Source organism: Thalia democratica, chromosome 2, assembly GCF_965202585.1.
Source record: "Thalia democratica chromosome 2, ktThaDemo2.hap1.1, whole genome shotgun sequence".
Classification (NCBI taxonomy): Eukaryota; Metazoa; Chordata; class Thaliacea; order Salpida; family Salpidae; genus Thalia; species Thalia democratica.
Genome location: NC_139166.1, coordinates 68,982,774 through 69,054,862, shown reverse-complemented (window position 1 = coordinate 69,054,862; position 72,089 = coordinate 68,982,774). Strand labels below are relative to the sequence as shown.

At 23.8% G+C, this 72,089-nt stretch overlaps 1 long non-coding RNA gene across 1 annotated transcript; it reads left to right on the top strand.

The window, feature by feature from the left end:
- The first annotated feature begins 66,377 nt into the window (after window positions 1-66,377).
- LOC145830064 (uncharacterized) lies at window positions 66,378-70,257 on the top strand. Its single transcript, XR_014369610.1, has 3 exons — window positions 66,378-66,513; window positions 69,134-69,260; window positions 70,098-70,257. It is a non-coding gene; the product is annotated as an uncharacterized LOC145830064 (long non-coding RNA).
- The last annotated feature ends 1,832 nt before the right edge of the window (window positions 70,258-72,089 follow it).

The window sequence follows — 72,089 nt, the reverse complement described above, 5'->3', positions numbered from 1 at the left end:
TAATATCGGATTCGTTTCATTTTAAAACACTTTATCTAAAGTTAAAGCTTTGTGAAAGTAATGAAAAGCCTGGTTAAAAACATACTAAATCTTTAAAGTCCAACTTAATTTTAAACTTTTACACAAGTGTTAAAAGCGCGGGTCAAAAAAGTAAGAAATAGAAACTTATTACATCAGAAATTACATATTATACAACAACTAAGATAAAGCATTAAATTAGGACAAAGTAAAAATGATAGTCATTTAGCTGTCTTTAGGCATTCTCTTCGGCCTTATTCTCTTCCAGCTTCTTGTCTTCAGACTTCTTGTCATCGGTCTACTTGTTCTAGAGCTTCTTATACTAGTTCGTCTTTTCCTCAGGCTGCTTCTTATCGGCTTCTTCCTTCCTGCTGCTTCTTTTACGGTGATTTATTGTGGGCAGGAACGAATTGTTTCAAATCGCTTGTTCTTCTCTAAACTTCAAATTCACTTGTTGACATAGAAAATATTCATCTTTTCATTGTTCATCATTTTAGTATTCATTGTACAAAAATACGCGGCTAAAAAAAAACATAGTTGAGATATTCTTTCAAGAAAGTTTAGTGAAAACTAATATGTTACTATGCCAAAAGACAATAACGAAACTGTCAATATTTACGTTGAAACCCATTATTTTATACAAAACAAAAAAATACTAAGCATTTACAGATGCATTGAAAAGAAAACTAACAGTTAAAAACAAATGAGATATTTTAATTTAGTTTTTAACTTAAAAAAACATATGTTCTAAACATTTAACACGCAAACTTTAATAAACAAAATAGAAAACACTTTCTAAAAAGTATTTTGAAAACAATAAGTAGTATTTTCATGCACAACTAAACTTTTAGGAGATTCAAGACTAAAGTATTTCTTTTTAAATCGACTAAATACTTATTACATTATAGAAATTTATAAAAAGAAAAATTCAGCTAGTGCTTTTTTCGATATTTAACAGTCAAAACTAAATGAGAGTTAAAAGTACTTTTAAATTATTAATTCAAAAATAAAATTTATTACGAGTCGAACTTGAAAGCTTTAAACTTGACCTTGATTGTTTTACAACCAAAAAAATTTGATTGCATTATTTTGTTTTAAAACTAGAGAAAAAGTAAATACTAAAATTTAAATATCTAAATAGGCATCTTAAACTTTTTTTATTCTGTAATTGTTATGCCGTAGCTTCTAATTAACAGTTCAATTACTGAACTGTAATTTAAAATATAAAAAACTTGATAATAGATCATTAAAAGTAAAAAAGCTATAAAATTTTACAATTCAAAAATTTTATTATAAAAGAATACAAGACTAACACACTTAATAGTTTCTTTCAGTTTAACTTCTTAAAAAAGTTACCTGAGCTTAGAACATATTTAAATATATTATTATGTTAATAAAAAAGTTACAATTTTTTACCATTATTAAAGTCTGTTTTGTTAGTTTTGCGAAAATACCTATAATTCTTTTTCAAATGGGCTATATAATAAAGTTAAGAGTTTTAGACGTGCTACTAGTAGTTCTGTCCCTTTTTTTATTCTGTGTTGTAATTTCATTATTTTCTTAGTTTACAATTGATAAATAATTATATTTAAGTTGATATTAGCAAGTTCTAGTTAAACAATCAAAACAAACTTTTTTTTTTTCAATTTAAAATTTTGATAATGCAAATTATCAAAATATAACGTAAATGATGAAAAGAACTTTATACTTAATTAAGTTAAACGTAATAAATATTTTAAACTTATGTTTAAAAATGCTCTTTCTATACTGATCTCTCTTCATTTTAGTCTTTTTTTAAGATTATTTGATTACGTTTAGAATGACTGTCTGTAAACAGTTTGTAAACGACCCATGGGTCAAATGTGGCCTAACAAGCAGCTTTATTTAGCTAGTGAATAAGCAAAAAAAAAGATTTCTTTATTATGATTAAAAACAAAATCTTTATTTTTGCTACTTATCAAATAAAGAAATAAGAATCGATCCAAAAATAGATTAAGCCATAAACTTTAGAATTTTCTTAATCAACAAACTTGTAAGTTTTTAAGCAAAAACAATTTTCTAAAAATCTTTGTATTTATACATTTACAAAAAAATACTAACTAATTAAGATGATATGAGAATAAATTAAAGCTTCAGTCGCAACAGTTTAAAGTTTATTAAGTTCTTGTAATATTATCATACTACAAAATTGTTTTTTATTTAACTTAGCTAGTTTAAGCGCAAAATGTGCAATTTTTTGTGTTGATTAGTAAATTTTAAAACCTTTTATTTTAATTTTTTTTTTGTTTTATAATCATATAAGTATAAAAATAAAAGTATAGTTGTTAAAAATATTCTAAAACTTTATTAAAATACCTACATTTTAAAACTTATCAGCTGGGTGCATTGGCAGGCGCCTGTAATCTAGCTACTAAGAAGCTGAAATTGGGAACAGCGCTTATAAAATTAAGTTCTGAAACTTCTGGCATAATAAAAAGAGTTATAATAATTCACAATATAACACGTCTGTTATAATTAAGTGCTTTATTACTTATTACAAAACAAAAAAATCTATTTTAAACATTTGAAAAGTTTAACTTGACATTAAACATAAAAAAAATATTTATAAGAAAATAGTAAAGCTTGTACGTTTTGATTGTGATCGTTTTTAGAACTAAAAATTGTAAATAGTAAAGAAAGATTAGGTTGAGTATTAAATAAAGCTTTTTTATTTAGTAGTAGCGTACTTTAAATACATTACTTTTTGTTTTTTTAGTTAATCAAGTTTTTAGAAAACAAAATATTAAAATAAATAAAACAACTTACACTATAAAGAGAAATACTCTATAACTGCTTAAATATGAAAATTGAAAACATTATTTTAAAATCTTAAACTAAATTGTTTTAATTAAATTAATTTTATACTGCAGGTTATTAAATGTACTAATTTTCTAAACGAAAAAAGAAATAGAATATATTTAATGTAAAATTAATACATGGAACAGCTTTACTTAATTAACACTGATTTAAATGCTGTAACTGGGTTATCAATTAAAAACTAGGTTAGTAAGGCTAGACCCGTTTCGATTTTTAAATAGTTTTGCCTAAAAATTTTAGTTGAAAATCGAGTTTAGTGTAATGAATAAAATAAAACTATATTTTTTTTTCTAATAATATCTTATGAATAAACAACATATGACATCATATGACAAAAGCTTACAGCATTTGTGTTTATTTTGATTTTTAGCGTTTCAAAAAAAATGTGTAACTTATTTGAAACAACTGGGCTTGCTTTCTTGATTTTTCAAACTTAACTTTTTTTAAATCTATGTTCCAGGCAATTTTATGAAACAAATTGTATTTTTTTTCTTAAGTTTTAAAATATTAAATAAATTTGATCAAAATTTATGTTTTTACAAAGTATTTTAGACAGTATTTAAAAGTATTTAGCTAAAAGTAAGTTTAATAAAGTATAATTACTTCGGCAATAAAAAATTTATACCGATTAAACTTTTTTATTAAAGTACACCACTTAGTTCTGACCATAATTACTTACTGTTTTAAGCATTCAGTAAACTTTTTTTAAAGTTTTTAACTTGTTTATTACTTTCATTGCAAAGATTTGTTTTTGTTAAGTTTTTATTAGAACAAATTCATTTTATATATTATAATCATATTTTTGACAACCATATCAGCTGGGCGCTTTGGCAGGCGCCTGTAATCTAGCAACTAGGAGGCTTGAAACTGAGGACGACATTACTGAACTAAAACGTTGATAACAATCTCCGAGTCAAATTTGTCAAACGATTTCAGCAAAGGATCGAAATATAAGAAGATTTATATCATGGTAGTTGTCGAACCTTTTTTTTGTTAAATGTAAAAATAATTACAACGTCTAAAACTGTATTAGTACGAATGTAAATATCAATTTAAATAATAAACATCAAATTAAAAGTAAACTGAGATTTAGTGCTATACTTACTTTTATAAAATGTTTAATCTAAGGTTGAGTTAAAATAGAATACATATGCATCACATTTGGAGAAAAGAAACTTTGTTATTTTCGCTTTAGCATATTTTAAATCTCTGTAAACACATATATAACTTGCTTAGTAGAATAGTTTATAGGTTTAAATTCAACTTTAACTTTATAGTTTTTTTTATTATCTGCTATGTCTGGTTCGATAGAATTATAAAAGTAGTTATTTTTGTGATTTATTTCTCTATACAATTACAGCTTTAACAATGTAAAAAAAACAATACTATTCGCAACAAGTTTTTTAAGACACTTGTAATCAGGTTTTGTTACAAGCAATTATTTATAAAAAAAACTTTATATTTTACTTAATAATTTTGTTTATAAACAAAACTACCTTAGTGGAAAATGATAACTAAATTTTATAATATTACTGACAAATGCAAAAATTATAAGAATGTGTTATTGACTTTGTTATTAAATACTAACATAAGTATAAGTCGCAGTGAAAATGAACAAAATAATAAGTAAATTTTTACAATTAGCAAGATCTCTAAAAAATTTGAATCAAGAAAATGTTTTTATTTAAGTCTGAAGATGTTTTTAATTCTTTATTAGAAAGTACTTTTAAAATTATATCATATTTACTTTTGTATAATCACTAAAATATTCTAAATATTTAGATTGAAATCAAACAACAACTAGATATTTAATAAGTAAAAACAAATGCTATTAATATATTCAAACTTTTTAAAGGTATTTGTTACCAGAAACTCGTACATAACAGTTTATAACATAAATATTTCACTATTCACAAAAAAATCCCTCGCTTAAACAAAATTTGTAGTATAAGATTAACAAAAAAAAAACCTCTTATTACATTTTTACTGATTTTAGTATTGGTTTCGCTTGGTAACTAAAAAATATACTTGCCACAGGAAAAGTAAGCAATAATTGAAAACGCTTTAAAGTTTTTACTTAACAACTAAAAAAACTACTAATACAACAGTTTGAAAATACATTTGATATATTTTTACATTACGTTGAGCTTGAAAGCAATATTTATTATATAAAAATAAATTTGCGTAAACTTGGTTTGTTATAACCTTTAAAATGCTTAGCAAATTTATAACACAGATTATTATTATAAGTTACTTGTTAGTAAAAAATGTTTATATTTATATACATAAAATACTAAAATAACTTTATATCAACTCGAGAATAAGTTGTATTTCAAAAGTTTCAACTTCAGTGTATTAAAGTAACTTACAAAAGTATATATTGCAGTAAAGTATCATTAATAAAACTTAGTTCTTTTAAAACCTGATTGTTAAATCAAAGTTTATAAATTAAAAGTTTTTGTTCTAATATTTATTTGATAAGCTTGTTTCTTATATTTTCATCAGCTAGGCGCTTTGACAGGCTCCTGTAATTTAGTATAAAAAGTTGTAAGTAGTTAAAATTATACGTACAAACTTATCTACTACCGTTGTTAACAGTTCGCGTTGTTTCTTCGATCATTTCTGTTATGATAGAACAAAATATTGTTAATTTTAACATGAAAATAATCTAAAACAAAGTATTTTTTCTTTTGTTAATTTATATAATAGAGTAACACTAAGGACTAAAAGATTAAGTGTTTGTTTATATTATAATTTTAACTCAAGAGCTTTGGTCAATCTAATTTCTGAGAAACTTGAACTGCAAACCAATAATGAACAAGTAAATACTCAGTCTTTAGAAAATCGATAGTTTACCTTTCTTTTAATATCTCTGGCAGTTTTTATGAGCTTTACTTATTAAGTATTATTATTGTGACTATATCTATAACTTTTTAATAGCGTTACAAACAAATAAAAACGATCGTTCTAGTAAATCAAAATTTTAGTTTTTACTTAAATCGAAGTAAATCTATCTAAATTAGCAATAAAATTTTACTCTTTTTTGTTTATGTTAACCTGTTAGACTTTGTTCAATTTTTTTGTAAATACTTTAAATTTTAAAAATACTTTAAATTTGTTAAATACTTACAATTTAACAAATTAATTACTTTTGTTTTCGAAACAAAATAATAAAATTAGAATTTATGCTTTGCAAAATATTAAGTACTCAAATACTTGGTTTTTATCAGCTGGGCACTTTGGCAAGCGCCTGTAAACCAGCTGCTAGGAAGCTTGAAATAGTATGGATTTTCTAAATTAGAGACCAATAATATTAAATCATAACTGGTACAAACTTAAAAGGTCCGTGTCTTAAGTAAAAACCGGATATGTCTCATTATTGAAAGTAATAAGAATTTATGAAAATGCTGAAAAGTTTTTGGTTTAATTTCATAAAACTTCTAGTATTTATTAACCTAAAAGAATAAAATATTATGCGTTTGTAGCGAACCAGTTATTAAATTTATCGTTTCGTTGTTTTTAATCATTACAAAGAGTTAAAGTTAGAAAATTTAAAAGCTTTTGGTGTTTTTTAACTAAAATTTTTTATCGATAAAATGTTAAATTGTTAGAAGTAAATAAAGTTTGTTGAATTTTCTCAACATTTTTTTTCAGTCAGTTCCTTAACTATACATCGATAACGAAACATAAAACAAAATCATTTTGTAAAGCTCGTTGCTATAAAGTATAAACGATATATTTTATTTTGCCTCTGTGGCTTAACTCAGAAGAAAGATTTTAGATCGAAATATTAGGCACAGCGTTTGGCAAACTTCTTTTTTAATGAAATAAATATTTTCTCTACAATTTTTAACTTTAATTTTTCCTACCTTCAGTACTTATATTTAGTGATAAAGTTGTGATTTTATTATTGTTAACAAATTCATAATCATTCCATTAGATTTTAAATGCTAAAAAGATACAATAACTTTGAACTTCTTTCTGTACATGAAGATAAAAAAAAACTATCATTTGTATCAACATATAATACTTAATTTATCATTAAACTACTTATTTAGATATTTAAACAAATACTTTGCTTAAAACAGTTACTACTTTTTTTTTGATTTAAAACAAATAAGTTAATTTTTTTCCTATTCTAACTAAATTAATATTAATAATGACTCATTATTAATATTAAGAGAAAGCACAACTTCTAAACGTGAGTAAATTAACTTGTGAAATTAAAGGAATTAAGTAAGTTAATTCAAATAAAACCAACTATAATACCAAGCACGACCACTAACAATGACTGTCGTAATCACTATTAATACTAAGAAAGCGAAACGATATTGTCTCAATGAACTAAAATAAACTAGTTAAGCTTAATTGTCCTTTCAAGCTGAATTATTATCATAAATTTTTCTATATAATTGATTTTAAACTTTGTATTTCGTTATTTCGTGAAATTTATTTTGAAAAGATAGTCAAACAAACAGGCTATTTTAAAAAAATTGAAAAATCAGACTAGGTTAGACCTGTTATATACATTTTCTAAAACTTAGTTGTGTGAAACTTTCATTTGAAACACTTTCAAAAAATCTTCGAACTCACACAATAGTTTTTATGACTGTAGTGTAGTTTATTAAATGTAATTTTTTTAGTTTACTTGAACATAATGTTTTTTTTATAACAATGGTATTTTATTTAGGTATTTAAGCTTGATTAACAGCAACATTTTAGCAATTTTAATTTTTGGTAAACTTAGACTGATTCGATATAACTCAGACATTTTCGCTCTATATGGCAACCATGTAAAAGACTAACAAATTACTAACAAGTTATTATTTTAAAGTAATAGAGCTTTAATTTGTTAGAAAATACTTTTTCCTTTTTTACGATACATTTAAGTATTAGTTTTATTTAGTTTTTCTATTACTGATCCGTTTTTTAAGTTTAAACTATTTCAAACGTAAATACTTTTTTAAACGTTAATGTTTTTTAAAAAAGAAAAAGTGGTTCATAATATAAAAATGTATATGGTGACCCATAAATTTTTTTAAGGTCGGTTTTTATAGAGAAATCGGTTGTAAGTAAAATAAGTAAGTAGGTTAACATTGTTGTTAACTCAGTGACCAAGTAAAACAATGTTACAACTATCACATCACAAGTATTTTATATTTTAAATAACATAGAACACAAACCTATAAAAGTCGTAGCCTTGATTTATAACTTAACATACATTGTGACATTCTCCATAATATCATTCAAAATAAATCTAATCTAGTGCAAAAGGAAAATCTAAGAGTTAAATTATTGTTTGATAAATCATAACTTTTTGATATAATATATAAAATTTTAGATAAATTTATATAATTTTTTATTCCAAAACTCTTAACAAAAATTATATTTTTCTTATGCAGTAATGAACATATTTCAACAACCGGTTTAATCATAAATTAAAACTGGAAAATTTTACAAAATTACGCGTAGACCAACCAACCGTTGTCCGCAACACTATGGAGTCTACAATTATCACATATATGTTGTCTAATTATTTAAGAAATCAACCTTTGACGCAAATCCTTTTAAGGAAAACGGGTCAAAATTGCATGAAGAAAATTGCACGAGGGACTAAACTGCACAAGAACAAAATTGCACTGAGATATTTTTGCACAAAGACAATTATGCACCAAGGGTCAGTTTCGCACGAGTTACATTTTTGCACAACAATAAAAAAAAAACACAAAAGAAATATGTAACAAAAAAACAGACAACAAAATACTGAAAAATTAATTGATAAAAACCAAAAGGCAAAAAAAAAGTTACTGTCCAAGATTAAGCGTTAGAGATGGAAGTAATAGAAAAAATGCTATTAAAAATATGATGTAAAAAAACTAGATTATGTAGAAAATAAAAATAAGTTACCGACCAAAGGTAAGAGATAGGAGTAACAGTGATAGTACAATAAAAATATAACTTACAATAAAAAACTTTGAAAAATTCAATACGTGCAATAATGTCTCAGTGCAAAATTTTCTGCTCGTGCAAAAGTTACCTTTAATGCAATAAAATTCTGTACATTTTTATTCCTTCGCGCAAAAACATTTTCGTGTAAAAGTATCTTTGTACAGTTTTTCCCTCATATACTTTGTGCGCTGGTGCAAAGTTGACAGCTGGCCCATTAAAAGACTAAGTACTTTTAAGTTGTCTTACATTCACATAAGTGCTTTCCTGATATTCTTGGTCAATTAGTCTTGGCCGTTCGAAAACCATCACTATAAATAGCATTTTTCAATAATTTTCATTTACGTAGTTGTGTCGTTGTGATCTACTGTGATGTTGTAGTTGTAACATTGTTGTCTACTGTGATGTGATAGTTGTATTATTGATATCTACTGTGATGTGATAGTTGTAACATTGTTGTCTACTGTGATGTGTTAGTTGTAACATATTTGTCTAATGTGATGTGGTAGTTATATTATTGATATCTACTGTGATGTGAAAGTTGTAACATTGTTGCTACTGTGATGTGATAGTTGCAACATTGTTGTCTACTGTGATGTGATAGTTTGTTATTGATATCTATTGTGATGCGATAGTTGTAACATTGTTGTCTACTGTGATGTGATAGTTAGTTATTTATATCTATTGTGATGCGATAGTTGTAACATTGTTGTCTACTGTGATGTGATAGTAGTATTTGCTGAAATGTATAATATAAAATATATACAATCAGTGTTAACATTAAAAAATAACATATAAATTTCTATTCAGTAAAGATTGACTATTGACAAACGATAATAAATAAATTCAATCCATGTAATTTTCATTAACTTTATTTTTCTTTGATAGTATTCGATCAGCAAAACACTGTATATATACTTTTCTGATAGTTACTGTATTTTGATTCGTATCGTTGACGTTATTATTTAATCACCACTAGTGCGTCTAATATTACTTTAAGTAACAAGATTGTTAGCCTTTTATTAGGCTTATGCAAAATTTTAGAAATATTAAAATTCTAAGACTGATAACTCAGCAAGTATTTATATGTTTAAGACTACAGTCTACATTGAAACAATTTTGGTGTTGAAATTAAATCTATTTGAAATTAATATATTATTTTGTATCAAAATTAAAAACAATATTATTATAAAGAACACTAAATATATTTAATATTTGAAACATTTGTAATATTAATTGCAATGTAAATCTCAATCAAAAGAGAAAAAAAAATCTTAGTTTTAAGTCAAACAATATAAAACTATAGATCATAAAGCATACAAAAGTTGAACTTCTTAAACTAATTTAAAACTTATAGCAACATTATGATGTTAAGCATTTAGGAAAAGGTGGTTTCGTTTCAGTAAACAAAAACCAGTAATTAAATTGTCCTTTTCAATTATAAATGTTATGCAGAAATCAAGCAAGCAAGTTTCATCATTTGTAATTTTGAAGGGATAAAATTACTCTATTTCTGACAATTTCAATTTTATTAATTTCATTTGTTCTTTATTTTCTATTTATAACTTATAACTATACCATCAAAATCTTTTTAGTTAGACCTACATGAATGTTTTGTTAATTCTGTTACATTATTAAAAGAAGTTTTCAAAACTTACTATATTATGACTCATTTTAGTTTAATGCGTTTTCTGATTACTGTTTTTTAGTATCATATATTTTTCAAATAAATCTTCATGATCGTTTAATAACTTTCTAAATTAATTTGTTTTCAGAGATTTTTCTCCCTAAAAGTTTTTTTTAAAAACCTATAAGTTTAAGTATTTGTATAGTTATATAACCAAATAAACTGCACCTCTAATGACTGGTATCTAAATATGAAATATATTTTTTAAACTTTTACTGAATTTAAACTTTTACCAAATCATTACATTGGTTTCTGCCAAGTTTTTAGAACGAAAAGGCGAGTAGAATGAATTTTCATTACAAAGGTTGAATATAAACGCTGATATATATCGCCGTGTAAACTTTGATAAAGCAAATTATAAGTATATAACAAAATTCGTTCATAAAAACTTTAAACTTCATTGATTTACAATTAATAAATATCCAAAACGTACGTTTAAAAATGCTCTCAGAATTTCTTTAACTGATCTCTTTTCATTTTAGTTTTGTTTTAAAATTACTTTACTCAGTTTACAACAATGGTCTGCAAACTTGATTTTCTACAAATCTTTGTATTTATATAATTACAAAGTTACTAAGTAATCAAAATGTTATAAAAATAAATAAAAGCTTCAGTTGCAAAAATTTAAAGTTTCTTAAGTTCTTGTAATATTTTATACTACAAAACTGTTATTTTTTTTAATTGAGCTAATTTAAGCGCAAAATGTCTAGTTTTTTGTGTTGACGAGTAAAATTTCAAAACCTTATGATCAAAGTTTTTTTTTCTACAACTATATAAATACAAAAATAAAAGTATAGCTGTTAAAAAATCTTAAAAAAACGTGATTAATATACCTACATTTATAAAACTTATCAGCTGGACGCTTTGGCAGGCGCCTGTAATCTAGCTACAAGGAAGCTGAAATTGTGAACAGCGCTTATAAAATTAAGTCTTGAAAGTTCTAGCATAAATAAAAAAGAATTACAATATAACACGAACATTATACTTAAGTGCTGAACCTTTTTTTTTAACTCATTACAAAAAATATTGTTTTAAAGTTTAATTTCAAATTAATCTTAAAAAATATTTTCATAAGAAAACATTAAAGGTTGTAAATTTTCATTTTGATCGATTTTAGAACTTTAAACTATAAATAGTAATGAAAGAATAGGTTAAGTATTAAATAAAGCTTTTTTATATAAGCAGTAGCGTACATCAAATACATTACTTTTCGTTTTACTTAGTTAATCAACTCTTTACAAAATAAAACATTAAAATAAATAAAGCAAACTTCACTAAAGTGTAATACTCTAGAACTGCTCAAATATGATTATTGCAAACATTATTTTCAAAATCTTAAACTAAATAGTGTTAATTAAACTAATTTTATACAGCAGGTTATTAAAATACTAATTTTCTCTACGAAAAAAGAAAATAAAATATTTAATGTTAAACCAGTTTTTTTAGTAACATTTTTGAAAAATCTAAAAAAAAAAAAAATTTAATAAGTAATAAAGTTAATTTTCAGCTCGCCATTATCTAGCTCGAAAGCGGTTTGAAATATGTAACAACATTACTAGATGAAACACTGAACAAAATAATGTAACTGACTTATCAATTAAAAAAAAGGTTGGTAAGGCTAGACCCATTTCGTTTTTTAAATTGTTTTGCCTAAATATTCTAATTAAAAATTAAGTATAGTACGATGAACAAAAAAAAAGTATTTTTTAAATTATAATAATATCTATCAAATAAACAACGTAATAAAAATTGAAACCAATCAAACTTTTTTTATTAAAATTTTAATGTTGAAAATAAACAACTTTATCGTGATCATAACTTACTTCCTGCCTCAAGGAGTTAAAATCTTATTTTCAAAGTTTATTTAAATTTGTTTATTGTTAATATTATTCCAAAAATTTGTTTATGTTAAATTTATCAGAATAAAGTTGTTACAGAATATACACATACTTTGAATAACCTTGCCAGCTGGGCGCTTTGGCAGGCGCCTGTAATCTAGCAACTAGGTGGCTTGAAACTGAGGACGACATTACTGAACCAAAACGCTGATAACAATCACCGGGTCAAATATATTAAACAATTAAATCATATGTTTTAAATAATGGTAGTTGTCGAACCAATTTTTTTTTTATTGTTAAAATAAAGCATAATGCATTTCAATATCAGCAGTATAAAAGTAATTATCGAAGTAAACATTAAAGTTTTCTTTAAACTAAAACTAAATGTTTCACTTTATCTTTTTAACTTTTATTCTAAATAAGTGTAAATAGAACACAAATTTGTCAGTTATAGACAAAGCATACTTTATTATTTTTATTTTAACGTATTTAAAACATTGCAAATTTAAACATCGTAAGCTCAAAAGAATGAAGGTTTTAAATTAACTTAAATCTACTAAAGTTTATTTATGTTTATGTTTTATATGTACTTTGATATATTTATAAAACAAAAATTAAATATTTTTTTTATAACTTTCCTCTAAACAATTTACGTATAAATTTGATACAGCTTTTTGTTATTTAATTTATTGTTATTAGATAAAATAAATTGTTAATAGTAGCAATAAATGTTTTAAAAACTTTTGCTACTAAGTTTTGTTACTAACAACGTCTGGTACCATAGTTTATATTTGCTAAACAATTTTGTTCTCCAATTATAACATAATAGTGAAATATTAAACCCATCAGCAGGGCGCTGTAATCTAGCTGCGAAGAAGCATGGAAAGTGGAGCATCACTACTGAATTATAATGCTGATACGCACCAACGTAAATAATTATTACAAACTATATTACGATTCGAAGTGGATAGTGCTATACTGTTTCTTTTAAGAAACTTTTCGTTAAAAAAATTAAAAACTAAAAATGTGTTCGTCAAATTAAAATAAATTAAATAAAAAACTTTTTATAAATAATTTAAACGATTAGATTAAGATAAACTGTTTCTTTTTAATACAAATTATAACTAATTATATAATCATTAATGTAGTTTAGTTTTTGTTACTTATAACTGTTTTAATTACTTAAACAATAAATGTCATTAAAACCAATAAAAAAGTTGTTATATGTTTTTAACTAATCATTTAAAGCTTGTGAGCTAACTTTAACTTTCTTTGATAAAACCTAATAAGTTAAACAGCTTGACAGTAAAACTATATAAATACAAAAGGTTATAATATAAGAATATTTGTTAATGTTTTAGATAATTTTAGAGTGTTTATTTAAGTGAATAACTATAAACAACGATCATAAATAAACAATGGTATTAACTTGTCGATGTATTAAAAAGCTCTAATAAATAAATAAAATTAAACAAATTAAATAGTTCCGATGAATAAAGTATAAATATTTAAGCGACGGAAAGAAATACGTTAAATAGTAAATGTATACTAATATGATATATTTTGGGATAAAATATAAATAGATTATAACGAAAAACAAAAGTCCAGGTTTGTGTTCTGATGACTTTTGTCGATGTTTTATTTTTAAAAGTTTTGAAAAGCTCTTGGTAATTGAATTAATATATTTTAGCATTTACTTCCTGGAATAACTTTGAAAATTATATTCATGTTTTACTTGTACAAAAGTTGTATATTTTTCTCTTAAAATTGTACTGGTACCTTACAAAACGAAACAAAAATATTATTTATAAGGTAAGTTATTTTCTATACAAATAACATTTGCAATAATGCCTAGTAACTAAAAATATTACTAGTATTTATAAAGATTTAAGATTATATCATAGTTATTGTTAGTATAAGTTAAAATAAAAAGGTAAAATCGACCTATTTATTTAATAATTAATTAAAATAAGTACTTTTTTTTAATTTAATCTACTTAAACTATACAACTTTAGAACCTTATAAAATTTCTACTTATGCAAGCACAAAAAGTTAAAGCTTTGATGCTGATAAATAATTATCAAATTGTTAGTAAAAGTAAAATTATAAATTATAAAATATTAACAACTATTAAAGTTATAGTTTAACAAACAAGAGCAACTTAAAACATAGTACATTATTATTATATATATATTTTTTATATAAAAGTGTAGGTTTATCAATTTAAAACAGATACGGTAAGTTTTAGAACATAGTTTTTTTTTGTGTTTAGCAAACTAGTTTTAACTTTTGTGGTTCGAGCAATCAAAGCATTTAGCATCTTATAAACTATAATATTAGAAATGAAATATAATAAGTATATTAAGATAACTAAAAGTCTACGTAAACTTTTAAGACCAACTTTTTATTTCAAAGTCGTAAATTTTTGTTAAAGATCTATATTTTAAACAAATATTAAAACCTTTTACATAAACTTATAACATAACGTAGAAAACAATAATTCTGTTTTTGCTACTAATGAGTAAACAATAAAATAAAAGTTATGTTTAACACCTAAAATAAGTAGTATGACTTATAAAATTTATCAGCTAGGTGCTTTGGCAGGCGCCTGTAATCTAGCTATTTAGAGGCTGGCAATGGTAACGATTTTACTATATTAAAACGCTGATATATATCGTCGTGTTAAAATTAAAAAAATCTACTTGATCTAACATTTAGGATAGATTTGTCGAAGCCATTTGTTTTAATTTTTATCGGAATTTTAACCATGTTTTTTAAGTATACAAAATTTTAAATTAAAATCAATATTTCTCATTGACCATTACAAAAGTAAATATCAAGTAAATACCAAAGTTCAATGTAAACTGAGGTTGACTATTAAACGTTATAAATTCTTTTATTAAAATTTCCGTTAAAAAGAATAAAAAAACAGTTTAAGAAAATAAAAGATTAACTATTAAAATAATCATGTTTAAGTAAAAAAGTTAATTAGTGAAATTCATTACGATTAGGCTGTTTTAACTTTTTCATGTTATTAAACAACAGTTTTATTAACTTTAAGTATGGTATCCAAGCAACAAAAAATTATGATACATAATCATTTTAAACCTGTTTTACAAAATGAAGAATAAAAACAATCATTTTTAAACTTTAATTCTACTTACACAATTTTATAAGTTTGAGTAACTTAGGTCTAAGTGTTAAAGAAATATTAACTTTAAAAACAATATACATTTAAACAATAATAGAAAAAAAGCTAAACATGTTTAAAAACAGATTATATCCTAAAAGTTGCAATCAATAAATATAAAGATAACGTAACAGTAAAAGTATTTTAAATTTTTTCGTATTTTAAAATTCTATCTTAGTTTTATTTAAAATAAATAAAAATAACACTTTTAAAAAATGAAAAAGTTTAATAAATTTCTAAAGTTTGATTTTTTTGATTTCAAGATTTTATTAAATTATGTAATGATATTAACAAGCCAATTTGAAACAGAACGTCATAAGTAAATTTGCAACGAAAGTAGACAGTGTTCTTTGATTTAAATTTGAACTGTTGTAAATTAAAACTTGTTGTATGAGAACTAGAGAATGAAAAATAGACGCATAAAATATAATATACTACATTTAAATTTGTATGTTTAATTTTATGGTTTAAGTATATAAATTACTATTAAATCAGTACCTGCTTTTTCTAGAGTTCTTTAGATATTTTATATTTCTCACATTAGTTCAACTTTTAATGAAGTTTTCACTGAAACTTAAATTGTTTTTAAGTTTTATTTATTTACATTTATTGTTAGATTTTGATACAAATTTTGTTTTCTCGCGACTATAACTGTCTGATGAGTCCTAATAAGGACGAAACCGGTCGTAGGTTGGCTCGGATATTGTTGTTTATAGTCGTGTGTTTAATTGATGGCGAAAAACATCCCGACTTTGTTAGTAAATATACAACATTTAGTCAACAGCAAAAGTTAAAATAAAAAAGAATAACTTGAGTTGTTAGATTTACAATAACTAGTAGACATTTTAAAAATCGAATTTGATATATTTCTTATTTTAGTCTCTTTTAAACGTGACAGTTTTTGTAGTAACTACTCTAATATGATAAGATTTAATTAAAGGTTTTGTTTTATTTTTTATTTATACAAATGTATTACATTAGTAAGCACCTATAATCTAACTACTATCGTGCTTCAAGTGTTTAAACGTAATAACTAGTTAGCGAACACAGAAAATAAATAACTTCGAATTACTTTCCATATTAATGTTTGTTACTTAGTAATTGTTGTTGGACTAATGTAAATGAAGAAAGCATTTTAAAGCTTTTCAGCTATGATTTAAAGTTTCAAGATTAACTTAGTAGTTGTTCAAAGCGTTTCATTACAATATGTTTTGTTTTACTAGCACATATAGACACTAAACAGTAGTTTGTGAAACACAAAATTTATTTGAAAATTAAAGCACAAAACATATAAGCTTTGGTAGTATTGGAAAATTTAGCAGCACATAAGCTAAGTGATGACTTTTCAAATTTAAAATTAAAAATCACCGTGTTTATAGTTATACATTTTCTATAATAGATGTAATGGTTTATTTTTCAAAATACTTAATAAATTCAGGCAAATACTTGGTGTTTTAAGAACAACACAGTTCAACGTACAGTAGCTTGTTAATTTTTAACAAAAGCTTATACTTTACTTAGTATACGATTTTGTTTGTTTTCGATCAGCTGAGCGCTTTGGCAGGCGCCTGTAACCTAGCCACTAGGAAGCTTTGAAATCGGAACAGAATTACTAAGTTGTACAGAGAATAAAAAATTATCACTGGTACAATACCTAAATAGCATAATCAGATAAAAGCTCGGTAAAGCTGGACTCGTTCATTTTAAATTTAATGTCTGAAATTTTTAAGTGAAAAATAGGTAAAATAATGAAAATTAATCAACTTTTTATTTTAAAAAAGGTAAAGTATTCTGTATCTACTCTTATTTTTTAGAAAAGTACTTTATGTGCTTACAAAATCTCTTAATTGTAACAGTTACAAACATGTTAGTAGAATACTTAAGCTAACTGTTAAACACGTAATCTTTAGTCGCTAAAAGTATAAACTATTTTTAAGAAAGTATTTATAAATTAACTAAAAATATTTTCTAACAATGCTTTTGATCAGTTTTTAGAACTACTACACTAATTTAGGTTTATTATATCAAAATTGCTTAATACATTTTGAAATTAATTTAAATCTATCATTTTAAAGATTTTTTTGTATGTATTTTTGTTAATCTTTATATTCTGATTTATCATAACTTAAAATAATCTATACATTATAGCATTCTCTAAAGCTTAAAAGTTAAATCGATAGTAGTATTACATTCTGCAGCGGTTTTGAACAGTTTTACGGAATATCTTATTTACTTTGTTTTAACCATAAGTTTTTTTTTTCTTTGAATAAAGATTAAGTATGACAATAATACCAACTAACATAATTATCATAAACAAATTTTTAGTTAACTTGAATTTAACTGAGACCGTCTTATAACGAAAATATTTATAAAACTAATAGTATTTTATTTACTTAAATATATAACGCTAGTTTTAAAGTTACGTTGTTCAAGTTGCTAGATTTTAAAGTTTTTTTAAGAAAATAGTTTATGATAAAAAAACAAACAGCTATTATAACAAGAAAAGCTACTTTAACAAAAATATATTTTTATGTCTTTTCAAGCTACTGTATTTTTTTATAGTTATAGTTGTTTTATTAAAGATGTTTATAAGAGTTAGAATGTATAGAATTTCTAAAATAATTTTTGTAGTATTTCTTATGTATAATATTCTTTCAAAGATAATTATATATGTAATTATGATAAGCATAATGTTTTTACTAACCTGTAAAGACTCGTCCAATGTTTATACTTGTAAATAATCTATAAACCAACAATTTAACTAATTTTATTTTAAATGTAAAAAAAAACTGAAGTTTATGCTTTGGAAAGGTATAAATTCTTAAATCTATTAAAATAAAAAACTGGGCGCTTTGGCAAGCGCCTGTAATCTAACTGCTAGGAAGCTTGAAATGGTGACAGATTTGCTAAATTGAAGACCAACAACGACAAATCACTATTTGCACTTATTTATTTTTTTATTACTTAATAGGTACTATCCGGAACCAAGTAATTTTGGTAAATTTATCAATAATCAGAAGTCCTTGAAAATAGTTTAAAGTGATTAGCTTAATTAAACTTAATTTAGAGTAAAAATTATGTTTAAAGTATTTTTTTGCTTTTAACTGAGACTTTCTATTTTGATTTGTTCTTTTAAAAACTGAAAAAATACTTCATAAAATTTTAAAAGTACTTATAAGTTAATTGTCTGATTTGTTTTGATTTTGTAACTAATCTACAATAACAACTATCAATAAAATCATTATAACTAGAAAAAAATGTTTCTACCAAGTTAAATATTAATTTAATTTATTCAAACTAGATGCTTCTCATTTAACAGCTTAGATGCTTCAGTAAACATAATTAATAACATTAAACAAAAGTACTCTAAAAAACTTAGAACAATATTTAGTTGTATAGTTTTAGTTGTATCTTAATATTGAGCAGTTAGTAATATTATTTAAGTGGTTTTCCGAAACTTACATATTAATAAATGTTAAAAAGTAAGAAAGTTATTTTGTTTCAATAATAATAACTTACTAAAAAATAATTTGTTATACATTAATACTACTATAACTATAAAAAGCTTGATGTTTTTGCATTTTTATTATAGATAATAAGAAGAAGGTTTGAATGGGGAAATTTGTTAATAAAAGAGGAGCAAAGATTAAGGCAAGCATCAATACCAAAATACAGTAAATAAAGATAAAAAATGTTTAGAACTATTATAAAATCACTGTCTCAATCTTTTACAAACACTTATCTTTTGCTTAGAATAGATTCTAACTAAATAAGAAATGACAATTTTCCTTTTTTTAATATAAAAGAAAGATCTTTTCGAAGTGTTTGTAAAAGACTAAGACATTGATTTATTTGGTGGTTCTAACCATTTTTTATTTTTGTCTAGTCAAATTTTTAATCCTGTCCAGTCTTTAGTATCAAAAGAGGCAGACTACCTTCATCCTAACCTTACAATTTCCAAATACAGTAAATGTATATTATGACCGACCCAATATACTAGAAACCTGTGCCAAAAGTATGTATCTAAAAGACTTTTGAATTAACTTATTTTAAAACTAAAATAGCTAGCAGTAAAAGTTTTCTTATAGCTTTTTCAAAATACTTACTTAATTCTAAATTTCCAAAACAATACTATTTATTTTAAGGAGTAAATTTCTTTCTAATTAGTTTACATCTGCGTTTGTATTTTTTAACGCGTTACTTATTTCAAACCGTTGTCGCTAATAGATATTTGCTGGTTTAAATCAATTTGCTATTTTTTTGATTCGATTTGAATTGAGATTAAGCCGTTTGTCGTAGCGAACTTGGAGAAATTTATTCTCCCAATTTAGAAACGTGGAAGAACTTTTTAAACGATACGAAAGAAATTTAAAAATAATTATTGTTAGGAGCTCAATACAACGTCGAACATATTAAAAGGTTATATAATCGATAATTGTTAGTTTAACTGCACTTATTTGTATTACTTGTTTGTATAGTATTAAATTTGTGTACACTTTAACTTCAATTATAAAAAGAATAAATTTTTCAAATTCAGGTATATAAAATAGTTCAAGATATTAATTTAAGTAATATAAAATACGGGAACAAATGTAAATTTAGTTAAACCAAGTAGAAACTTTCTGATCAGCGCAAAGTCATATGGTCATCTTATAAAGATGAAAAGGTTAATGAAATATTACGTATAATGCTGCAGGTTATATTTCTATATTAAATAAAATTTAAAGGTGACAGTTGTTTTACTACACCTTAATTATGAACTTAACAGGTTAAAGCCTTTTAAATAATTTATTCTTAATTGATATTCACAGTGCTTTTTAGCAGGCATATATAAAAATCTAGTTTATAAAAAGCTTAAAATCTTATTCCGCAAATTCAGCCAAGTGAAAGTATTAAAATTTGGATAACATTAGTAAGTTAAAAGACTAAAAATTGTTTTAGTGCAAATACAAATATCCCAGATAAATATTTGCATGGTAAGTTTTGAAATTGTTTCATTCTAGAAATTTTTATTGACATATTATAACTCTACTACTTAAATATAGTGCAAAAAGTTCTGAACATAATTATAAACAACAAATGTTTTTGTAAAAATATTTGCATTAAGATCAAGTTTACTTGTTTCTCTTCAGATTCAAAAATATGAAAACTATAATGTTCTTCAAATATATAATTGTTTTTTATTAGATTTTTTAATAAATTTGTGTTTATTTAACGACATAAAAACGCTCAAATAGTATTTTGGTCTAAGAATTTTTCAGTTATTAAGTCATAAACCACGGATTAAGTTTAATATGTTGTCGAGAAGTTAAAATTGCTTATTAGGAACAATTTGAAAATAAAGTAAAATAGAACTAAAATTGTTTGTTTTATAACTATTAAAAAAATTATCAATTTTAAGCAAAATAAATAGTAAAAAGAAACAAATAATTAATGAATTTTTTTTTTATTACACGTTTTAATGAATTTAAATAATTTTTTTAAATTTTTGTTGAAAATAAAAGTAAATTTATAGTCAATTAAATGTTTATACTGTATTCGTAAAATTACTACATACATCACTAAAATAACATATTATGCTTAACATATATAGTGCAATTTAGAAAGTGAACATTTTCAAATTTACAAAAAAAAAAAACAAGGAGTCGTAGAAATCACCTATGATGTAGTGTTTCAATTTTCAACGACTTACTATAAAAACAGTTTATGAAATAAGTTTCAGTAAAAATTAGGTCTGTTATGACCGTTAGAATGCTTAGCAAAACAATTTTAGCTTACGTAAATGACTATAAAAGTTTTTTTGATTTACACTTATATTACAGTTGAATAAATAATGTACTAAAATTCATGTTTTACACACTACTAAAGAATACATTGTAAGTCTAAAAGTATAAAATTCAGTATGTATAAATAAGTAAAAAAGTAAAAATCTCATTAAAGTAGCAATATTATTATATATATTTTATCTATTGAAATTTGATTTTCCATTTGTAACATAAAATATTCATGTCTATTTTTTACTAAAACAATTATTGAGTCAATCAAAGCTTATTACTCAAACTTATATTTTTCAAAATTATTAAATACGCTTGTTTTTGTTTTCCATTAGCTGGGTGCTTTGGCAGGCGCCTGTAATCTAGCCACCAAGAAGCTCGAAATCGGAAACTGTGTTACTGAATTAGACACTGAATAGGATAATGCTCAGTGGCACAACAATAAAGAGTTTAGCAAGTCGGTAAGGCAGGATCCGTTTCGTTTTTTAGTCGTTATATTGATTATTAAAATTAAAGCTAATTATTGTATATGAATAATTTTTGTGTCAAAAAGTATAAGGGTTTTGTAAGTATTTTCTAAATTGTCAATAGTTTCAATTTTAAATAAACAACGTATAACATTATGATAATTAACGTAGTAATCAAAATTTAACAATTGACCAAAGTATGCTTATCACTTAAGAAGTAATCTTAAGTTAAGTTTACAAATGAATCTGATAGAAGTTTTAAATTTAAAAACAACTACACTTTAAAACAAAAAAATATTGTTTAAGGCAAAATACTTGGAAAAATTTTACTAAAACGTTATAAAAGTTGCCTAAAGATTGATTCAATTATAAACAAATGTGAGTTAGTCAAGATTCTTTTATTCATTTAGAATATAAAAAGTAAACTAAAATATTACTAAAATGGTTTATAACATATACTAATTGTTGCATCTAATTTCCTATTACATTTTTGAAATAAAGTCTATAATAATTTTTAAACAACTTTTGTTATTAAAGTCAGCTATATTTTAAGAAAATGGAAAACTACTTAAACAACTTCCAAACTTCATTATAATCTAAATAATTTATTTGTTTGTATTTAAAAAACTTATAGACTTTAGTTATATTTTAAACATTATTATATATTAATATACAAAAATAATTGACGTTAAAATAATAAAAAATATTTGGTTTTTCTTTTCAAATAATTTATGTTACGTTATAAAATTTCATAACAACATAGAAAAGTATAAAAAAGATAATTGTTTTTCAAGTAAACTGTAAGGATTGAGTTTTAAGAAAATTACTTTTAACCTAAAAGAGCTTATATTTACAAATAAAAAACTTAAAACTTTAGTATAGTTATAAATATGCATAACTTAATTTTTAATACGTAATCTTTAGTCAGGTAGCTAAAATTAATAACTAAAATATTTGTTTCTCGATATTTTTTTATTTTCTTTGGTTCATCAAAAAATAATCTACTTATTACCTTTAGCATTTTAAAATAGTAAATTAAAGTTAGAAAACCAAAACTTATATTTAATTTTTTATTTATATTTTTTATAAATTTACTCTACCAGTTAGCCGCTTTGTCAGGTGCCTGTAATTTACGTACTAAGAAACTAGCTTAACTTACTAAAATAAACAGAGAACAAAAATACTGTCTACTGCTTTAATAAATAAATGGAATAGTTAATTGTTAACTATGGTCTTGTTTCATTAAAAAAAAATTCGAACTATTTAAGCTGAATATCAAGTATGGTAAAATTTATAAATAATGCGTTTTTAGTTAAAAATAGTATAAGTTTTTTTAGATCTCAGATTTGCTACTTATACATATACACATACGTGTATGAAATACTTTTATAAAATAAATAAAGTTCACTAGAAAGTTACTATAACAATGCACATATGTTTTTTATTGAAAGCCTGTTTGATGTCATTGTTTAAATATTTTATTGAAGTACAACTCAAGTTATGTTATAACAACAATGATATATTTTTAGTACTGGTTCTGTTTATGGTCTTAAATACGTTGTCTCCAAATACTTACAAACTGACTTCTTTACTTACTAGTAGCTTACAGTAAGTTAATAAATATTGGTCTTACTTAAGGTAAGTTATTCGTAAGTTATGAATAAAACACACTCTAAATTAGTATTTAATATTAAATAGTAACAAGAAAGAAACTGTAATATTTAACAAGCAACTAATCGAAAATAATTCAATTCATGCAAACAACTTACAACCTTGACAAAACATAATTTATTCTTGACTAAACAACGTATACTTTCTTCAATGTAGATTATACTTCATAGGCTTGAACTTAAATTTTTGATGCTTACGCCTGCAGCACAATTAGAAGTAACATATATTTAAAAGATAAACACCGATATATACGCATCAAAATAAGTTTAAGTCCTTCGAATAAACAATGTTGTTTAAAGAGTTAGGAAAAATGTATTCGAAAACCTATCAAGGTTTTCATCGGTACTGAAAATTTCGTATTTAATAACAAGCTTTAATTTATAAAATGAAATATTCTTTTCATTACAGTGTTAATCATTCTTTTATTCCTTTATATTTAATTAATTTAGCAGCTTAGTTATTTAGCAGCTGCCTGTAATCTAGCTGCTTAGAAGCTGGAAATGGTGACAACATAACTTAATTAAAATGCTGAAAAATAGTACTTTTTCAACTGTTAATAGACAAGTATAAACAGTTAAAATCAAGAACCATTAAGTAAGGTAACTGTCGATACCATTTATTTTAAATTGAAAAGTAATCATTTGAAGTAAAGCATTATAAAGGTAAAAATCAAACTAATCTAAATTTAACAGCTTGCTTAAACACTAAATATAACAGAAACAAACTTTACAAAATTGCTTTTAAATTAAATTAAGATCAAACATTATTAAACTATGCAAATTAACTTTATTTATAAACAGATTTTTAAATTTTATACAGATACAATTGTAAATAATAAAAAAAGAGTTTTTTAAACACACTATACAAGTATTAAGAACTAGCTGGTTTAATTTTGTAAACTAATACTATAAAAAAAAATCAAAATAATATTTTAAAACTAATTAAATAGTTAGATTGTAAAAATGCTTAAACTAATTTTATATAAAAATCTAGTCTAGAAAACAAAGCTGCATTACGATAAATAGAAACTGCGATTAAACATAAAGCAAACTGTACAAATAACTACTTAAATTCAAAAGTTCTTATAGAAAACATACGCCATCGTACAAAGTACTAGGCGAACACAACCTTTTTACAAACGACCTATTATCACAACCAAGCCAAAAACTAACTCTCCAAAAAATCTACATGACAATTTAAATATGAACAACTCAAGTTCCGACAACTCAAAGTCTTAAAAAAATATTTAAAATTCTATATCTTGAAAAGTAATATAAATTTGAAAAAATAAAAAATAAATATGTAGATCTTAATAATATATACAAACCATTTTTTTGTAAAATCTTAAATATTTTTTAAGATATTTTAAAATTACTAAAAATCATTATGAATTTTGCGTTATTTAAGCCATATCTCAAAAAAATTTTAATTTTTGCAAAAATAAAAAAATGTTTCAGTTTGTGTACTAAAATACTGTATAATAATCAATACAAGAACTCAATAATATTTTAAGAAATACTTAAAATGAAATGCAAAATCAAGTGTTAAAAACTTCAAGAACTATAAAAGTATGTCACTTATGTTAAAAATGATTTATGTTATAATCTGTGAAAAATGCTTCAAGTAAATCAAAAAAGCTATAAAATTTAAAGTAAGATAATTACATAACTTTCTTTAAATAACAATCTTTAAATCTAACAAATAGAATTATAAATATATATACTAAAACTTTATAAAACAACTCTATACCAATATTCATGTGTCTTTCTTGTAAACAGTCTTTGCAGCTCCTGACGGTTCTATCAATAAGCTCAGTCTGTCGTATCTCCTTATCAGCTTGTGACCAAAAACATTAAACTGAATTTTTACATCATGCAGTTTTGATAAAAACGCCTTAAAAGAGAAATGAACTCTCATTCCCTTTTATTCTACTTGCGTCATAAAACAAAAATGCACTCTCATTCTCTTTATTCTCTTTTACACTTTTTGTTTTATCATACTTTTCCCGGGCAAGAATTGTAAAAGCTCTTAATAACTCCTAATTTTCTCTCAAAAACATAACGGTTTTCAAGTGAAAATTTAAATAGCGTTACAATGATTTCTTTTTAGAATATTTTACAAAGATTTGTTTTAATCAACGAGTATATTTGACTTTAAGTAATGTACAACGTAAAAATTAATTTTAGAAGTAAATATATAAACTTGTACAATTTGCACTTTTTTTACTACACATGGATAGTTAGTTTCATTTTATGAATAAGACCATTAACAATAAGTTAGTCTGTTTTTACATAATTTAACAACGTATACAAACAATATAAAATATTAAGTTAATAAACATTTTAATGCACGTTTAAAGTCAGTAAATAACTTTTTTTAAGGTTTTAAAGACAAATTAATGATCTTCAGGATATCACTCTGAAATTTTTTTAAAATACAAAACTTTATAAATGTATTCCCTATAAAAATAAATTTCAAAGTCTAATAGTACGTTATAAATTAAAAAAAAAATATTATAATCATGTATTGATAAGTTTAAATCTGGTATAAATAAAGTTCTAATTTAAATTATAGATATGGCAGCAATTTTATTTCATGTAATTTTTTTATAAAAATAGAACATCACGGTTTGATATGTGTCAATTAAAATCTTGTTTCTACACCACGGGAAATTGTTTAACTTCGTTGAGTATATAGTAGAACTTAACTTATGCATAAAACCTTTTTTAAAAATTAAGTTTACTGTTGTGTAATTAAACGCAATATAAAAATAAATATCAAAATCTTAATAAAGGTTTTTCTAAGGCTTTTTGCTTTTTTTAGTTGAGTTCCTCAAGGAGGAGTTATTGGCTTTTATTTATAATTTACATAAATGATACAGCCTCAGAATTTGATTCTAATAACAACATTAAGCTTTTAGAGACGACACAAAAAATATAGCCAATCTAACTTAGTTTTAAAAAAATATTTAGAAAAAATCTACCATCGGTTAAAAAAATAAGGAAGTTGAACCTAAATCCCAGCATATGTCATGTTTTATGTATTCAGAAAAGTACACCTATTCCTACGTTTGTCTTTGAAATAAACAATGTAATATTACCTAAAACTGAACTGTTTAAAGACTTTAGAATTCTTTTTCAAATAATTTAAAATGGAACCATCACATTAACTACATTTACCGTACTGAATCAATTTTATATTTTAAAATTCTTAAATGCTTTATATCTACGGATTTGGAAATTTAAAAAAAATTGTACTTAGTTTACATCTGTCCTTAGATTGAATTCAACATGCCTTTATGTTCTCCATGTTCTATAAAAAACTTCAATTAACTAGAATTTATTCAAAAAAAATTACAAGATTAATCTTTAATCGGTGCAATATTTCATATACGTCTTACATAAGCAGAGCTAACAAAGCTTAATATAAAAACTTTAGAGTACAAAAGACTTAAATTTGATCTTATTACTTTTTTATACTAACTAACAATGAAACTGCTATTGATTCACAAACTTTTTTTAATCCTTATAAAAACAATAAGTCACTCAGACGTAATAATAGAAAATATACATGCATATATCAACTCAACAATGTTCGTTGGAAAAAATCTTTTTTCTATCGTTCGGTAAAATTTTGGAACGAACATATCAACTTTGTTATAATTGTCGAAATTGATATTAGTTATAACAAAAATTAAGTCAGATTACTTTATACCTTTAACCTGAACTAAAACGTTTTACACAATAATTTTACTTTTATATTTTTGGTAACTAGTGTATAAAATGAGTATCATTTAACATTTTTTTTCTTTATTTTCTTTTAATTTTAGACCTCGGAAAACTGTTATGCAAAATTATGATTTTGAACATATTAAAATAGTCAAAGTGTGACATAGCCGAAAAATAATTTTTTTACACCATAAACTTAATTTAATAACTTTTATAGATAGACATATCTTTCTTTAAAAATTATTAACTCTTTTTAACAAAGTATACTGTTAGATTCTAGCCTGTATAAGATTTGTGCTGAAATATATTATTTAAGTGATATATTAATGTTTTGTTTATGTCTTCTTGACAAGTAATAACAGATGTTTAAGTTTGAAGCTAAAGTACAGTTATTAACCATAATACACTTATTAATCATAAACTAGCATGGATCAGCTGGAGTTGATTATTATTTCTTAAGAATTTTAAGCATCTTTAAGTAGATTTAGACTTTTTTAATTATTTTGCCTCAGCATTAAACATATACATTAAATTTAAAGTTATACCTTATTATTAAATATGTTAACTTGTACTTTTACGATTTATGTGTAGAGATCTTTGAAATTGATTTTTGTATAAGTAGAAAAAAATTAAGTAACTAAAAATTCTAGTAATACTAAAAAATTTAAATAATATTTACGTAAATCAGTTCTGAGACAGCAGTTGTTTGTGGCCATTCTGATTACTTTTTAGTTTATACAAGAAACACATTACATTTAATAATAACATTAAACAACAACTTCTTTAAATTTTCATATTAATGAGCGCTAAAGTTTTTTTAATTGTTTACTCATACTATTTAAACTTATACTAAAGCATTACTCAGGGTTGCCACTCATTAAAAAAAAAAATTTCCAGGTTTTCCAAAATTCTTCCAGGTTTTTAAAAGTACATATTTTAGGGTCTATCTTTAGTTTTAAGTTAATTTCTATATAAGAAACTGTGCTAAATAGTTTAAAAACATTGAAAAATACTGTTAAGTTACTTTAAATATGCTTTTTTATAAAAAAAATTTAATGATGATAAAAAAATCTTATTTATATGATAAATCTTTTGTGTCGAATCAAAATTTTACTACTGAAAATATTAAAATTATTTAAAATTCCAGGATATTCCAGGTTTTTTGATCAAAATTCCAGATTTTTTTCAAAATTTCTCAAACTCCTAGTTTTTCCGGATTTTTTGTGCTTAAATTGTCGAATTCCAGGTTTTTCAAAGTTTCTAGGTAAAGTGGCAACCCTGATTACTACATATTATACTTTAATAAAGGTATTTGTGTTATTAAATTATAAATTGCGATATTTACAATATATTATTGAAGTTATATATAAATAGGTAAATTGAAATTATTGATATTTTATTGTTCCACATAAATAGTATATATCTAAAACACTAACTTTGAAGATGTTTTTATTTAATAAAAGCACAACCTAACGTTAAGACTGACAAAATTATGACAAAAATTCCTAATTTTGAAAGAAACTCATCAATTTTTTTCGTATCAAATTCTTTATTGAAAGAGTGTCTTTCACCTATCACCTCGTTGCACAATCTCTGGTGAGTTTTTCCAACTTCAGGAGATTCATCAAATTCTAGCTTTTTCATCAAACCTAACGCGGTCAGGTGTATCAATAAAGAAGACCAAGAAATTCCTTTAGTTTCCTTTTTCAATTCTTCAAAATGCTCTTCTAATGTGAAATTTACTCCCATCTCAATGTTAAATTGTCTCAATTGCTCTTTAATAAAAGAACTGTGAAGAAAAGAATCTTTGAACTCGCATTTTAGCTCCTGTAAACGCTTGTTTGACAAAAACATCTCATCATTAAGCACAACTAAAAAGTACAAGCTCAACAGTAGCTGACAGTTGCCTGAATGATTTACATAGTTATTGTCTTCATTAAGTTTTATTTCCAAAAACTGCTTTGCAAACAACCATTCAATCCTTTTACCAACTTTTTCAATCTCTGGTTTATTATCTAAACAATCATTTTTGTAATCCAAGCCAACAGTTATATTTTTTATTTCACTCAAAGGCTGTATGGTTGTAAGCAGTGTTGCAGAAGCAGAAAAAAATTTAATTTTTTTTGTTAGGACAGCGGTTCTTTTGAGTTTGATATTTGCAAATTTTCTCAAGTTAGGCAGAAGCCTGGTTGGTAAGCGGTTAAACATTTTATAAAAAATATACTTACAATACTCCTATTAAATTGTTATTTGTTTAAGTAAAGTTTTCTAATAAACTTGTAAAATTTCAAAAACAAAACAATTTAAATTAGGTATAAATTTTAAAAACCTAATTAACAAAAAAAAACTTATAATGTTATAAACAAACATTCGGTGATATTAAAAATTGCTACAATTGCTTTTTTATTATAGAAAAAAAATTACGTTGTTTACTTTATATAAACTTCAATCAATGACAAACTTTATTTTTTTAGTTACTATTTCATTTTGAGTTAAACAAAGTTAAGCTTCATTAAACAATTTTAGTTTTTATATTTACTACTAATTTATATTTATCTGTGATTTTGTAAATTCATTTGCTATGAAATTTATAATTAGTAAATATACTTTACAAAAGTTTAGAATAGTCTAAAATCTGATAGCACTTATAACTAGCTTTACTAGAAAACATTAGTTTTAAAAGTATATAAAACTAGAAAAAAATTGTAAATTATTCACAAATAATTAACTGTCTTTAGATGTCTAGATTTTTAAATTTTTTTAAATTTTTCTTATTTCAAAAGTTTAAGAACAATTTACCTTAGTTTTAACGAGCTTTAAGAATGTATTGTAGCTTATAATTTTAATAAATTATTCCTGTGAAAAAGAAAGTATAGTTAAAGTTCAGTCTGATTAGCATGTTTGCTGAGTCATTAAAGTTTATTTTATATATTGTAGTTTATACCATTAAATTTTATCAACTAAATTTAATATTTCATAAATACTGTTTTTTTTTACGCAGCAAATATGCAAATCAGACTTATTAAGCATTTATTCCAGCAATATATAGTATAAATAACTAAATAAAAGTACAAATAGTAGTATATCAATCTTAACTTTATCTTAACATGTGTTTTATACACAATTAATAAAAAAAACAGCTAAAAAATTTAAAAACTAAACTAGTTGTAATATTTTAAAAAATTTTCTAAATTTAAAAATAAACATTTTACATAATTCTTTTTTTTCAGAAAGTTTATCATCAGACGACAAATTTTTTTTCATCAATTTTAGAGAAGACAAAGTTACTTTGTACAAGAATGAAGAAATTAATGGTTATCTAAATACTAAGACAAATATTAAAAATGTTACGTGTTTTAACCAAATAGCAGAAATTTTTAATTTAGAGAAAACTTTTTATTCCTTTTTTCACAGTGACTTCAATGAAATAGTTAACCACAGAAAATTTCTAGAACTTGATACTGTTTTACTTCAAAAATTAATAGAAAATCCTACTTTTCCTAGATGGTATGAAACACGTGAAATGACTGATACTCGTGTATTTAGATGCCTTTTTAGGAAAAATAAGGAAACAACTATGAATGCTATCAATGCTTGGGTAAATCATAATACAAGAGAAAGAAAAAAGTATGAGAAAATTCTGTTGCAAAAAAGTAGTCAGTTTTTAAATAAAAAGAAAGAGTCTAACAAAACAAAATTCGTTTTTGATATTCCTCAGTTGCATGATAATGAATAGATATCTTAAAATTTAAGAAATAAAATTTATACAAAATGTATTAACTTTCAGCTAAAACTTTTTTATTTTTACATTTTCACTAACAATATCTATTTCTTATATGTAAAGATTACTAATTATTAATTTACTAAACATAACAAGTAAGTTTTCAATAAGCTTTGTAAAAAAAAATTTTTCAAATATTCATTTTATGATAAAACGTTTTATAGTTTTAAATCTATTTGACGATTAAATTGTGTTAATCTACAGTACTGTGCTAAATATTATAACCTTTGTTATACTTATTTGTTTTGTTTTACCAAAAAGTTATTTGGGTCAGTTTTTGATTAAATACATTTAAATAGTTCAAATGCTTTATAATAACTTATACTTAAAAATAGAACTTATAAGAAAATAAAAAACTTAGGAATGAAAAAATAGTTAAACTTACATTCTAAAAATATTTAAATATTAACCTGTTTTATTCAAATTAAAAGCTTTACTTAGTTTTTGACTAGCTTGATAATTAAATACGGTCTAGTAATGTACAGTAAATTAGTTAAGTTCTTGAAAAAAAATTAAACAAAAGTTGATAAAGCAGCAAATAAAATGTTTTATCGTCATGAAACAAACAAATAACTAGTTTTAAAATAGAAATTATAAAGACATGATCCTAAGCTAAAAATGAAAAATAAGTTCATACTTTTAAATAAGCTACCACAAATTCATTGTTTTATACAAAAACTTTTTAAACAGGTATAATATGATTATAATTTTTTTTCTTCATTATTGGTCATTATAAATTAATAACAAATTTCATCCTAATTGTAACAAACCATTGTGATAAGAGTTTTAGACTAAAAATTTTTAAAATAATAAGAATGGGTTCAGCTTTAACAATTTTTAAATTGTCTCAAGTTTATTAAATAGTTTTCATAAAGTAAAATCTAAATCAATATTAAAAAAAAAATCAAGTTAGTGTAAAGATCACAACCGTTTTTTTAAGTTCACATTCAATTATGCTCAAATCTATTATTCTCATCTCAGAAATTAAAACTGAAATTTGAAATATTTTATAAGGTGCTCGTTTAAATTGAAAAAAGTTAAAAAAAAAAACTACAAAATTTAATTAAGAAAAAATCACACTTACGTGTATATACATTAATAATGTATTAACATGTTAGTTTTCGACAAATATTGCTATCGTTTAATCGAGTATTAATATTGCAAATACGTTACTATGCTAATATACACCCTTATGTTTAAACATACAATCTAGCAAGATTATGACTATAGAATACATAAGATGAAATTAAATGACCATGCAAACATTTGGATTAGCCACAACGCTATGGAAAGAAGGAAGTATGAAAAGGATTTGGTGGCGAATATTAATCAGTTTATAGATGAATTGCAAATGGTACTGTGGATACATCACGGATGCTATCCTAGTTTACAGAAAATATAGAAAAACTACAGAAAGGTTTTTCGTACACTAGGTCCAAAGTAAAAAATGATTATAAGTTTTTTTATTGATGTTTAAAATTCTACATGCTATTAAAAGAAGTAAACTTCTCACACAATTATAATATCTTTCAGTCAAAAATTATATTTATACTAACTTTCAAAAGATAAATACTTCTAACCTAAAAAGTTTAATTTTCAGTTTTATTTGTGTAAACAAACATACAAACTTTTGTCAACTGCAGTTGTTAATTTTTTTATTCGATTTAAATCGGTTTTGAAGCTCTTAAAACAAAAAATTGATTTTAGATAAACTTAATTATCAAAATATGTTTATACATTTTCTAAACACTAGATAAGTTTTTTAAACTAAAGACAGTAATAAAAAATTTGTTATATTAATTTTAAGTAAATTTGTAACTTAAATGTATTATTGTCGCATTTAAAGTTATACATTTAATCAATATATTGCATCCTCGTATTTAAAAGCTTCTTTATTTTAACTTATTTAAGATCTTAATCGACATAAAAAAGAGTTTTAAGAGAAAATAATGTTTTGCGTATAAAAAATCCTTTTATTCCTTTATTTTGATAAATTGTTATAAACTCTACTGAAATAGTTGTACTTATTCTTGGGAAAATGGTCATCACTATAAAACATGGACATTGTATTATCAGTTAAAAAAATTCTATTTTAACTATACTTTTTTAATACGTTACCATGCTGATATATACGCTTAGACTAAATTTATTAAAGAACATGTATTTGTTAATTTACATTTCTTGTTGTTTTATTTTTGAAAAATATTTGTAAGTTATAGCTTTTTATCGCTATGTATGTAAAACACTATTTTTTGAGATTATAAAATGAAAGTTATAATTAAGTCTAATCTTATTTCCGAAAAAAAAATTACCAATTTTGTAAAATTTGTTTGAGATCAACAATCGACTAAACTAGTACAACGATTAAACTCGAGCTTTTTATTGAATATTAGAACTCTTGACAGGCTTGGTTGAACAACAGACCTTTATGAAATTGATAGCTGGGCGCTATGGCAGGCGCCTGTAATATAACTACCAAGAAGCTTAAAATTGAGAACAGCAGTTATATATTCGAGAACAGAAATTGGCATACATTAATAGCTTTTAATAGAAAGCAATTCTTGTTCTTCTTGTAAGTGCTGAACTTATATTTTGAACTAAAACTTACAAAAATTATATTTTATGATTAAGCTTATTTATATACAAACAACGCTTAATAAAAGATGCTCAAAAGTAAATAGTGAGCTTTCACGTATTCTTTTTGACCTTTTTTGGAACATAACATCGTGAGTAAAATGAAAGATAAGGTCAAATATTTGCTAAATCTTTATTTAAGAAACAGTAGACTATAACATTTATAAAAAAAAATTCATATTTATTTATAGATGTTTTTACACAAATAATTTAAACAAAATTTAAATGGTTCGTAACTGTGAGCAATTTTTAGAACAAACAAATAGTTATTTTGTATTATACAAATTTTTAAATAAGGTTTATGAATTCAGTTTGCGGTAGATTTTGTGATATAAAAATTTTATCTAAAACAAAATCTTTTTTTATTGAAATTTGTCTCTTTAACAATATTGAAAATAATTAAAACCTTACAGAATAAATTAAACTTTAAATGGCTAAAATTAAGTTATCATAATTAATTATAAAAAAATTTAATCTTTTACCTTCATTAAGAATATATGTGGAATATAAAAATGTTACATATTTTAAAAAAAGTATAAAACTTAGCGTTTACTATCAGTTACAGTTACGAGTGTTTAATTAAAAACTTTATTTAAAAACAGATAAGATTGAATTCTTATAGTAACTATAATTTTGTTACTTTACGACTACTAATGACAATAATAAAAAGCTATAGTTGTAACTTTTTAGATTTTAAATAGTTCGTGTAGTACGTTCATACTGAAGCAACTGTTCCTTTTTAATTTATTCATCTAAGCACAAAATACATAAACTTTTGTGAAGATTAACATATATCAAAACTTTAAAATTTCTCAAATTTACAAAGTGAAAGTTGTAAAATCTATATAAATGATTTAACTGCACAGTTTTAATAGTTCAATAAACCCTAAGTAAATAACTATATCGTGTAACCAAGTTAATAGACTAATTTAAGAATTAATCATAGATAAACACTGTAGAAATTATATGTCTGATTTCAAGTATAAAGTAAACTGTAAAGATTCTGTTTTAATATTGAAGTATTTTTTATAAAACTAAAAACAATTTATTTTCAGCGTGTTATTGAGTTAATTAATTTTTGATAGTTACCAGTTAGGCGCTTTGACAGGCGCTTGTAATTTAGCCAATAAAATTCTTAAAATTGAAGAAATTATACGCTAGCTAACAACAAATAAAAAATAAAATTATAGAGAAGGTTACTAAATTAAGGTGTTAATGTTAAAGCCATTTTTCTTTGAAATAAATTGCAAAACTATAAGTTATAACCTGTAGTTTTCTAAATTTGGCTAAATAAAGAATCCTTATTAGGCTTTAATTTTAATTACTTTTTTTTTTAATAATATTGTCATTTTTTAACAAATTTATTCTAATCAAGACGCGAAATTGATCAAAAAACCTTTTAAAAATGAGTGACTTATGTTTAAGTTTTTAAATTAAAACCAGCATCAAAACCAAATAATTTAAAAACTTATATTTATTTGAACTTTGTTTTTTGATTATTTTAAAGTATGTTTAAGTAAGGTAAGATAAAGATAAGGGTATTTATAGATAAAAAACCTTTAAAAATATGTTTTTGAAACATATTTTTTTATCTTAAACTGATCTTTATGTCTACTTTCTTTAAACAGTTTTTTATAAAATAAATTTCAATTAACAAGAAAATTTAAGTAATGCAAAGATTAGGAAGTAAATATACGCTAATAAAGTTTTTAATTGTTTCTTAATGCTGAATATGCTTTTTTGTTAATATTATAATGTTGTATGATAAAGTCTCTTATATTTTAATGAATTACGATGAACATCTGTTATTCCTGTTTATGTCCCTGGTATTTATTAAAGTTTCTCCTAAGATGTATTAACTGTTTTTATACTTATTACTCATTCTAACAATTAGACTTGACAAAAGAACAAAATTTAAAGAGAAATGCACATCAAGGTTATCCATTTCGAAATTATTTAATTTTTATTTTTTCTGCATGTCTTCAAGAATCTTAAAATTTGTTTAAATCTTATTAGTATATTGTCATAGTAAAAAAAATCTTAAAGAGATTCTTGCATTCTTATTCTGGAATAAGTTTTGCCGAATTAGTTTTACAATAAAAAAACATATGTTTTTAATTTTGTATACTTAAATAAGTTTTCCTTTTTTTTTCGTATGTACCATTAATTTGTCATTCATCTTAACTGTTAATGTTTTACCATTTGTTTTATCTCGACTTTAAAAAAATTATTAATTTTAACTGAGCAGTTTGTTCATTCTTCTTTTATAGATTTAGTTACGATACATTTGACTATGCATTCATGTCTAAATATATATGATTTTGACATAGTCTTGTTATATTTTAAGATTAAGTTGAGATGTCATTGTGATAAATAAAAAAAATATAACAGTATTTGTAACATTTTGCAGCGTTTAACTCAGAGTTAACAAAGCTGTCATTAGGACACATACAACAAAATTAAATCAATCTAGAATATCATGTAAATTTTAAGATAAGTTTAAAGAGTAACTATTTAATGTTATCGCCAACAATATATAAATAACAGTTAAATTAAAATGACATGATCAATTTTTGAATATGGCTCAAAGGATTGAAAACTTGTCTTAAACATTGATAGAGAACAAGTGGTCAAAAAATAAAAAAAGTAACTTGAGTTTAAAAATTAAGTTATTAAATAAAATACTATGCAAAATTGTATTTGCCAAACAGTTTTAGTCAAAGATTTATTTTACAAAATTAATTAATTTGAAAAATATTAGATTTAACGTAAATTTAATTGATACTAATGACATTAACAAGCAAAATCATAACTTTTGATAACTAGAGTCCAATTATTAAACTTCTACTCTTTATTGTCTAAAAATATAAAAAATTAAAGTTTAAATTGTAACAAATTTAATATTTTTTTAAAAGCTTTGGTAAGTTTATTTATAACAACAACACAAGTCATAATCTTTTTTAAATATCTAAAATAAAATAATTAACCCTTAGTTGTGAGAATCCTTAGTTCATAGTTATAATGGATTCAGTAACAATTGTGAATTAGTAAGGCAAATCATAAAGAAAAAATGATCTTATCATTGTAAACATTAAAAAGGTAAATTAATATTTTTAAACATTCGAAAAAGTAGAGCCCTGCTAATCTATAAAGTTCAAAAATGGACTTGAAAACATCATGTGAAGATCTTTAAAGTTTATAAGATAAACTTAAAGTTAGATTGACACAATACAATTATAAAAGAAAATATTACAAGTTTACAAGTATTTTATGTTTAGTTTTTAAAAGTAATGTAGTCTATTTTTAATTCTTTAAAAAATAAAAATTGCTTAATAGATAAATATTTCTATTTCAAATTATGTGGGTTGTTTATTATTTATACAATGCAAGAAAACTTAGACTTCTTATTCAAAATAGTTATATTTTAGTAAATAAACACAAAAAACAGTTTTTGTTTTCAAGGTGACCATTTTACCTGGAAGTCCATATAAACCTGGCCATTTGATTCTTTTTGAAAAAAACTTAAAATTTTTAGTGATTTATATGTTTTAAATGATAAAAATTAGGTACAGGTTTGCCTTAAAACCTGGAACCCGAGAAGAACCTAGAATTTGACAGTTTAGGACAAATAAAATAAGAAAAACCTGGAATTTGAGTAATTTTAAAAATAAACTTGAGTTGTTAACAAGTTTTATTTGTTGAATAGAAAATAATTGATCTGACACAAAAATCTGTAAATAACTATATAAAAAAGTTTTGTCATCATTAAAGTTTTTTTATTAAAAAACACACTTAAAGTAGCTTTAAGATTTCTATTCAAAGTTATTATACTGTTTAACACAATTTTATATCTTAAACTTATTTTTAAAATGAAAATTCTTTAAAAAATATATAATTTTAAACTACTAGAAGAAATTTTGAAGTTTGCCAAAAACACTTGGCATCCCTTTAGGTAATAAGTAGTTTCTATATACAATATTGTTAATTAAACTCTAAATTAATTTATGTTAGCAAAATATTCATATTAGCATTACCTATTTTTTTCAGTTATTGTATACTTCTAAATTCAAATATTTATTTTACCATATTTTTTTTGTTTTTAAAGAAAAGGGCAGGGTTGCAATAAAATCTGAATCTGGAATCCTTGAAAAACATGGAATTTGACAACTTAGGCTAAAAAATCAGGAATTTGAGGAATTTTGGAAAACACCTGGAATTAAAGTTGTTTTTAAATGTTAAGTAATAAATATTCATTCGACACAAGTAATCTATCATATATATAAGAAATTTTTGTCAACATCAAAACAATTTTTATTAATAAACACATAAAAGAAGTTTTACAATAACTTTTCAATGTTGTTATAAAACAACACCTGGAATAAAGTTATGAAGTTTTAAAAATCAGTATCTTCCCTGTAATTAATTATAAAACATTATAACTTATTATTTCTAAATAACAAATAGAGATTTCTAAGATTAAAATTTTTAAATATATGACAAAAAAAAATTTAAGATGATTTTTTTTGCTTAAAAAAACTAATTGTACCACTGTGTGGTAAAGTTTTCAAACAAGTTTTTAATCTTTTAGTTAAATATTTTATTTTTCGGTGTTTTTTGCCATGGTTAGTGTTAAGTCTTTAAGAATGCATTGAAAATGACAAGCTTCAGTTAATTTTTCGGCTGTTTTTAGTTTACCTAAGGATAATAAGGGAAGACATTTTACAAAACATCATCAACTTGAGTATTTATTTATTTAGCAGTGAAAATTATTTCAAAATTTTTCAATTAATTGACAAATTAAAAAAAAAATATTAAAAAAAGTAAGACTTGTGGTATAATAAAAATATAAAGTCAAAAAAGTTTACACCAAAGCTTACTGATGATTTTTAACTTTTTTTTAGTTTACAGCTGTCATTAGACTTTATTTATTATTATCATTTTTTCATAATTTTCTTGTTACAGTAAAAACTAAGTTTTATTCTTGGTTAAAGTCACAGTATTTAAATTAAAGCAGTATTAAACCATGAATTACATGTACAAAAGTTTAGAGTTATTGTATGTATTTTCAAACTTCTGTCACTTACTTTCAGTTTATTAACAAATATGTGCTTATATCTGTTATTGCTTAGCAGTTGTCCTCTCTACACAAAACATCTCAACCTTGAAATGTGGTTACTGTTATTTATATTATCATACCTAGTATGCTATCTGCAGGATAGTTATTCTTAATTTAAATTTATCAACTCATGTTGCTGTTTGGTTTTATTTAGCAGTCATCCCAATTAGAGTGTATATTTCAGTTTTCACTTTTCAGTTCATATAAACAGTAGGAACTTAATCATAATATAGTTTAGCAATGTCTTTTCAAACTGTTTTGGTTTTTACCTTAGTGGAAATAATATTTGTGGAATTTTAGTTAAAGTTTAGAGGTAGTTAATACTGTTGCCACACATTCAGGCTTTATTTTGTAATATTATTACTGTAATATTTTCCAATTTATTTTGTATTTCTTATTTTCATTTTTTAATTTATGGCTTAATTTTGAGAGTTCAGTTGCTTGTTTATACTGGAGGTAGTTTTTGTCATTTGGATTGCTTTTTATTGTTGTGTTGTGTGTAGATATGCGTTTTTTTAGTTGATTACCACTTAGTCCAATGTAAATTTTTGTTAAATTATCTGTTTCTATTGTCGCATGGTAGATTACATTTTCTGCCCTACATTCTCCTCCTTCAAGGGGGCAAGTTTCTTTCTTTCTGCAGTTGCATGATTCATCTTGGTTTACTTTATTGCTGTTTATTACTTTTTTGTTGTAGTTTTTTATTATTGTTTCAATGTTTGACATGCAGCTGTAGCTTAATTTTATATTGTTTTTGTTTAAATATCTTTTTAACTTACTATTTTCTCCAAAGTGCGTGTTTATTATTTTTAGAAACTTTTTACCTATGTTTGTTTTTACTGATTTGTAATATGGGGGATTGAACCATATAATTTTTCTTTTCCTGTTTCTTTTTTTATCTTTAAATTATTCTGTATAGTTAATTTCATGATTGTATCCGTTTACCTTTAAAGCATCATTATAGTCTTTTTTTATGTTGTTGAATAGGTTTTTGCTACTTGAATTATTAGTTTCATCTTTTATGTTTGCTTGTAAAGGTCGCAATCTCTTGCCATCGAAACCGGTCGGGAATAAAATATAGAATTTGCATAAATCTATTTATATAAGCTCTTTACATCCCAGTAAATTGAGCATTCTTTTTTAGTTAAGGCAAATGACTATACAAGGATTGTATTTAAAAATTATTTTTTTGTTTTTTTTTTTAAATTATGTTTTTAATATTTATTATTATTGTTATTGTTTTAGCTTTTTTATGTTCTTATGCTTAAATAAGATTAAATATTTTAAGTTTCATTTTATTTTGTCTCAAATTTACTAAGAAAAAAACACAGCTAGCCATGTAGAGCTTAGGTTATTTTTTGGTTTCTCAGACTAGCTTATCTGTTTAATTCATTGCCAATTCTTGTTTAATAAAACTTGGAAATCTTACATAAAAATATTCTCCTGACACGATGTTAAACTTTAGTGTATGATTGGATAACCAAAGGGATTTTTCGTGTACTGAAAGGATTTTTGTTGTTCACTAAGCAATATTTATATATGTGTTGTGTTGCTTTAGTATTTACTTTTATACTACCAATACTAAGAAATTTAAGTTATCCTATATAACGTTTTAAGTTTCATCACTTAAATTAAAATTTTAATTTAAAGCACTGTACTTTTTTTATCTAAACATAGTTCAGATTAGTACCATTGAAATAAGTTAAGCATAAATTTAATTGTGGTTTTTAGTGTGGTTCTACACTATTCTTGGCATAATAGCAGTAAATTGTTAATGTTATCAAATTATCACATTATAAATTTTCAGCTTTTTAGAGCATATTAAGCAAAATGGTAAAATCGAAAAAAGTTGAAAAAGATTCTGAACAACCAGATGTAGTTCAGTCTGAACAAAATAACAGAATAGAAAAAGAACTTGAAGTTTACCAGCAAAATTCACAAAAAATTAAAAAAGTTTGTAAAACTTCAGCAATTAAACGTTTTGTCAGTTTGGCGAGAGAAAATTCTTTAAAACAAATAGAAGATGATATTTATATCCCAGGTATTTATTGTATATGTTTTTAAATAAGCAGTAATAAACTAAATATACATTGCAGTTTAAAAAATAAAACCATTTTTTTTTCATTTAACATATTTCTCTATAAACTTTATAAGATGATTAATAATCAAGGCTTTAGTTTTAGTTCACAACTATTATATTAATTATCTAATTTTAAAAGTTCTTTTCTTCGTGTTATAATGCAAGTCAGTTTTAAAAATACATATTACACATTAATTATTACAACTTAATATTCAACTAATTATTTTTACATTTTTGTGCATAAAGTTTGAAATTTTTCGGGCAATATATAATAGAAAGTACTGAAGATAAATACAAATTCGATTTATGACTCTTGAACTTTTTATTTTATGATATTCCATACGGAATAAATAAACAGCTAGAATAGTTTTATAAAACTTTTCCAGGGGTAACATTTAAAATAAAACTTCTAGATTTAATAAAATACTATATTGATTTTGTTTTTAACAAGTTAACCTTTTATTTATATCAAACCACACATTTTTTCAGACAACTTATCATTAGAAGAAACAATATTTTTTATCAATTTTAGAGAAAATAAAGTTGTATTGAAGAAAAACAAAGTAATCAAATGTTATTTGAATAAAAAGACAACTATTAGAAATGTTGCTTGTTTCAACCAAATAGCAAAACTGTTCAACTTGGAAAAAACTTTTAAGTCTTTTTTTCAATGTGATTTCTATGAAATAGTTGAGAATAGAAAGTTTTTAGAAATAGATATTGCTCTATTATTAAGAATACTCGAAAAGCCAATCTTTTCAGATTGTTACATCACGTGTCCTCTACCAGGATTTGAAGATGTAGAGGTGATAAAACCTACTTTCTGTGAAAATAAGAAAAGTATAGACGTTGCTGTAAACAAATGGGTTAGTTACAACACTGAAGAAAGAAAAAAGTATGAAGAAGTTATATATGCTACAACTCGTAAGCTTTTTAATAAAATGGAAAAAGAGTTTTATGAAAAATGAAAGAATATTATGTTGTATTATTAGATTAAAGAACGAAATAGTTTTAAAACACTACGACCGAAATAAGTCTTGAGTTTTTGAGAGAGTGTGTTGGCAGAGTAAGTTTAGGTTTATTTGCAAGGATGATACTTAAAATGCAACTGTGAATTCTTATTTGTTCTCTCCTTACATCTTATGATTAGCAACCTCGTAGTTAATTTGTTTGATAATAAACTTAGTAATTTCATAGATTTATATAGTATTTTCATTAGTGACTTTTAATATTATTTTAGTGATATTTAAGGTTTTAGTTTTCTGCATTTATTAAAGTTGGGCCATTTAGTTTGTTTATAGTTGTATATAATTAATTAGCTATTTTTAGTACAATTGTAATGATATTTAAGATTAAAGTTTCTATATTTATTAATTATCATTTAGTTTTATTTAAAAACAAACAGCTGCCCCTTTGGCAGGCGTCTGTAATCTAGCTATAAGGAGGCTTGATATTGTGAACAGCAATTTCAAATTTATGATCATAAATTGGTATGAAATAATATTAGTATTAAGTAAATACCCATTGTTTATGTAAGTGCTAGACCCGCTTTTTGAATTAAGTTTTACAAAAAAAAAAAACATTTTATTGATTAACCCATCTATTTATTAACTACGCTTGAAAAAATGACCTTCAAAAGATAAATTTGAGCTTTCACGCCTTTTTTATTTTTTAACCTTTTAGAAAATAAAGTTGTAAAAAAAAATGAAAAACAAAGGTAAATACTTGCTGAATCATTTTTAAGAATCAGTAGCCTATTTCAGTTATTTAACTTTTAACTATATTTACTTATATACGTTTTTACAAAAAAATACAAAAATACATTATATGTTAGTGAGCATTTTAAATGCTCGTCCAATATTAATTTACAACATTGAATAAATATATGTTATAACTTTCAGTGATAGGTTTGACTTAAAATACACTAACACTTATATTATAGTAATTCAATTCGTACACAATGTTTATGAGTCTACTTTAAGGTAAATTTAAAATTTTGTAATAAAAAAACTTAAGCTAGTAAAAAATTTGTATTTATTTCATTTAAGTTTGTCTTTCAAAAAAAAAAATCGAATTCTTAAAAAATGGATATAAACTTTATAATGACTAAAACTATTGCTCAAAAATTGAGCTATTATAATTAGTTATACAAAATTGTAAGTTTCTTACCATCATTAAGACTAAGTGTGTAAAATAATTATCTCTCATATTTTCTAAAAGTATAAATAATTGTAAACAATTTTACTTACAGTTACGAGTTTTTTATCAAGGCTTGAATTTAAAACCGAAAATGATAAATTATTATGAGTTTGTATATAATTTTTCGTGGATTTGAAACCTTTTCGAACTATATTAAAACCAATATTAATTAAGTTGTGCAAAAACATTGTAGAAATACATATTATAGGTTAACAAACATTGCAACAAACTGAAGCTTTGTTTTATACTTAGCTTATACCGTAATCTTAAAAGAGTTTTCTATAAGTAATAAACTATAAAAAACCACTAAAAAACTTGATTAAAAACAGTTAACAAATTTACAAGCTTTTTTAACTTTTAATACATAATGACGTTCATATAAGTTCTAAGGTTTTTTTTATATGCTTAACAAATTAGATATTTAAAAATAATTCTTTTAATACATCATTAACCGCGATAAATGTGAGTTCTATTCAAGTTTAAACGTCAACAGATTTAAAAAAAATAATTATTATATTCTCGAAATAGTTTTATAAGTAAAGTCATAAACAAAACTTGGTTAAAATATCATTAAAAATAGCTGTCTCAGTCTTTTAAAGTAAAAACGTAGAGCTAGATTATTAAAAGTAGTTTTTACTTTATCTGTATGCTATTTGTAATTTAGTATTTAGAGATTACTCTTTTTTTGTACTTTTTTTTCATTTAGCTTTTTAAAACTATACAAGTTTTATTGTCAAGTAGTAAATGTTAAGTGTTTTACTAAAAATTTTGGTTAGTAAAAGACTTTAAAAAATAATTTTATATTATGACGTATGAACAAATTCAAATAAATACAAGCTTTAGTGTTTAACAATTTAAATAAAGTAAAGATATGTTGACTAATAAATTGTTAAAAAGTTTGCTTTTTTAGTTAATGTAATTTGCATATTTAAAACTTAGGTCGTTCTTCCTCAAATATTATTAATTCCAGGGTGCAGAGTTCGGTTTGTTTGCTTTAAAGTTGTAAACTGTGTCAGAGTTTTGACAGCGTATTCAAATAAAAAGATGGTCAAATATTGCGCTGTTTTTTTTTTGTTCCGCTTTGGTCTGGAACTCTTCGGAAGACTTGCCGTGATGTTTTTTTAATGTAGGTGACGGTCGGATCTGCAGAGCATACGTATAAATAAATAACATTTGCGTCAAGTCCTTCCGATTTTTTATTGTTGCTGAAGTAATCAAAATCTTTTTTGCTGGTTTAGGCCGGTTTAATAACGTTGTTGTGTTTTTATAATATGGATGCTATTCTTTTTTGAAATCCTATTTTATTTAATTAAAACATTTTTTTTGTTTTTGAAATTAGCATTATAATTATTAGAAAATCTGTTATAACTTTAATTTTCTATTATGTAAGTTTGTAATATTTTAAACAGATATGTAGTAAAATACTTTAATAGTTTTATTTTATAACAAAACTAACTTGCTTTAATTAATATTCTTTTTACTGACATACTAGCATGTAAAATTGACTTTTTGTTTATTAACAACAAAACAGCTGGAGTATATCAACACTTAAATGTTCATGTTATTTGCTATGCCAAATACAAATTTATAAAAATATTCATATTTAGAGGAAAACATACAATAAATGTTTGTTTTCTAAAGTTTGTATGCTTACATAGCAAAATAAGGTTATATGACAATTCAAATTCGGACAACTCAAATTCCGACGAGTCAAATTCTTAATAAAGTATTAAAAAAATTATATCGTAATAAGTACTATAAATGAATAAAAAATACATATGTAGATTTTAAGATAAGATGTAACTTTAAAAGGCGTTAAATCCTGGAGATCCTGATAAGCTAAGCTTATCGGAATATATACCAGAGATGTACTTCTGTTAAAACTTTATTTCAACTAACGGCGTTTATTAATTTAATAGCCTATTCTTAGAGCTTTTTGAGACTCCGTAGATCTGTTCTTAAATTTATTTGGGAGCAGTGAAACGCCGTTAGTTGAAATAAAGGTTTAACACAAGAACATCTGTGGTATGTAGATTTTATTTATTTATACAAGCCATTTTTTTATTTTTTCCAAAATCTAAACTATTTTTCAAGAAATTTTAAAATTACAAAAAATAATCATCTCTTTTATTTTATTTAAGCTATATCTCAAAAAAATATTTGGTGTTTTGCAAAAAGATAAAAAATTGTTTGTGGATAAAAATATACATTAATTTTTTAATTGTGGCCGTTTTAATTTTTTTTAAATGCTTAATTGTGCGAATTTTAATAGTCTTGCACCTAAGAAAAAATTGCTTTAAACCTATTTTATGTTCTACATACATTTAAAAAAATATTTAAATATACTTTCATGTACTTGTATCAACTTTTATGTATAAATAATTAAATATTTACATTTGTTAGTTTGCACTTGAAACGTTAAGCAGACACTAGAATTTGTTAAACCAACATTATCTTTAAGTATAGTTATATTTTAAAACTTTGTAAACTTGCTTAAACTTTAGTAAATTCCTTTTATAAAACTATGTCTCATAATATTTAAGGTCTTAGTTTATAATTACATTTATACTTAAACTAGATAGTTTTACACAGTTATTATAACTATATTTTTAGTTGTTTAATAAAATAAATACCTCATATTATTTCAACACAAATATAAGACATGTTTTCAAAAAAATGACTGTTTTAAGCATAAAAGGTGTGAGCTTTAGTTTTTATTAGTAAATAAACATTAAAACAAATGCACCAATTCATTTTTACCAACATAACAATTTTTAAAAATTTCAGTAAAATTGTTTTTTAAAAGTATTTTAAGAATTTCATAATTTACAGAATCACATAAAAAATTAAAAATTTAATTGTTGGTTGAAAAAATAAAAAGATCTTTGTTTTTGTTTTTTATATCTTAATAAGTACTTAGATTTTATGCAGTCTAAACTGGGCGCTTTGTCAGGCCCCTGTAATCTAGCTAAAAGGAAGCATGAAAAGAAGACGACTTTACTAGACGGTTATTCTAGACTTCCAAGTTTTTAGGCAACCTTGTAAGACTTATTTTTGTTAAGGCCAACGATTCTCAGTAGAGTAAAGCAAAAATTTTTTCTCAGTGACCAAGAAAAAATTATATCATTAATCTTCTATTTTAAATTAGAATACCACAAATTATATGGTCAACAAAAATAAAAAAATATTTGTAAAAACAAAGTTAAAACTCATTGATGTCATAAAAAAAAAGTCTTAAAAAATTAGCGTGAAACTTGAGAAAAGCTACCGTACTAGCAAAATTTTTTAAGAGACTTAAATTTAATGTTGTTGAACCAGAGTATTAGTATTTAAAACTTAACAAGTAAGTTTGACACTATTATATGTTAACTACTCTTTGAGTCAGAAATACGCCTGAGTGACTAATGACTAGACTTAGTCACAAGTAACAAGCTAGCCTTAAAGAATGGTATATATAAGCAAAAACCTAATTTAAATAACAGTCAAACTTAGACATTTAGACGTCTGAAATTATTTAAACATTAATAGTTAATTACAAATGAAAAAAAAATCAAGTAAAGAAAAATGTTTAAAAGATATCAATTTAAACCCAAGATTTGCAATAATTTAATACTAGTCTCAGTAATGCTGATTTTTGTAAATACATTAAAACTAGCCTCAGTTGCTCTAGGTTTTTCATGATTTTACACCAGACTTAGTTATTCTTAGAGAGGTAGGTATGTGACAGCCCTGATAGTATTGACCCTTTCTATACTTAAATTTCATTATAAGTAAAGCATAACTGATTTTCTTTGGCCAAACTATTTTTTTGTTTAAATATTACTTGAGTAAGCTAATTAATATAGTGATTTTTTAAGTAGCAAAACGTTTATAAACAATTAGAGTTAATAAATTAAACATTAATAAAATACTAACCATTATATTTTGTTTAGGAGAATCTATGAGATTTTCTCACTTCACAGAATGTAACGAAAGATGTTTACATGATTTTATGTACCAATTTATTGCTAATAATAAAAAATTTTTCAATAAAACAGTTTATTGAGCAATGCTTTCAAAATTTAACTAATATCCTTTTCGAAATAAAATGAATACTCACAAAAATTAATTAATCAAAGAAAATACGAGTAAACTAAAGAAACAATCAATATAAAACTAATCGAATTAATCATAAAAACTAAAATAGATAATTAGAACTAAAATAGACTACTTAAAAATATTAAGTGTAATTCTAGATCTTAAATTTTGTAAAAATAGTAATATTTTAATTGCAGTACAGGCTATTATGATAAAAAAAATTGAACCTAGACTTAACCATCAACCAGGATCTAGAATTACACTTAACGTTTTCAAATAACCCACTTTTGTTCTAATTTTCTATTTTAGTTTTTATGATTAATTTGATTAGTTTTATATTGATTGTTTCTTTAGTTTACTCGTTTTTTCTTTAATTAATTAATTTTTGTGAGTATTTATTTTGTTTTGAAAAGGAAATTAGTTAAGTTTTGAAAGCATTGCTCAATAAACTGTTTTAATGAAAAAGTTTCTTACTTCAGTTTTTCTTTTGGTGGCTAAGGGTGGAAGAACTTTTACCTTATGTAGATAGAATAGAACTAGCAGAGTTTAAAAATGGTCGTTTTTTAACAACAAAATAGTCAATAAGATATCAAGGTTGAATATTTTTTAAATTTTAGAAACGTTAAAAAAAAAATTAATTTAGTTTCATGCACCCCAAAAGTCTCGTGAACCCTAAAAAAATGTGCACCAGTGTACACCGTGCCGACCCCTGATTTAAAATATTACAGACGTTCAGATGAAAGGCCGGCTTGATTTTTATACTACTTATTACTTAGTATAAATTTAATATTTTACAACGAGTTATAAGTGCACATGATTTATATATACACAAAAAACAAATATAATGTGAAGTAGATGCAAGAAAACAAAATGCTATTGTAATCTGCCGACAAAATTTTTAAGAGTTTCGTAGGAACGCTAAGTTTTAAACATTCTCTTTAATATATTTAACATTGCTAAGAAAATAATCGTGACGATGAAAGCTTTCTATTCTCGTTTAATTACAAAATGTCTCCAATATGCTAATTTGCCATGCCGGCTCCACTCGCCTCTCCGTCGTTGTGCCGTCTCCCACGTCAATAATCATCCGACTCGCGTCTGCAAGCCAACTTTTAAACTCTTTCTTTCAAATTTACTTTACACTTCTTTTTCTCGTTTATTTTTGTCAATACGAAATGTGTTATTACATAAAACATTTAATTCTTCAAATTAAACTCTTTTGAAATGATATAACAAATTGAAACAGTGAATGTAATGAGTGGTTCGTTATACTTTCCTTAAGTTCATTCTCTTTTTTAATTTTTTAGATTTTATCTTAACCGTATAAAAAATTTTGGTAAAACATTTTCGAGCATTCTTTTTACTTATAAATTGCCGGTTTAAACTATTTTGATTGTGAGAATTTTAATTTATAAAATATTATTTTTTACTATAACGCTAAAATTTGTGAGTTGATTGAATTTTTCTTAAGCAGTTTAAGTGAATTTCAATCCAAAAAAACTTTATTTAATTTTCGAGATATTAGGCCTTTAATTATTAAATAGTGTTAAGGTTGAAAAAAAAAAGATTAGATTACAACAAAATTTATATAATACATATTAGGGTGCATCTATTGGCCGATCTCGGAATTTCGCTTAGCCCGTTTTTTGTACTAAGCAAATCACATTAATTAGCAGCACAAAAAATTATCTTTTTAGCTACAAGCTTGTTGCCTTTTTATTAACTTGTATTTTTAAATTTTGCTTTGTACTGCTATCCTAAAAGATTAACAATACAGGGGTCCTTTTATTTTATGCTTTATTGTGTAAAACTTCATCCAAGAAATAAGTTTCTTTTTACAGCCAGTAAAATAAATTCATTTGCAGTTTCTTTTAAACATTAAAACTGACAGACAAGCTAAGTAAATTTGAAATTTAGCAAGACTTATTTGTTTTTTTTTTGTTTTTCAACATAATATGTGTAGGATATATTATCTATACAAGTAACTATAGTTTTTAAGTATTTTGATGTCTTTAATATAATATCAACAAACTGAAAGTTATTAAAATTAGAACTAAGTTATACTATAGGTGCATCAAATATAATAATGAAAGTTATACTTATGGAAAAAATGAGCACCTATTTTTTAGAGATATTTTACACTTAAACCTTTAAATTAAACCCGTTCTAAAAATAATTCAGAGCTAGATTACAATTTGTTTATAGTGTCTATTGTTTTTATAATAAAACTTAAAATTATTAGTAGCGAAAAAATAAAACGCAGTTTGTTTAAGTAACTATAATTTATTCTAAAGCAAATAAAAAGCACCCAACATATTCTAAGCGCAGTTGTCTCGGCATAGTGGACAGGAAACATTGTATCCATGTTCTTCAGGATTGTCGAGAATAGGAGTTGAAAACATTGCCTCAGTGCAAGCTCTACAGCATAAGTGGTTACACGGCAAACTTCTTGATCTATTTCGTAACCAGCAAGGCAAACTGGACATGCTTCCACGTCTTCAAGTTCTTCTGTAAATCCTTGATATCTAAAAGACATTGCATTGACATTTTCAGTAGAGATTTTTGAAATAGAATAGTCAAAAGTTCTTTGATCAATATAGGTTGTTAGATCTTTATTGTTTGACATCTTGATATCAAAGTTCTTATTGTCAAATAAGTAATTACTTTCTACAAACTTCTGTACATCTTTAACTGTTATAGATTTTCCTATTTTATCTTTCAAAGCTTTACGAATTTTTCTATAACTATATGTAATGTCTGGATCTAAGTATATATCATCCTTATGAAGTTCTGATATTCTTAAAACATCGTCCTTATTTATAAAATCTTCACCGTCGTTCTCAACACATATATCTTGTTTGTATAAAACTGAATCATCTCCAAACTCATGTACTATTTTATTAAGTGTGAAAAATTCTTTATGTATGGTTAGAAAATTGTACATTTCCTTTTTAATAGCTGTGAACTTTCTCATTCTTACTATTTCAACAGCTTTTGATAAATTAGTATCTAAAGATCTAGATATTTCTAAAATGAATTTTATGTAATTGTTAATTACGTAATCAATTGCATCTGCTACTACATGTGTTGGTTTTAGTTTACCATTAGTTAAGTACAAATGTTCCATTGTTATTTGGTTAGTTAAAATCGCTGCAAAAATACATTGTTTTTTAATTCTATCCTACTAGGTACAACTAATTAGTCATGACTAATCGTACATTCCTATTCGATTTACACTAAAAATATATACTTATAAATTTTCTTCTTAATTTTCAAACTCATTTCTTTCGGTGTTTTAGCATTTTGTGAGAGAAAACACAGATTGATTTTAACTATATTTATAAGTCATATTTATAATTTAAAACTAAATATAACTAAATTCAGTTACAAAAAAATCAATGATCTCATTTGAAAGGGTATAATTGAAATACTACTGTAATTTGCAATGAGTCGTTCTGAATTGAACAAAAATAGGATTACAGCTATATAAACCAATTGCACTGTTGTGTTTTTAGTTTCACACTCTTAAATAATTTTAAATTTTATTATAAATACATATAATTAATTTTAATTATACTATTAAATGCTATTTTTAACAAATATCAAAAAGTTGTATAGTATGTCATAAACTAAAAGTCTCTTAAACAGACCTCTTCGATATAAATTTAAGTAAAAACTAACTTATTAGAAAAAAATCGATTTGTATGATCGGGCCTGTCAAATTCGGGTTAAGCCATGTAAAGTTTTTTATCTTGAAGAAAATCTATACCTACAATCAAAATATAACTAAATATCATGGACTATAACTGAATACTAATTTATTTAAAATTTTTCGGCAAGACTTCACTTTTTAGGTTGAAAAGTATTTAGTAGTTCTAATAAATAACTTATAAAAATAAAAAATTATATTCAAGTATTTATTTAGCAGTTGTTTAAAACTTATCAAATATTATATTATGATAATAACTTTTGTATAAAACAATAATTCTATAACTTTCACTATATAAAAATACCACTAGTTATTTTAGTTATTATTATACTCTATTATACTTGACCATAGCCTTATAACACTAAAAATATAAATTGCAAAATAATCTAAACAACTAAGACTGCTTACAAGGAGTTCTGCTTAGGTGAACTTTTTTATTACATTTTCAACTGCTACGAAATGGAAACTAAAAATTAACTTTATTATAACAACAAAACTAATTTGCATAAAAATTAAAAATAAAGATGTAGTTTAAAAATTAGCCTTTATTTCATTGAAATAGCTAAATTAAGTTTAAGTTTATGAAGGAAAAAATCGTTTTTATAATTCAAAATAAAAAGGCCATAGGAGGTAAGCCATATTTTTACAAGTTGGTCTTATTTTATAGAGATTTTACTAAGCTTCAAGTTGCTTTTTACCATTTAAAAAAACTTAAATTAGATTTTAAGATATGACAGTCAAAGTTGGGCCGTATTATAGGTTCCTAATCGGAAGGGAAAATTAAACAAGCGAAAAAAGACTATTTTGTTTAAAATTAAAATATACCTTCTCCTACATTATTTGAAAAATTTCAATTTTCACAACTTATTTCAATTAAAACTTTCACAGTCAAACTTTGAGCAAAATAAAAAAAAAACTTTAGACTTTAACTAAATATTTGAGTAAAAACACCTTTAAAAATATTCATTTTTTATTATTGTACAACATTATCTCACTCAAGATTTAAAAAAAAAAGAACTCGAACTATTGAAAATTCTTTAAATTTATGATATTTTTTAAAATATAGCATACTGGCCAGAGTCACAATAAATAAATAAACAATTTCTGAGTCTATTTTAATGTTCTTACTTTAAACTCTACCAACTACAAAAGACTTTATTGTAATAAAATTTATTTTTCTATTCTGTTGTTTATTTATTATTCACTATTTAAAAAAATTGTTAAAATACCACTAGCATTCAATTGAACGAAGGTGTAAGTTTAAACAAAAAAAATTGTTTAGTGAATCAAGTTTCAGTTATTTTTTTAATAGTAGACTCTAGGAAACACTCCAGGTAATCAAAAATAATTAATTCCTACAATTGATTTTATTGTATGACTTCAAGGTTTTATATCTTCTTGTTTCAATATTGTTGTTTCAACTTTTATTATTCAAAACATCAGTAAAATACTATGAGTATTGAGTGTAGTCATTCTTAAAATACACTATATTAATAGAATAGTAACTAAACTTGTTTGAGAAAATTGCCAATCAGCTGTTCAAGCATTCCAGAAAAAATTTAAAAATCTTTCTTTATAGTTTTACAATAAGTTTCAATTTAAATATTAATAAAAATGTTTAAACTAAAACAACTAAAACCTTTTTTAGATCTAAAAACTAGCTTAATATATTCTAGAAACCTTAATTTGAGTTTTTTATCAAACAACTACAGGCCTAAGTCATCTGAGTTCTTGTATAACTCTGATGTTTTTGAAGGAATTAAAATTGTCTTTAGTTTTCTGAATGTATGGAATCCTTGCTTAAATCTGTTCTGAGATAACCTAATTATTTTCAATGCTTCAGATAATTGTTAAACTATATTTATATACAATATATTAACTAAAAAAAATCAAAATTAAATTGGAACAAATTTGGTTATAAAATATGATGTTAATAAATATGAATCAACACTATTTGATTACTGATTAAGAAAAAAGGACTAAAACTCACAGAAATTACCAAGAATCATTTATAAAATTACCATACTGACCTGATACATTTTGAGTATTAAAAATAAACTAACCTAAGATAACCCGAGATTCAAAATATTTCAAGCTATTATTAGTTATTCAGAGTGTATTCAAACTTTAAACTATCTTTGGATTTCTTATGTCATCCTGAAGATTTAATTTTTCTGACTTATCGTATTTTTTTCTTTCAGTTTTCCTTAGATATCTTAAGTCAACCTTAAAAAAAAAGAATTCCATAGTATGTTTGGCTTTTGGCAACCCTTAATAAACAGCGTTAGTCTTAGTTTTGCCAGAAACAAGTGATTGTATTGTAAAGACAATAAGTTTTGTATATTGTTATTTGAATATTATTTATTTAAAAACACTGTACCATACCAATGAGTACTTATTGTACCATATGTGCAGTTTTTGACCTAACAACTATTTTAGTGACAGAAATTTTGAATATTTATATCTTTTATAGTAGCAAAGACTCTAGAAAATAGTCTGATATATTTGATAAACTCTTTAAGGAAAACTGTCTTAAATAGTACAAAAATCTTAAAAAAATATTTTGAAAGCTTTTTGCAAGGTGTTTTTAACTAAAAACAAAATTTGATAGACACAAACAACAGTTTATCTGTATGATAAATTTTCCTTAAAACTATAATTTTCTACTTAATTTGTAAAATTAGTTAAAAATTCTAGGTTTTTAAGCAATTTTTGTTCAAGTTTCTAAACTTTTAGGTTTTCACAGGTTTATTAGTCTCAACTGTAAATTTCTTGGTTTTTCAAAGTTCTAGTTTTTTAGCAATCCTGTATAGTTTTAATTATAATTACTTATTAATTTGCTAATATCTACTAGAATATGTTAGTTATCATAGTTTCTGTATCATTTAAAAAAGTTTAAACTAAAGACATAATCTTCTTTTGAAGAAAAACTTTAGAATTTTTTTCCAAAATTAAACTATACTTAATTATTTAAAACATTCTTTATCCTTAATCAGTTTTAAAATTAACAGGGTTGCCTATTTTTAAGTCAAAAAAACTACACTTAAAGACAAAATTTATCCTAAGTTGTCTTTCAAGAGTGGCAACTTTGATGTAACCTGACATAATAGACCTAAAAGTGTCAAATATCATCCTTAATTATCTTTAATGTTTTACCAAATCCGTAAATAATATTTTGTGTAAAATAAAATATAATATCAGTGAAACTTTTGAACCTTGCTAAAAAACATCATGTTATAGAAATCCAAAGAATTACATCTGATTGATGTGTTAGAAAAAAAAAAAACTTTAAAATTTATTATAGTTAAACTAAATTATCTTTAAAAACACCATAATTGTCTACTAATTCTTATTATATTAAAAATATAGGCCTTTGTTACCCTGATATTAAAAAAAAGTTCAAATTATCCTGAGTATCTAACTTTAAATCAACACTATTTTAAAATTGTTTCTACAAGCTACAACTGAGCATAATGTAATGACATTAAACCTTTATATCCTGTTTTTATCTATATATATATTCTTTGTTCGAAAAATCATTAAATTACCACCAGCATTTAATTTTATGTAGGTGCAGTTTTAGATTAAACATTTATTTAGTTGTTGCTTTTAGCTTTAATTCCTTCAACTGATTGCATTGTATGACATTAAGTATTATATCTTGTAATTTTAACATTCACTATTCAATAAATTAGTAAAGTACGATAAGCATTGAGTAGACTCATGCTTAAAAATACACCATTTGAATAGGATAGTTGCCTAAATTGTTTGAGAAATTCACCAATCACCTATTCAAGCATTCCGCCATAGTTTAATAATAATCCATCATGGTATCATAATAACTTTTAAATTAAAAATCAATCACACATTTTTAACTGAAACAACTAAAACTTTTTATGATCTAAAAAACAGACTTAATATTTTCTAAAAATCTAAATTTGAGTTTTTATATATTTAAAAATGTCTACTAGTAAAAGTTGTTTAAAATTACAAGTATTTAGAAAAATTTTGTTTAAGTTTCTCAAATTACAGGTTTTCACAGTTTTAATAGCCTGAATTGTAATATACTAGGTTTGTCAGATTTTTATTTTTTAGCAACCCTGTATAGTTTTAACTAGAATTTCTTATTAATTTGCTAACTACTAGTTTAGTACCTTAGTTATAACAGTTTCTGTGTCATTTAAATAATTTATTATAATAATTTATTATTATTTAATAATATTTAAAGATTTATCATAACTTAATATGTTTACTAAATTTAATACAAAAACATCTTTAGTTGTTTAATAAAAAGTATAGTTTTTATACATATGAGCACAACTACAAGATATTATATTTTATAAAATAAACCAATTTAAGCATAAAAGGTTTTGGTTTTTATTTGTAAAAAAAAACTTACTAACTTATTTAAGCATGATAAGCGTGAGCTTTTGTTTTTTATGGTAAAATAGCAGTAAAACTATTGCACTAGTTTAGTTTTACCAATATAACAATGTTTAGCAAAATTAGTGAAATATTTTTGAACAGTATATCAAAATTATTATAAGATAAAGCATTGTAAAATAAGTTCAAAGGTTTTATTGTTTCTTAAAACAAGAAACATAAAATTTTTTTGGTGTTTTACAGCTGAAAAAGTGAAAAAGTACTTAGTTTTGATACTGGCAGGCGCCTGTAATATAGCTACTAGAAAGCATGATATGGTGACGACACCACTAATATAAAACACTGATAAATTGCACCGCATCAGTGTTAATCAATAAGTAACTCTGAAAACTAGTAAACTTTTATTATATGTATTTACTTATATTTCTTTAAATTAATAAATTGGTTTAAGTCAACCAAAATTTAAGTAGTTTTAAAAGCATAATTTTAAACTTAATTATGTTGTTGAACGAGAATGTTTATTTTCCTATTACTAAGCAAAATGACTTTTTCTACTTGATAATTTTAATTTGTTCATTAACTAGTTTCTTAAATTTTCAAAAACCCAAGCTTATCAGGTTACTAAATTAAACACTTTTTAACTTACCAAAATATAATAGACTATTAATCATTAAATTAGAATGAGCTTTCATAATTTAATTTAAGCTAATTTTAAAGTGTTAATAGTTATAACGAAAAAGGCAATATTTTAACTCTTAATTTATTATTCAAGAAAAATATCTACCATCGTTATACTAGTTGCAATTATGTTGTCACGATGATAATTTTCACTTTTCTTTTTTTATTACGGTTATCACCATTTCAAGTTTTTAAGCGGCTAGATTACAGGCGCCTGCCAATGTGCCTAGTTATATATATATATAAGTATATGAATTTAACGAAATCCTAATTAAATTGATATTCTAGTAAAACTTGGGTCTTCTATTTAGGTATAACGCAACAATACGTTTATTTTATTAATGATTTATGTATATTTACAATAAATTGTAAACAAAAAGTATTACAAGTAAACATGACACTAAATATATTTAATTTAAATTTTGTTTAATATGTAAGCTTTGGTGTTTATTTGTAATAGATAAGTAAACCAATGCACAAGTTTAGTTTTAAAATATAAAAACAATTCGTAAACGATTTAAAAAGACAAATATTTACAGAGCATACATAATAAAAATATGAAGCTAAATTTTTGCTGTTGCTTAAAAGAAGTTAAGAGTGTTACAATGTCTGATAATTATTTGTTTTACGGCAAGTATAAGTACTTATATCTAATTGGTTCAACCACTGGGCGCTCTGATAGGCGCCTTTAACCTAGCTATATAAAAGCTTTAAATAATGATGAATTAACTTAATTAAAACGCTGAGTAAAGTCAACGTGTTTATAGAAACATATATGATAAAACAATTTTTACGTTTATGGTATGTGTCTATTCCATTTTATTTTAAAAGATAAATCACAACATTTATAATAACAGCAGTATAAAACATCTATTAAGAAATTTTTTTTATGTTTCTAATTTCTTTTAGTTTGTGTTAAAATATAACATTAAAAAAAAATTACAAACTATGACAAACTTTTTTTACTTTGTCTTAACATATACAGAAATTTAAAACAAAACAAACATAGTTGGCTAGTCAAAACAATTAAGAATTTTAACTTTAAGCTTACTTTAAAAAAAAACTTTTTAGTTATATTTCTTCTTTATAATAATGAAACAAAAAAACAATGTTTTAATATTTTCTTAATAAATAAATATTGAGTATTTTTAGGTAAACTGATTTCAATAAATGTTATCTGATAATCGCTACAAACGATTTTTTATTGAGAAAAAAAAAATATTATTAACTAGTTAATATTTGTTTTAAGCGATACTGACGTTTTAAGTAAATTTACATTGAAATTGCTATACAGTTTAAACTCTCAAAAAACTACAAATATATGAAGTAAGTAGGTATCAAGAAACTAAATATCAATTTATTTATATAAAAATAAAAAGCACTATTCAATTTAAAATATATAAATTTAATATACTTTTCTTATACTTTATTTTACTTGGTAAAAATAAATTATATTAGTTATATTAGAAATGCTAAAAAATCGTACAGCTTGACCTAATCGTATAACATTTTATAAAAACATTTTGATATTTTTCTTTTTTAAATAAAAAAGAAAAGTTATGGTTGTTTTAACTACAGCTTGTATTTTGTAAATAGTAATTTGTAGATTTTTTCTAAGAGCTTTTTAAAAAAATTATTTTTAGCTGGTAGCAACTAGACAAAAGTGTTTGGTTTAATATACAGCAATTATCGAACAGTAGCCAGAAAAAATGTTTCAATGTGAACTGTATTAATAATTTTTATCTAATAACGGTGAAAATTATCATCACGTAAACTAATTACATCCAAGCTAAAGTTTTTTACGGTAAATTTGAGCTGCTTAACTTTTATATTTTTTTCTGAGAATACTATAGATTACACTACTTAAATCTAAATTTTTTAAATAATTAGAAATTAAAAACGTTCTTAAAAATAACTACTCATTAAGCTTACATTTACTGACTTCATTTAACTTTAAAATCAATTTAACATTTTATAGTTAAAAAATTTCTAAATAAGTTTCGTTTTTTTCTACCGCTTATAAAAACAACTATCGGTTAAGCCAATCAAACATAATCTTAGTTTAATAATTTTAGAAACGTTTATTTTTTTTTTGTCATTTATTCATAAACGCAAAACAGTTAAAGACAAAACTAAAGTAATAAAAATTAACGTTTCTTAAATGAATATTATGACAGGCGCCAGTAGTTAAACTGATAGGAAACTTGAAATCAGGAACAGCATTACTAAAATAGTTTACTGATTAACATCACGGTGTCAAATTCAATCGACTTGATAATGCTTAATGTGAAATGAATTCTTGAAGCTAATAATTTACTTTATGAACTAATGTTTATTTAACCTTTTTGAAACATACTTAAATACTTTTGCAAAATAAAGAACTGCATAAAACTCAAGTTGCTTTAACTTTGCACTTTCTAATATTTTCAAAAGGTATTTCTAAATGCGTAAAAACAAAGAGAACAATTTAAGAAATGCGTAAAAAAGCTTAATCATTATATTTTTTTTAACTTTTAAAGCAGATAAATTAATTTTATCTTCATAAACTTGTAACTTTGCACTTAAAATACAGTGAGTAGTAAGCTAAACAAACAGTCTTTAAGAAAAAAATAATATTAAAAGAAAGTCATTTTATCCACTGATATTTTAGAGCTCCTGGTGAAAAGCAAAAAGAAAGTGTTCTAGGCTTATTTAAATGCAGTATTGAAAAACTTATAAAGATATTTTAGTAGAGGCTATAGGTTGCAAAAGAGGTAGACACAAGATAATATTTTTGAACTTAGACAACATTATTCAAAACTGATAAAAAAGAGCAAAAAAATTCTTAAGCTTAATTGCTGGTAGTTGTCTTAAAAATGTGGTCAGAGGATGTAAATTTTTTTTTTTTAATTTTTTAAAGAGGGGCTTTTGAAAAAATTTGGAAATCCCTGTTCTATATAAACCATATAGCTTTCACTTATAGTGGTTAAATGTAAAAGTAAAGCTGTAAATAATGCTTTTTAACTGAAACTTATGGTTTGCATACATACTAACTGGCTCGCTCGTTTATGCTCAAAAAAAGGTTTTAATTATATTAAACAATAGACTTGTAAAAACTGTATAAAAAGGTTTTTTTTTTAATTTTTTAACATTTAAAAGATTAGTATACTACAGGTAAAAGCCTGCAATTTTAATTTATTTTTATTCTAATTTCGTATTTTACATGTTTAAAATATAAACATTAAAAAAAAAGTTTTTGCTTTTAGAAAACGGCATAAAAAGAACAAACTAATTATTAATCAAACTTAAGTAACTCTTTTAACTTTATTTAATAATCTATATACATTACTGACAAGTGCAACTAAAAAATGTTACTAGTTTTCTCTCAGAAAATGTTTATATATAGTACTAATTTTATAAAACATTAACAAAAAAAAAGTATAGTATTGTTGAATGCTTATTTATTTATAAATAAAAGCTTTCGTGTTGCTTAGTAACTAAAAACTTTACTAGTTTAAATTATTGTTGGTTACTGCTTATTATAATTTTTAATAAATTTATCATTTTAATAAATTGCCAAGTAATTTTAATTACAGAGTTAACTGTTTAAAATATAATTCTTAAAGCACTTTTTCTTATAACATTACAAGACGGTTATTTTACAAATTCAACATTTGTAAGTAAAAAAGATGTTAGCTTTAGTGTTGATTAGCCAAAAACTTGAGTCTTAGCAGAAACTGTAAAAGATACAAACAGACATAAACTTGAATTTTTACAGTAACAAACAACATTTTATAATATTTCTATAACTTTGTTTGTACTTATCGACTAAATAGTTTTGACATGTTATGGCCAATAACTTTAATTTCGCTTACAACATTTCAGATATGTAATTTTAACTACATTTAACTTTTTAAATAAATATCAAATAGTAAAATTTAAACCAGCTGGATAGTTTGGCAGGCGCTTGTAATCTAGCTACTTAGTAGTTCGGAAATGGAAACAGCATTAATGAATTAATATCGCTGATAAATACCACCGTGTTTAACTTGATATACTAACTATATTTGATGATCTGTATTGGTTGGTGCTGGACTGTTTCCTTTTTATAAGTTGATTCAAAATAAGCAAAAGCTAAAACTTTATTATATAACTTAAAGTAAAAAGAATAACAACCATTTTGGAATAATTTAAACAATTTTATTGTGATTAACTGTTTATTTCTAAACAAGTTACAACTAGATTTGATATTGTGTTTTTGTCATTATTTCTAGTTTAAATACTTATAAAATAAAAATGTCAACAAATAAAAAAAACTTTATATATATTTGTTTACTAATATTCTAAATTATTTTGTCTACAAATATGTTTTCACTAAGTTAAAGAACAGTTATGGTTTTTAAAATTATGCTTCCAATAATTTGAAGAAAAAACTCTTAAACCTAGTTGTGTGCTAAATTTAAGTTTAAAAAAAAAAACTAAAAGCTTAAACGGCTACAAAAAAATATTACTTTATATCAAACAGGTTGACAGTAAAAAACTTAAAATAAACAAAAGTATACTGTATGAGTTTTAAATAAACAATTAAAAGAATATTTAGTATGTTCTACAATAACTATGAACAAAATTTCTAAATATACATAAATATAAACTTGTTGATATATAGAGATCACTAAAACTAAATAAAAATGTAAATCTATCAGCACGGAAAAATAAAAACATTTAATAGACAAATAAATTTTACTTTTGATAAAATATAAAATTAATTCTAACGGAACATTCAAAGTCAAGGTTTTCACTCTGAGGACTTTTTTCGTTGTTTAATTTTGTATAAATTTAAAAAACCCTATGTAATTAAGGTAACATACTTTAAAAAACTTGATTTACTAGTGCTTCAAGAAACTTTTGTGAATTAAGTGAAATATACTTCAACCTTTACTTCACGGACTAACTTAAAAATCAAAATAAAACTTTACTTTTATAAAAACTTTGTGTTTTCGTATTTTTCAGTAATATACAATTTTTTTTCTTTAAATGATAACTAGAGTAAATTAAAGTCTTTTTTTACAAACATGTAAAAAAGTAGATTTTTACTGAAATTTGTAGCATGATAAAAAAAAACAAGTTAAAATTTAAATTTAAAATATTTTTTTTTGTAATTGTTCATCGATAAATAAAAATTGAACTAAAAGTTTTTAGAAATAAACAACGTTTCCAAAGTTTTAGCTTAACGAATTAAAGCGGCTTAAAAAGCTTTATAAATATAGTAAAATATTTAATTATTATTTGCTGTAAACATTTTAAAGCAACCGGTTTTAATACAGTTTTTATAAAATAATTCCAAAAATTGATTTAAATATTATAAATGAAATTAATAAATACTACAATTTTCTTTCTTTGAAAGTTGGGCGCTTTTACAGGCGCCTGTAATCTAGCTACTAAGAAGCTTTAAATGTGGAACCGAATTACTTAACTACACGCTGATCAACTCAAGCAGCCAAAAATTAATAACTTTGTTGACGTCGACATATGGATGTTAGTAGTGTTGAACCCTTTTTAAACAAGTGCTTTAAAAACTAATATTTGTTGAATTATATTAAGCATAATTTTGAAAGACAATCTTAATGGTAAATAAATTGAGTCTTCTTTTTAAACAGTTTTTAAGAATATTTCTAAAAGCAATTACGTTAAAAGAACAAAAATTTTATTTTCTATATTCTGTTCGTTAGTAAAATACCTTTTGTTTGAATTAAAAAATATTAAATATAAACTATTTTTTTCAAGCTTTTTTGTAATTAAGTATTTACGTAGACTAATGTTTTGAAACGTAATATCTTTATCTATTATTTTTTAAGTTTAGTTTAAACTGTTTAATCTAATTTATTAAAAGTTTTGTTATCATGTTTGTCAATCTACAAAATTTTATTACTTATACAGTAAACATTTAAATTGAGCAGCTGGGCGCTTTGGCAGGCGCCTGTAATCTAGCTGCTAGGAAGCTTGAGATGGTGACGACTTTACTAAATTAGACGATTGTAAATTTCACGGCACAAGTTCTATTAAATCAAAATACGAGTGTATAGTTTACATGGTAACTGTCGCAGCTATTTCTTTTTACTATCAAATTGTAGAAATGTTCTTAAGATAACATCTGTTAGTGATATTTATTGTACTGCAGATTAGACTATTTAGTTTAAATAACAATATCAATTGTTGTTGACTGTTTTTACTTAGTTTAAAAAACTGCTCTTTTAAAAGTTTAAAATAATATTGTTCAACTGTTTACTGGATATCTTATATGCTTATATACAATAACTATTGCTGAGACCACTTATAATTTAGTTATTTATTTTTAGTGATGAATATTTTTTACGATATAAAGTTTCACACGTTTATTAAAATCGGTTTGTTAAATTATAATATTGTTTATATGTCAAAATACAACATATATTTATAAAAAATATTGTATAAGATTTTTGAATAGTGAGATTTTGGTATAACATTTAATTATACATAGATAAATAGAACAAATCTCTTGTACTTGCATAGCAGCGTTAAAATATGTTAACTTGTTAAGAAACAATAATTTAAAATTGATTAAAATTAATACTCTTTTTGTTTTGTCTCGTAAAATGTGTCATCATATAAGCTTTAGTTTCTTATTCAGTTTATAAAACTATAAAACTTTATTTTTTAAAACTGTTAAGTAACAAAAGTCTCACTATTTTGTGTATTTTTGTTTTCAGAAAACTATTATCACTACACATTTATCTGTTAACTTATTTACTTTTTGTTATAAAAACATTGAACTTAATACTAAAGACCACTGTGAAAAAGGTTGAATGTCAAATGTTATTTAAAATATGTTTTAAATAATTCAAAAAGTATAACTTCTGTTAAAATTTAAAATAAAAAAACACTCTACTAAATTAAAACGCTAATAATTATCACCGTGTTAATACGAAATATGTAGCTTTATTAAGGTAATTGGCGTAACCGTTTCTTTTTTAAGCTTAAAAAATTCATCATTTGTTTTAAATATAGAAGTGTAAAAACTAAAATAAACATAAAACAAAATTCATTCTATACTGAGGTTTCCTTTTATACGTTATTTTTAAAATGGTTTTAATAAGCTTTTATTAAAAAAGACTCAAAATGAATAAGTTTTAGAATATGACAAACTTTATTAACTTTGGATTTTTTATATGCATCAACAACTAAATAAAACAAATAAATTTTGATAAATAAAAAATTTAGAAATATATATTAAATTTTGTTCTGCTACTTTTTATGATTATTATTATTTTTTTCAAACCAAAAAATAGTTACAGCTCTTAATTTTCTTAATATAAACATAGTTTTAGTGTTACTATATAAAAACAAACGTTAATAGTTGCTTTATTTCCAAATAAGTTTCTTACTAAGTTTTGGTACTAACAATATTTTTACGAAAACCTTTATAGTTAACATAATAGTTTTGATCTAGATATATACTTTTTATAAAGAACTAATGAATTTTAAGTAATAAAACTAGTACATGTATTATATCTAATGTAAATACATTTTGAAAGCAAAATAAAAAAAATACATAAATAGCAGTAAAATTTGATACTATCTTAAAAATTTTCTAAAGTTATAGCTTGATTAACAATAAAACTCAAATAATTTTAGAAGTGTATTTAATATTTTTCTCTTATGTAGTTTTAGTATAAATAGCATATTAAATTGCTATTGTAGAAGTAAATTTGTTGCTAGTGTAGAAGAACAAACTTTATACTACAAATAACTAACAAGTTACCTGGGTGCTTTGACTTATTAGAGGCATGAAATGCAGGATAACAATATTAAATCAAAACAATAAATATAAATAAATAAACTCACAACGTAGGAACTCATGACTAAAAGGTAAATTATTAATCATATTTTATGTATTTTCTAATTACGACGAGGTAAACGCCTTAAAGTAAAACATTTAAAAGTTAAATTTCACAGCTAAATATACAAATATCTTCTCTTTATGAAGTTTTATTTTACGATAACAGATAACAGTAAAATGTAAAGCCGGGGAAAGTACTAAAATAAAAAAAAATTTTGAAGTAGAAAAGTATATAAATCAAAACTCTCGCAAATAATCTACCAATAACATACAGTCATTTCGTTTAATTTGTTTTTAAATTTTCAGAAAAATGTGTAAACTAATTAAAACAACTAAGCTTGCTTTTTTAGTTTTTCAAACTTAGTAAATAGTTCATACTAGCTCATAGTACATAAGCAATAAAGTAAATGTATATTAGAATTTTAATAAATATAAATTGTATTTTAGTTTATTAATGACTTACATTACTGTTTGATAGTTGTTTGTTATATAATAATTATACAAAATATTTTATCTTTTCAAAATACAGAAACATTAACGTCATAGTTGTTTGTACTAAAATTCTGGACAAATAGTTTTGTAGGGTATCTTAATTATTGAATAAATTCATTATTTAAAAAGTATAAGTTGAATTGTTGCTTATTAGCTAAAATATTTACTAGTTGTAATTGTCATAAGTAATGTAACAGGATATCAAATTCCACTTGATTACTGTTTAGATTTGGTTGGAAGTTTTGAGCTAAAAGTTCATCCAAGCGTTAAGAGAAAGCTCGCAAGGTTAAGTTTTATACTGATGCAAGTTTAATACGGTTGACAAAAGGAGAAAATAAAGTGCATACCAGAAACCCTGATGCAACATTGAGTTAGGGAATGTTATATATAAGCTGATACAACATACAGATAGGGAGATTCTAGCCACAGTCTGCTGCAGTAAACGTGATAATGAATAATAGACATTTATATTGTTTTCTTGTTATATATAAATTGTTTTTTGATTAGTATTATTTTTATAAGTATTCCTTATTTACATTCTAAGTAGTTAAATTGTATTTTGTTTCATACATTCTTAAAGTATATTCTTGCTAGATTAAATCTTGTGTAAAGGTTTGACCACATTTAAAGTGTTTTCTAAATTTGATGTTCTGTATATATTTGTTAGTGTTTGCAACTGTTCTTTATATAAAATATGTCAACTCATCTCATGCCTAGTTTTATATAGAGTAGCCTAAGTATTATTAGTATCATTATTTAGTATAAGTTAAGTTTAGTATTAAAGGTACCTACATCTGTAGGTTACAATTGGCGTCCTCGTTTAAAGAATAACCAGTCTTTTAAAAAACAGTTAAATATTACCAAGACACTATTTTACCCAAACAAGTTTTATTAGTGTATTACCTTTATTTTGAAAGCAGTATTTATCACAATTTTATCTCACATTCCTATATTTTTGTTATTTTTTTTATATACTGCATTTTATTTAGTAGTAGATTTAGAGAAATTTTACAACAAATTGTGCGGTTAATTTTTAAGAAGCAATACTTACATTTACCATATGCCCATTTAAAAGCCTTTGAGTTTGTACCTATAACCAGAATGAATAGGGGGTTAGGAAAACTAATAAGTCAAAATTGAACTGACTAAATTATTGTCCAAAAAGGCAAAGTAGAACTGACAAAGTTTAGTCCAAAAACTCAAAGTAGAACTGATAAATTTTGAGTCAACAAAGTCAAAACTGCACTGATAAAATTATTGTCCAAAAAGTCAAAATTGTAGTGACAAAATTATGAACAAAAAGTCAAAACTGCACTGACAAAATTATTGTCCAAAAAGTCAAAGTAGTTGTGACAAAATTATGAACAAAAAGTCAAAACTGCACTGACAAAATTATTGTCCAAAAAGTCAAAGTAGTTGTGACAAAATTATGAACAAAAAGTCAAAATTGATCTGACAAAATATTAGTCCAAACAGTCAAAATAGGTCTAACAAAATTTAGTACAAAAAGTCAAAATGTAACTGACATAATTATTGTCCAAAAAGTCAAAGTTGATCTGAAAAATTTTAGTACAAAAAGTCAAAAAAAAAATACTAACAAGGTATAAGTTTAAATAAGTATTAAAAGTGGTGACCAATTTTATTTGAAAGTGAGTGATACTAGATTAATCTAAGGCTCTTAAATCTTAATAGCACAATAAAAAAAGAAAATGTTTATTAATAACTAAGACAGCAAAGACCAGTAACATGCTGAAAATTTTTGGAGTTTGTAACATAAAGATTTGCATAGGCGTGACATTTGAGTGTTTTTTTTTTGTATTTATGTAATTTACCTGTTTTTCAATACTGCAATCTTTATAGTAGAATGTGACTCATGTTTAATATTGTTTTTGAAGTTAAATAAATTGTTGAAGCTAGTAAAACACATTAACTTTTTTTTTGATTATCAAAAGCAGTGGTCGGCACGGTGTACACTGGTGCACACTAGTGTACACGAAATTTATTTTGGGGTGCACGAAACTTTTAGGGTACACGAAAGTCATTTAGGGGTGCACAGAATTTTGAGATTACATTATTATTATTATTTAGTTTAAGCGACATACTTAAATATTTAAGTTAAATCTAGCCCTGGTGTTTAGTTTAGCTTTTAATTTATTGGCCATTTTACTCTCATGATCTATTTTGGTATTGAAAATCACATAACATTCTTTATATCAACATTGAGGAAGCAGTTTGCATCTGAAAGAATAGAGAGAAAACTCGAAGATCTTGTGAAATCAGTTGGCTGATGTGGAGGAAGCTTTCATCCAGCTAAGATCATGAATATATTAAAAGGTTAGTATTTTTCTTTTTACTTACAGTATTAGTAGATTACAGTATTTTGCTTAGTGAAGAAAGTTTCTTTTATAAATTATTAATACTACCTACTTTAAAAACTAAACAATAATTCCTTTAAAAATATTCACATGATAATTATAATATTTTTATACTTAAAGGAAAATTAAAGAATTTATGTTCAATAAAAATACTTAAAAAAGATAAAAACAGTTAAAGTATATTAAAAAAAATTTCTAAATAGATTCATAAAAGTAGTAATGAACAAGTTTTAAGTAACATATTTAAGTTTTGAATAACACAAGTTAAGTAAATATCATACCTTTGAATTTATTTTATTAATTAATTAATTAACCTATCCATAATTGAATAGTACATATAAAGTTTAAAAGAAAATATAGGCTAAATTGACATTGAGTTGCCACACACTGAGGATAGTTTAAATTTTATAAAAGTTTTTGAAAATCTCAAGATGGCTAGAATTTTTCGTTTTTTTTCTTAAACTCAGGCTAGCTAGGTATGCTTTTTATTAAACTACTTGTTACTTAATTTATTGACTTTAAAAGTTAAAAAATTTATTCTCTTAATTATTTTATTTACTAGCTATTTTGATCTGTTGGTTTAACAAAATATGTTGTATCTGTTGTATGATTCAAGGTTGCCACACACTCAGCCTAAATGTTTTTTTTTATTAGAAATAAAGTCTTATTAAGCATGTTATTTTTCTTGCAAAAGTTAGTCTAGTTTTGGACTTGTGTAGAATCTTTGAATGTATGTATGATTTTTATTTTTGAAATATAAAAAATTTATTTAGTCATTTATCAAAATATTAATTTAAGTATACTGCTACTTTTGAGCTTTGGTTTTCTCTTTTCTTTATTAAACTAAAAATGACCAAGGCTAGTTTTATTGTAACTATTACAGAGTCCTACACTTAGTGCAACTCAGGACAGTATAAATATTTTACAATTCTCAGGATAATTTGTTTTTTGAATCTTGTTCCAATATTTTCTATTTCATTAAATGAAATTTCTTTGTTGTAGTTTCAAATTTTTTTTTTTAAATTCCAATTTTGATGAATAACCTGAGTTGTTTTTTAAACTTTATTTATATTGAATATTTATATATGATGTTTTATAAAAATTTCAAAGTTTAAGAGTCAGGATAATTTTTTAACTCAAAGAGTAACAACAGTGCTAATACTTGATCTTAAATTTATGAATTATACTAAGCAGTAATTTAATAATTTTGTTAGAAGAGTTATAGTATGTGTTTTTAAGATGTAAATCTTTCTTTATGCCTACCAAAAATTTAAAAAAAGACTAAACAATTTTGTTTAGAATTTAAAAATAACTTATAGTTTTATATTAAAAACCAAAAATTTATTATTTGTGAAATGTTAAGCTATTTTTTTTTCTGTTTTAGTTGTGCTTATTTGAAAATAGTTTTTTTTTAAATGTTTTAAAATGATGTACAGTTCCTCAGTTGTTTTACTTAATTTGAATATTTTGAAAGAAAACTTACTGTTAATTGATATCTTTTTCAGTATTTTTATTATGTAAATGCAAAAATATAGACAGTTTAAAGGTATTATGATACTTTATCAAAACTCAGACTAGTAAGGATTTAAAAAAATACCCATTTTAGGTTAGAATGCTTTTCCTGAGCTTGAGCTTGGTTTTGATTTTTGATTAACAACCCTTTTTACCTTAAAACTATAGTTTAAAAATGTATGTTTGTTATAAATTTGATATTTCATGTTATCAAAAAGTTTGCCACACAATCAGAATAATCCTGGATGATTTAAAAATTTTGAAAATCTCAGTATGACATAAGATAACTTAAAAAATTTTGAATTTGTTTTTTAAACCCAGGCTGACTCAAGATAGTTTTTTTTATCTCAGTATAGTTTTAAGATTTCAGGCATTTTTTTCCTACATTTTGAATGAGATATAGTTAATATAGTCCCATTAAATTATTTTGTAACTTTTAGTATTTTTTGCTGAAGATATATGTTTTTCTTGCCTTTGAAAATAAAAAAATGAAAAAAACTTAGATGACTACAGTTCAGTTTAAAGTCATTCAGGACAGTCTTGATCTGTCAAATCAGTTTTAACCCAAAGGATTACAATCCTGTCAAGCTTATTCAACAGTATCTACTTTAAATGTTTGACATAATAAAAATGTTTTTTGTTTCAAAGAGAAGCAACTCTGGTCTTAATATAATTAAATTCTTTACTTAGCGAATTATTGATTGTCTTTTTGAGTTTTTTCTTGCATTTTACAACTTTTACTTACTATAACTCTGACTTTAAATATAACTCTTATTAAACTAAGCTAAAAAAAATATAACACAAAAATAAATTTAAATATTTACAGTAAGGTATCAAATTTACTGTATAATACTTATCTTAAACCAAATGTTTTACTTGAGATGATTATTTATATTTTTTATAGATATAAAAAGTTTTGTAAGTTAAATCAGCACAATTTTTTTAAAGCTATAAAGTTTTTTTTTAATAATGATTAAACTAGATTAGAAGTCAGTAATGACATTAGTTTTTTGATAAAATTTTCACACACTCAAACTACTTTGGATAAATCTTATGCTATTTTAAAGGTTGGAAAACTTTGGCAAAGTAACTTTTTAAAAGATACTTATGCTGAGACATTATACCTCAATTGAAGAACTTACTTGACAAGTTAAACCACAACCCAGTAGCAGTTCCAATAAACAGCTCATTATGGTAAGATAGTTTTAGAATAATAGGTCTCTTGGTATTTTAGTCTCTTATATTACACTAAAAAAAATTAAAAGTCAATTCTGCTAATATTGATTAAAGTGTAAAATTTTACAAAAATGATTTATTCATTTTTATAGGTGCTTAATAACTCTTGAGAAAAATCTAATTATTAATATGTAAATTTAATTAATTTTCATTAATTTACTTGTTTTTTTTTGAAATCATAAACATTTTATTTAGTTTAAAAAATTACTTGTTTTTATTAGTAACAGCTTTGTTTTGCTTTTTTTTTGAACATTGTAATTTTATTTTCTTTATGTTATAGCTCATTTTTATTCTTACTTATTTTAATAAGTTGAATAGTAGAGTCCAAATTCTTAAACATACTTTTTAAAATTTAAATATTTATAATTTTTTTTTTTAAGACATGTAAAAGATTAAATTATTGATAAATTTTAAACTTAAAAACATTTCATGTTAAAACTTTACCTTTTAACGTAAAGTTCAATATAGATTTTATGTGTGTATGATGTTAGATACTATTATATAATTTTTTTTTTATTGATATTTTTGTTCATAAAAAATAGTTGATGTTTTAAATTTTAATAGTCTCATTTTAAAAAGTTTTTGTTTTAGAGTTTGATTTTAACTGTTAAGTTTTTTTATAATTTTTTAGCTCATTATAAATTTGATTAAAGTTGGGTATGCAACTCGATGACCGAGAGGTCTTTTTGTGTATCCAGGTCCTTCATCCAAAAATAATTTTTGAGCAATTTTTTCAATAAACCTCATTAAGACCTGAATTATTACTAAGCATTAACTTTAAAACCTTAATTTTAGGTTTGATCAGATTCGTGCAAGCAACAAGACCAACACATACAGTTCCAGATCAACAAAACGGATTTAGCTAGGATAATATTTTCATGTCTTTTTTGTCGTTACTTTTTGGTGTAATTTTTGTTTCCTTAATTTTTTCGTGGCAATACATCTGTTAAACACATAGTAATCGATTATTAAAAAATCATTAAGTAGAGTTAACTAAATAATTAAATTTACCATGCAATAAAAAGTACCAAGACTGCTGATTGTTAATTGGGATTGTGGCAATGTATTAAATTAATCTAGTTAGTATTTTAGACCTGGGTGATACAAGTAAAATATTGTTGTAAAAATTAGATCACCGATATAAGTTTATTAAAATGGATAGGGTAAAGTGAACAATTTTAAGTTATCTTGTAAAAATTAATTGGGTGTTCCCGAATTATTAGTAAAAAAATCGATTTAAAGTATTTACATATTCTTCAACACTAGCGGCGCTAAAAAATGGAAATTGGGGTGCACCAAATTTTAATTTTGTGATTTAGGGTTCACGGATTCAAATTGGCGTGCCGACCACTGATCAAAAGTATAAAACTTTAAGAACTAAATTACCATTTGTTAAAATTGTTTAATTGTTTTATTTTCTAATTTGCTTTAAATCTTGTATGGAAAACATGAGTAGTTTTAAGACCAATTCAAATTTTTAAATGTGTAAATTTTTTTTTGTTTATGAAGAAAGGGTGTTTTTTATCTTCCAACAAACAGGCAGAGGAGAAGTAGAGTGACGATTCTCTTTCAACAGTGGAGAAGAGGAAGTGTAACAGGATATCAAGTTGCACTTGATTACTGTTTAGATTTGGTTGGAAGTTTTGAGCTAAAAGTTCATCCAAGCGTTAAGAGAAAGCTCGCAAGGTCAAGTTTTATACTGATGCAAGTTTAATACAATTGAAAAAAAGAGAAAATAAAGTGCAGACCAGAAACCCTGATGCAACATTGAGTTAGGGAATGTTATATATAAGCTGATACAACAGACAGACGAAGAGATTCTAGCCACAGCCTGCTGCAGTAAACGTGATAATGAAGAATAGACATTTATATTGTTTTCTTGTGTTATATAAAGTGTTTTTTGATTAGTATTATTTTTATAAGTATTTCTTAGTTACATTCTAAGTAGTTAACTCGTATTTTGTTTTATACATTCTTAAAGTATATTCTTGCTAGATTAAAACTTGTGTAAAGGTTTGACCAGACATGTTAAAAAGCTCTGCTTTGTTTACTCAAGCGTGAAATTACTAACTTAAAACAAACCAAAAATAAAACACTTCATTGCTGAATTACCATAGTAACTTTTAGCATTTTAACATCTCTGGGTTTGACCACATTTAAAGTATTTTCTTAATTTGATGTTCTTTACATATTTGTTAGTGTTTGCAATTGTTCTTTATATAAAATATGTTAACTCATGTCATGCCTAGTTTTATATAGAGTAGCCTAAGTATTATTAGTATCATTATTTAGTATAAGTTAAGTTTAGTATTAAAGGTACCTACATCTGTAGGTTACAATTTTATTGTAACAAAAAACAAAGACTTTTATATTGTCTTCTTGTGTTTTAAAAAGTATTTTTTGATTAGTATTATTTTTATAAGTATTTCCTATTTACATTCTAAGTAGTTAAATCGTATTTTGTTTCATACATTCTTAAAGTATATTCTTGCTAGATTAAATCTTGTGTAAAGGTTTTAACCACATTTAAAGTACTTTCTAAATTTGATGTTCTTTACATATTTGTTAGTGTTTGCAATTGTTCTTTATATAAAATATGTTAACTCATGTCATGCCTAGTTTTATATAGAGTAGCCTAAGTATTATTAGTATCATTATTTAGTAAAAGTTAAGTTTAGTATTAAAGGTACCTACATCTGTAGGTTACAATTGGCGTCCTCGTTTAAAGAATAACCAGTCTTTTTAATAACAGTTAAATATTACCAAGACACTATTTTACCCAAATAA